At 44.5% G+C, this 72,089-nt stretch overlaps 1 protein-coding gene across 4 annotated transcripts; it reads left to right on the top strand.

Moving 5' to 3' along the window:
• Window positions 1-14,543: 14,543 nt before the first annotated feature.
• RIPK1 (receptor interacting serine/threonine kinase 1) lies at window positions 14,544-66,679 on the top strand. 4 transcript variants are annotated; one of them, XM_054019022.1, is made up of 13 exons: window positions 14,544-14,610; window positions 15,172-15,285; window positions 36,085-36,287; window positions 39,927-40,080; window positions 41,229-41,366; window positions 44,587-44,827; window positions 47,613-47,762; window positions 50,884-50,960; window positions 53,276-53,372; window positions 57,898-58,506; window positions 61,495-61,575; window positions 64,576-64,728; window positions 65,637-66,679. In XM_054019022.1, exons 2-13 carry the CDS (start codon window positions 15,193-15,195, stop codon window positions 65,921-65,923), a joined length of 2,283 nt encoding a protein of 760 aa, XP_053874997.1. In that variant the 5' UTR covers window positions 14,544-14,610; window positions 15,172-15,192; the 3' UTR covers window positions 65,924-66,679. The 4 variants fall into 4 exon arrangements, with proteins under 4 accessions (XP_053874997.1, XP_053874994.1, XP_053874995.1 ...); XM_054019019.1 differs by lacking the exons at window positions 14,544-14,610; window positions 15,172-15,285 and adding an exon at window positions 27,429-27,512 and having other exon boundaries at window positions 65,637-66,678; XM_054019020.1 differs by lacking the exons at window positions 14,544-14,610; window positions 15,172-15,285 and adding an exon at window positions 27,487-27,516 and having other exon boundaries at window positions 65,637-66,678.
• Window positions 66,680-72,089: the final 5,410 nt, after the last annotated feature.

The following is a 72,089-nucleotide window of genomic DNA, read 5'->3' as shown; positions in this document are numbered from 1 at the left end:
ACATAACTTCAAACAAAAAGAATCTTCTGCATAATAATCCTATGCCGAATGGGACAGAGATGGTGTTTACTACTTACTGGTGACCATAGGTCTGATCCAAAGCCTGTTGAAGCCAACAGGAATTACTCCCAAAAGACTCCAGCATGTGTAATAGGAGAATCAGGTCCACTGTATTGATGATGGTTAGGTTGTGTCTACACTAGCCTTTTTCCCCCCTGAAATCTTCCACCAATAGAAGATTTGGAGGGAGTAATAGAGCCAAGCTGCCAGGAGTCTTCAGTTTTTTTAACCATTGTGTTGTCTAAACCTTGGGCTAGACAACATGGTTGTTCAAATCCCAACTTGTCTTACTTCTGGGGTACAAACCTAGATCCAAGAAGGAGGTATTCTATTTTCATAGTTACACTTTTCATTCAGAGATCTCAAAGCACTGCACAGAGAAAACCAGATGGGGAAGCTGAGTCAGAGAGGGGAAGTAACATATTCAGGGTCACACAGCAGGCCTGTGATATTGGACTTCAGGAAGATTTCGTTACTAGCTACTTATATTCCAAATTGGTCATTAGTTTGTATCACACATGGGGTTGGAACAATGATTAGACCACCTGGATCCCAGACAGTTTTCTGAGTCAACTTCACATACCAGCTTGGCCTTATTTTGTATTATTCCCAGGAACAGGCATAGTGCCCTTGGGAGCAGGCATCAGCCCAAAGGTAATAGGAGCCAAACTGCCTCAGACTCACCCTATCCAGCAAACAGGCTAGATGCACTAAATGGGGCATACCTGTGGAGTCTCTAGGCCCAGTGAAGGAGGGATAAATACAATCTGGTCCCTGGTATCAAACTTGCACCAATATTATATCTTTAAAATGGATTCCTCTCTGTCTCACAGCTCCTAATGCAGCCACACAGTTCTAGCTGTTCCACTGGTGATCAAGGGCAAGTTTTATAAACTCTGGCAGTTCAATCCCCTAAGAGTACATCCAGTGGAGAATTTTCTCAGGTCTCCCCAAGCAGCTCACCCCAGCTCCTGCCTGGATTAGACAGACCTTTTGGGACTGGGCTTTTATCATTAATCTCAACCCTGTCTCACTCAAGAAAAAAAAGCCAGAGCTAAAGTTCAAATTTATTAATAAAGTCAGTGGAAGAGATTCTTGGTAGGAAGAGAGAGGATCTTCAAAAGGACCTTGAACAAAACAGAGCTTTGTTTAGATAGTGTGGGGAATGCTCTTGAGTGGCTTAAAATCAATAAATGCTCATGAGACCAGACTGGAAGCAGTACAGGAGGTTGTTAACACACACATTAAGGAGCACCGCCCCTTGTGAAGATGCATGGAATTTTTGGGACTAATCCAACTATGCCCTCTTGGGATACCACTTGACACCTCCAGTCAATCAGGGACTCATTTGCCAGTCTCGTCTGCGAGCTATTGGAGGAAGAGCAGGGAGAGATTCCACAGAGTCCTCTCAAACCAAGGGACCCTATGCCCAACCAGAGGATCAGAGTAATTTCCATTGAAGTCAGTGGAAGTTATTTCTAACCTGGGGAAAAGAATCAGGCCCAAGGCTTATATGAAAGACTGTCTCCCTCACGCATTACATGGGCCTTGGCATTTTGCATACAGCTGATTTTTGACAGTGGGTAGCCAAACTTTCTTCCCCACTTTACACTGCTTGTTCTAACTACTTTCCTTGTCCAGTTCAGGTTTGTTCTAGCTTTCTTCTTTCCCTATCAGACTCTGCAAGCTTCTGTCTCATGGTCACACTATATCCCAAGTCATCTTTTCAAAAGACAGAGTTGTCTAGGGACTAAAATCAGTTTGCCTTTATTTCTCTAGATCAGAGGCAACATTCTAGGCAAGACAGACAATTCTTTGCCCTCTTTTTAGAAGTGTGGGGCCAGCATAACAGCTGTAACATTTCCAGTGTTCTCCATTTGCCCATGCAGCCAACTAGAGGAATTCGGTGAGCTACAGTTGTGATAGGATCCCCTGTGTGCAGCCTGGGACTGTGGGACCACTGTGCCCCCTGAACTCTCTCCAGCCTGGACTGTCTCTCACAATGCCTTGCTAGTGACCAGCAGCAAACCCCTCCAGGCACTGTGATCACTCAGCACAACCACATGTGGAGCCCCACACCCAGCTATATTGAATGAAAGCTCCCAGAGCCACTCATGGATCACACAGAGAAAGGCACCAGAGCCAAATCCCCCCGGCTCCCAGCACTGTACCTCAGGAATATACCGTCTTGCACTGCTCAAGATGAGCAGTGCAGATTTATTAATTGGTTCACCACTTCATCAATGGAAAGTGGATATACACCAGCTTTGTAAACCTGAGCAGATTTACCACACACTTCAGACAAACTCACTGGTAAAGATAAAGCGTTAAACAAATTTATTGACTACAAAAGATACATTGTAAGTGATTATAGTGATAGGCAAAAAGTCAGTTAGTTACCAAAAGAAAAGAAAATATAAGCACACAGTCTAAACTCTCAACCCTATTAGACTGGGCAGTATGTAGATTAAGCAGTTTTTCTCACCCCACTGGATATTGCAGTTCATAGTATGCAGATTTCACCCTTGAAACCTGTGCCAGTCTCCTCTCTTGGAGTCTTAAGTCTCCTCAAAAAGAAGAACAGGAGTACTTGTGGCACCTTAGAGACTAACAAATTTATTAGAGCATAAGCTTTCGTGGACTACAGCCCACTTCTGGACTGTAGTCCACGAAAGCTTATGCTCTAATAAATTTGTTAGTCTCTAAGGTGCCACAAGTACTCCTGTTCTTCTTTTTGCGGATACAGACTAACACGGCTGTTACTCTGAAACTTGTCATTAAGTCTCCTCGGTGTCCTTGGTGCTTGCAGCATAGTGGGGGCAGGAGAAAGGCCAAGCATGGGGCCCCTGTGTTCTGTTTTATACCCTCAGTCCTATGTGCTTGGAGAGCACCAGTCCAGGCATGTCTGGGGGCATTGCTGAGTCCCCAAGCAAGGTTGAGCAATTCCCTTGGTGTGGCCTCATGCAGGTGAGTCACTGCATTTTAGCTCCCTTGCTGGACAATGGCTAGTGATCTCTGTTCAACTGCACCCACGTCTCTGTATAGCTAGTATCTGGGTGCCTCCCAAATCCACAGCATATTTTAGTGAAAACCATACAACACAATTCTTATAATTTCATAGGCATTGGTGATACACATATTTAGATAGAACAGTGTCTTTCAGCAGATCATAACCTTTCCCCTGATACCTCACAAGGCATGCTTTATATGCAAGATCATGATTATATAAAAATGAGGAATATGGGGGTTAGAGGATGCTCCCCCAAGGTAAGGAATGTCACAACTGTCCTTCAGGATGTCTTGCCTGAAATGTTTCAGTACTAACAGTGATCCCTCTCTTTTGTCCATCCATAAATGCCCCATTTTACCTATTCCTTAATCTTAATTTGAAGGTCTCCCACATGCGTGCTCTAACCACCAGGCAGCAGAGTCATTCTCATTCTCTCTCTCTCTCTCTGCCCAGTGACTCTCTAATTATTTATCCACAGTGGGACAGCTCCAACAGGAGGCATGAGAGAGCCCGTGTAGTAGGTTTGGGCTGAGGTTCGGCCCTCAGCGGGGCTGTGGGGTGTCCCACCGCCTCGCTGTAGTCCGGCGGTAGTCCGGGATAACAGGCACACAGTTAGCCCCTGCTTATGGGCCTGAGCCCCTAAGTCCAGAGGTCCGAAACCCAGGCCCTTAAGCAAGGGCTGAGGCAAAGTCTATAGTGGCCCAGGCCCTAAGTCAGGGCGGGGCAGTAATCAAATAGTCAATCAGCGGCCCAGGCCCTTAAGCAGGGGCTAGGTCGGGGTTTGTAGCAGCCCAGGCCGTAGGTGAGGGCGGGGCAGCAAGCAAATAGTCAGTCAGAGGCCCAGGCCCTTAAGCAGGGGCTGGGTCAGGGTTTGTAGCAGCCCCCAGCCTCTCTAGGCCAGGGGAAACAGGGGGAGTCTGCCACCCAAGGAGTGGGTGGCAGGGGGGACGCAGGCCCTCCCACTCCACTGCGTCCCAGCCCGGGGCCCTAGCAGCGACGGAAACTCACTGCTGTCAGTGGGGATCCTGGCCGCAACACACTGACATCAGCTCTGGCAGTGCAGCAGCCAGACTGGGGTCGGCTGCCCCCGGGCTACTTCCACACTCCCCCTCGCACGGTACCTGGGCCGTCTTAGTGTCGTCGGTGCTATCCACCAGCATTGGCTCCTCTGGGTAGGTGGCGAAGGGCAGGCTCGGCTCGTCCTCGGGGTAACTGGCACGGGGCAGGCTCGACCGGCCCGGTGAGTCAGCAGGCCGGTCACGGCCTGCGGCTGTTTCCCAAGCGGGAGCTCGGCCACGGACCTCTGCTTTCTCCGCCGGCCTGGGCTCCACTGAGCTCTGCAGGCGGGCTTTTATACTTCCGGGTCGGGGCCGTGACCTCGGAGGGGCGGGCGCCGGACCCGGCGGCTCCGCCCACGTTGGGATTAGGGGAGGTTCAGCCCTCAGCGGGGCTGTGGGGTGTCCCACCGCCTCGCTACAGCCCTACCTCAAAATATCCCACCAGGATTACACATACCGCTTCCACTCATGCTGATTTGCTGTGAGTCCTTACAGCAGCACAGTTGGGTTATCAGGGGTAATTGTGAGGAAATAGCTAACAGAGCCAGCCTGTGTCCCAAGTGGAAGAGAACAGCTGCTACTATCACCCCAAAGCAGGGGAAACCCTAGACAGATAATCCTCCCTTTACACAAGTATGTCTCCACTGAGTTCAGTCCTCCTGATTTAGGGTGGGATGAGAGGAGACTCCTCCCAGCTCTAGCTAAGCTGAATCACTCAGCAATTAACTCATTAGGGAGAGCAATAAATAATTGGAAGTTAATGCCTTTTCTACTCTGAGGGAAGGTTGGAGAGATGAATGCTGTAGAGAGAAAAGAAGATGAAGAAGGCAGCCAGCTAATTACCTTATTGGCCCTGGATACGCAAATTCTCAGTGCAGCGAAGGGGAAATACCCGGGGAGAGGTTGGGAGGGGAAGTCCCATTCAAGAGATGCACATTCAGGGATCCTTTAACATAAAAAACAGGGAGGTGAGCAAGCAACTGTATTCTCTGCCATACAATTACATAAAAGGGGAGGGATAAATCAGTTCCTAAAACCAATTAGGCCACTCTGTCACAGAATTCTGTTGAGAGCCTTGAAGATACATTGATAGCTCTACCCAAAATACATGGATGTTTCTGCTTTAAAAAAAATATGAAATGGTTAACAATGCTGACATTTAACTCGCCACAGTTAATAGCCCAGAGAGCTGAATGGGGGCAGTTAATAATCTGTGAAGTCCCAGTCCTGCAAATATTTATGTGTGTGCTTAATTTTACGCGTGTGACTAGTTCCATGGAGTTCAATGGGAATACGCACATGTGTAAAGTTAAACACACATTTATTGACTTATATATTTGCAAGATTGGGGCCTTTCAGCTCTTGTTTTGGGCTGTCTGTTTGCAGACTTGAGAAGTAAGCACTGCAAGGGATGGAAGAAGTTAGCAAATATGTATTTAGCTGTCTTACCTTGCCTCCCGCATGAGGGTTAATGATGTAATGCTTGTAATGGTTTTGTAAAGACCGTGTAGTAGAAATTCTTATTCTTAGTATTATTTACATAGTTCCAACTGTGCTGCGTGTACTAGGGGCAAATATAAAGACAAGGCCCAGATTTTCAAAGGCACTTGGGGAGTGCTCTGCCCAGCGTACCGACATCTGATCTCTAAGGGTACATTTATACTGCAAATATATAAATAAAATAAAACCTGCAGCAGCAAGTCTCAGACTGTGGGTGTGTAGGTTCGGGCTCGTGCTACAGAGCTAAAAATAGCAGTGTAGAGGTTCCCGCTCGGGCTGGAGCTTGAGCTCTGACTGAAACCCAGCAATGGAGGCAGGAGTGTCTCTGAGAGTGAGCTCCAACCTGAGTAGGAACATCTGCACTGCTATTTTTACCACCGTAGTGCAAGCCAGAGTCTAGACCAATGCCCTTAGACTCGCTGCTGCAGGTTGGGTTTTTTTTGAGGGGGGGGAAGGAGGGAATGTTGAATTGTAGACATACCTTAGCTGGCTTGACACCTAGTGGAATCATTTGCAGTAGCTTTGTTGGTTCCAGTATATTAGGCCTGGTCTACACTCTGAGTTTAATTCGAATTTAGCAGCATTAAATCGAATTAACCCTGCACCCATCCACACAACGAAGCCCTTTCTTTTGACATAAAGGGCTCTTAATATCGATATCTGTACTCCTCCCCGACGAGGGGAGTAGCGCTGAAATCGGTATTGCCATTTCAAATTAGGGTTAGTGTGGCCACAATTCGAAGGTATTGGCATCCGGGAGCTATCCCACAGTGCACCATTGTGACCGCTCTGGACAGCAATCTGAACTCGGATGCACTGGCCAGGTAGACAGGAAAAGCCCCACGAACTTTTGAATTTCATTTCCTGTTTGCCCAGCGTGGAGAGCACAGGTAACCACGCAGAGCTCATCAGCACAGGTAACCATGCAGTCCGAGAATCGAAAAAGAGCACCAGCATGGATGGTACGGGAGGTACTGGATCTGATCGCTATATGGGGAGAGGATTCAGAACTAGCTAGAAGAACTACGTTCCAAAAGACGACATGCCAAAACTTTTGAAAAAATCTCCAAGGGCATGATGGAGAGAGGCCACAACAGGGACTCATATCAGTGCCGCATGAAAGTTAAGGAGCTCAGACAAGCCTATCAAAAAACCAAGGAGGCAAACAGTCTCTCCGGGTCAGAGCCACAGACATGCCGCTTCTACGCTGAGCTGCATGCAGTTCTAGCGAGGGCCACCGCTACTACCCCACCTCTGACCGTGGATTCTGAGGCGGTGGGTAATCTCAGCCATGCCTGAGGATTCTGCGGACGGGGGAAGAGGAGGAGGATGACGAGCTTGCGGAGAGCACACAGCACTCCGTTCTCCCCAACAGCCAGGATCTTTTTCTCAGCCTGACTGAAGTACCCTCCCAAGGCAGTATCCAAGACCATGACCCCATGGAAGGGACCTCAGGTGAGTTTACCTTTTAAAACATAAAACACGGTTTAAAAGCAAGCATTTTTTAATGATTAATTTGCCCTGAGGACTTGGGATGCATTCGCGGCCAGTACAGCTACTGAAAAAGTCTGTTAACGTGTCTGGGGATGGAGCGGAAATCCTCCAGGGACATCTCCATGAAGCTCTCCTGGAGGTACTCCAAAAGCCTTTGCAGAAGGTTTCTGGGCAGTGCAGCCTTATTCCGTTGTCCATGGTAGGACACTTTACCACGCCATGCTTGCAGCAAGTAATCTGGTATCATTGCATGACAAAGCCTGGCATCATATGGTCCCGGTGTTTGCTGGCATTCAAGCAACATCCATTCTTTATCTCGCTGTGTAATCCTCAGGAGAGTGATATCGCTCATGGTAACCTGAATACCGGAATTTAATTAAGGGGACAGAGGTGGCCATTCCTACTGGGCTGTTTGCCTGTGGCTGAAAATAAATCCTTCCCTGTAGTTAGCCAAGCCGGGGGGAGGGGGTGGAGTGGTTATTGGCGCTGAGCTTTTCGCATTTGGCTAGCAGGGATCTTCCGTGATACCAGCCATGCAGTGGGGGGAGGGGTAAAGTGATCATCCCAGAGAATTGGATGGGGGCGGTTAGTTTGTTTTCTGCTGCTGCAGGTTAACAGGAAAACCACAGCACTCAATGGGCTTTGCTTGGTATGTGGGAAAGGAGGGCGCAGAAGCCGAAAGACAATGGCTTACCATGGCCACATGCAAGCCGAATTCTGTTGCCCGGACCTGCGTCTGTGATCTCTAACACCAAAGCCACAGGCACTCAATATTAAGATGCAAAATGTGACCTTGCACTGAAATAACATGTGCTATGTAATGTGAATAGTGTTGTTCACTGTGAAAGAGTATAAGCATTGTTCTGTAAAATGTATCTTTTTAAATACTTCTCTCTTTTTTTCCCTCCCTCCAGCAGCTGCAAATTTTTCAAGCCTCCCTCCTCCGTCCCAAAGGCTATCTCAGATAAGGCGGAGGGAAAAAAAAGGATGCAAGACGTCATGTTCTCGGAAATCATGGAATCGACCCGCAATGAAAGAGCTCATCTGAATGAGTGGAAGGACACGGTATCAAAGTACAGAAAAGATGCCAGTGAATGTGAGGACATGAGGGACCAACGTGAGGAGAGGAGAGACGCTCGAGATGAGAGGTGGCAGCAGGAAGATCAGAGGAGGCAGGATGCAACGCTGGGGCTGCTGTGTGAGCAAACAGACATGCTCCGGCATCTGGTGGAGCTTCAGGAACACCAGCAGGATCACAAAGTGCCGCTACAGCCCCTATATAACCACCCTCCCCCCTCACCATGTTCCATAGCCTCCTCACCCAGACATGTAAGAACGCGGGGGGGAGACTCCATGCACCCTCCCATTCCACCCCAGTGGACAGCCCAAGCAAAAGGCTGTCATTTACTGTAACCTTTTTTTAGTGGCCTTTTCCTTCCCTCCGATCCTCCTCCCAAACCCCACCCGGGCTACTTGTCAGTTCTTTCCCTCTTTTTATAATCAATTAATAAAGAATAAATGATTTTTAAACAATAGTGACTTTATTTCCTTTGAAAGCAAGCTGTGATTGAAGGAGGAGGGTGGGTTGCTTACAGAGAATGAGTCAATAAAGGGGGCGGGTTTTCATCAAGGAGAAACAAACAGAACTTTCACATGGTAGCCTGGCCAGTCATGAAACTGGTTTTCAAAGCTTCTCTGATGCACAGCGCTTCCTGGTGTGCTCTTCTAATCGCCCTGGTGTCTGATTTGCCTCAGCCTCCCACCCTGCCATAAAGGTCTCCCCTTTACTTTCACAGAGATTGTGGAGCACACAGCAAGCAGCAATAACAATGGGAATATTGGTTTGGCTGAGGTCTGAGTGAGTCAATAACATGCGCCAGTGACCTTTTAAATGGCCAAATGCACATTCTACCACCATTCTGCACTTGCTCAGCCTGTAGCTGAACAGCTCCTGACTCCTGTCCAGGCTGCTTGTGTATGGCTTCATGAGCCATGGCATTAAGGGGTAGGCTGGGTCCCCAAGGATAACTATAGGCATCTCAACATCCCCAACAATTATTTTCTGGTCCAGGAAGTAAGTCCCTTGCTGCAGCCATTTAAACAGAGTAGTGTTCCTGAAGACGCAAGCGTCATGAACCCTTCCCGGCCAGCCCACGTTGATGTTGGTGAACCGTCCCTTGTGATCCACCAGTGCTTGCAGCACCATTGAAAAGTACCCCTTGCAGTTTATGCACTGGGTACCCTGGTGCTCTGGTGCCAAGATAGGGATATGGGTTCCATCTATCGCCCCACCACAGTTAAGGAATCCCATTGCAGCAAAGCCATCCACTATAACCTGCACATTTCCCAGAGTCACTACCTTTGGTAGCAGCAGCTCAGTGATTGCTTTGGCTACTTGCATCACAGCAGCCCCCACAGTAGATTTGCCCACTCCAAATTGATTCCCGACTGACCAGTAGCTGTCTGGCGTTGCAAGCTTCCACAGGGCTATCGCCACTCGCTTCTCAACTGTGAGGGCTGTTCTCATCTTGGTATTCTGGCGCGTCAGGGTAAAGGAAAGCAAGTCACAAAGTTCAATGGAAGTGCCTTAATGCATGCGAAAGTTTCGCAGCCACTGGGAATCATCACAGACCTGCAACGCTATGCGGTCCCACCAGTCTGTGCTTGTTTCCCAGGCTCAGAATCGGCGTTCCATGGCTAGAACCCGCCCCATTAAAAACATGATCTCCAAAGCGATGGGGCCTGCGGTTTGAGAGAATTCTGTATCCATGTCCATGTCCTCATCACTCTCGTTGCCGCGCTGCCGTCGCCGCCTCCTCCTCGCCTTGTTTTTCTGGTCCTGGTTCAGCATAAACTGCACGAGAATGCGTGAGGTGTTTACAATGTTCATGACTGCTGTCTGGAGCTGAGCGGGCTTCATGCCTGCTGTGGTATGGAGTCTGCAGTGTTCACCCAGGAAAAAAGGCGCAAAACGGTTGTCTGCCGGTGCTTTCATGGAGGGAGAGGTGAGGCTATATCCAGAATCACCTGCAACAAGGTTTTTTGCCCCATCAGGCACTGGGATCGCAACTCAGAATTCCAATGGGCGGGGGAGACTGCGGGAACTATGGGATAGCTATGGGATAACTACCCACAGTTCAACGCTCCGGAAATCGACGCTAGACCCGGTACATGGACACACACCGCCGAATTAATGTGCTTAGTGTGGCCGCATACATTCGACTTCATACAATCTGTTTCCAAAATTCAAATTCTGTAAATTCAGATTAATCCCGTAGTGTAGACATAGCCTTTGAGAGACAAGGTGGGTTAGGTTACACTGTAGCTTTTACTGGAGCAACTTCGGTTGGTGCAGAAGAGTTCTGTGTGGCTCAAAAAGCTTGTCTCTCTCTCACCAACAGAAGCTGGTCCAATAAAAGACATCACCTCCCCCACTTTGTCTCTCTAATCCTAGTGGAATCCTCAGCCCCAAGTTAGCTGCCCAGACCTCCCAAAGATCATAGATTCCAAGAGAGACCATTGTGACCATCCAGTCTGACCTCCTGTGTAACACAGGCCAGAGAACGTCCCCAAAATAATTCCTAGAGCAGATCTTAGTTTAAAAATTGTCAGTGATGGAGAATTTGTAATGAGCTTGGTAAATTGGTCCAACCATTATTTACTTACACTGGTAAATATTTATGCCTTATTTCCAGTCGGAATTTGTCCAGCTTCAGCTTCCAGTCATTGGCTCATGTTATAGTCTTCGCTGCTAGATTGAAGAGCCCATTATGATGATGATGATGCTAGAATGCATGGGGAGAGTTAGATGCCTAAGAAAGGGATCATCAGAAACCAGCAAGCTGCATGGGGAGCTGCCAAAGCTAGCCAGGAGTGAAATGCCAAGCAGAAGGGAAGGGAGAGAAGAGGGTCTTAGGCACCTAACCAGGTGACCTAATGCACCTGGCTGGTGGAAGAGAGATAGGTACCTCTCACCACTCAGGATCTTCAGCCATGAACTCTCTACAGGAGTTGGGCACTTAAGCCAAGTCAGCCGCTGAAGTAGTCCTGCCAGTGTCTGCAGGAAGCAGTTCACTATGGAGCCTGAGTAGTAAATAGCACACATGCAGTTCAGCCTCTCCCTAAGGCCCCCTTTGTCTGTGGAATTGGGAGCATGGTGTGACCTAGCCCTAATGAAAAGTTGTGTGTTAGGGACCTCCCTGTATCCTAGAGATCCTTTGAGGGATGTGAGATCAGAGAGCAATGTGGAAATTCACAGCCTTGCCTTAAAAGTTGTGTCACGGCTGTTGAAGATTGTGCATCAGTGCAGAAGGCTGTCTGCAGAGTGAATCAACCGCACTCCCAAGGTCTTGAGTGTGGGAACTGTAACACAAGAGGGTGGGGAGGGCCTCTTCTGGCTAGCTACCAGGGGGCAGAGAGAAACAAGCTAGCAATCAGCAGAATCATTAGGGAACCAATCATGTGGGTCCCTGGCACTTTTGAAGGTGGGGAGGGTGCTTCCAACGCTCTCCTATTGGTCTGATTCTGCAGCTGTAACAATGAAAGCAGGGAGGAGGTGGAGGGTGTCCAGTAGGTGCAAGTTTCATTTGCAGGCAGGGCTAGCTGCACTCACCTCTCTCTCTCCTCACACTGTCCTTTCCAACCCTGTAAAGAGCAGCAGCTTCACTTTCAGCCAGGAGCAAACAACAGGTAAAAAGAGCCCAGTCTGCAAAACACTGGGGGCATATCTACACTGCAGTGCTAAGTTGCCCTAAGTTAGGCCGACTTACAACCACTGCAGTAGTTACTGTGGTGTGTCTGATGTCCATACTACCCTCCTACTGTCAGTGGTGTTCGTCCTCACCGGGAACGCTTCCACCAACTGAAGCCAGGGCTCTCAGCTCTGCGCAGCTCCCTGCTGGGAGCCCAGCTGACCCCCAGGGCTTTTTGCCACCCTGAGAGGGCAGTTGGCTGTGGGGAGCCAGGGCAGCAGCCCAGCTGAGAGTGGGGAGCTGCAATGGGGGGCAGCTAGGCTCTGGCTGGAGCCTACCACTGGCCCAGGCATGGAGCCACGGGCAGCACATGACACTGCATTTGGGGAAGCTGGTCCTGAGTGCCGGAACCTCCTCAGAAGGGTTGGCCACCCGTGCCCGGACCATGACCCTGCCCTCTGCCCCACCCCAAGACCCACCCCCGCTCAGCCTCCTCCTCCCCAGTCCCACCCACATTCCATCCCCACTCTGCCCCAACCCCTGAGGCCCCCGCCCCGCCTGCTGCTCTCTACCCCTTCCAAGAGGCCGCCCCACCTGTGCCCACTCTTCTCTGCCTCTCAGGGGGTGAAGAGGTGTGAGCACTGGGGCCGTGGGGGAAGAGGCAGAGCGAGGGTGGGGCTGGGGGGGAAGGCAGACCAGGGACGGGAAGAGGAGCAGTGTGAGTTAAGCCATGGGGGAAGAGCAGGGAGTGGGGCCTCGGGGCAGAGTGTGGGCCTAACTAGACTGACATAAGCCCCACGCCTCTTGTGGAGGTGGCACTATTATGTCAGGGTAGTAGGGCACTTACATCAGCAGGCGCAAGGCTGTAGTATAGACACTGACATAACATCAACATAAACTGCCTTATCTCTGCCTAATTCTGTAGTGTAGACCAAGCCTGGGATGCATGCAGCTTTCCTTGTGATGTGGGCATTTACTAGAGCAGTAGTTTTCAACCTATTTTTCATTTGCGGACCCTTAAAAAAATTCCAAATGGAGGTGCAGACCCCTTTGGAAATTCATCCTGTGGTCCGTGGACCCCTACCATAAAAGTCTTAGACTGAAAACTCACTGAACAGCATTCAACTATAAATGTTGCACATGCTCAGCCTGACATTTGATGCTGCGGGAGAAAGGGTGCTAAAGTGGGCTTCTATGATAACACCACCATTTCCAGGTTTTGACCTGTAGATGGGGGTATTCACATGCTTTTGATTGATCAGAAAAACAAAATGCCTTGTCTCAGCTCTGAAACTTTATTTTACCTTTTCCGGATCCCTTAGACATAGGGCAAGTCTACGCTACAGCGCTACATCAGAGCGGATGCACTGATGCAGCTATGCCGCTGTAGCATATCTGGTGAAAACGCACTATGCCAATGGGAGACAGCTCTTCAGTCAGCATAATTACTCCACCTTGACAAGAAGCAGAAACTATGTTGGTGAGAAAGCGTCTCCCACTGACATAGTGCTGGTGTGGACAGCGTGAAACTTGCGTCACTTGCGAGGGGTAGGGCTTTTTCATACCCCTGAGCAAGATAAGTTAGATCAACTTAATCCGTAGTATAGACCTGCCCATAGTCTGCAGACCGTCCAATGAAAACCACTGTACTAGAAGATATCACTTTGGAATCCATCCTACACACTTGAGTTTGACAGTTTTGCCATTGACTACAACAGTAGCAGGATTGGGCCCTTACGAATATGACGGTAGGTTTTTAAATAGCCCTATGCCTTTGGGCCCAAATATTTGTGTATTATAACTTAAAAGTGTTTGTGTGTCTTCTTAAAGAGGCATCATTACAAAACACCTCCTCTCAAGGACCAGTCTGGTTACAGATGTTTTCTGCAAATAATTCCCAAGTGTTCATTTGTGTATGTTTGGGGTTTGTCTCATCTATTAAGTATGATTCACACTGACGGAATATGGTGATGCCATTGTCCATTTATTAGTTTAGTAAAAACTTGAGAAACCCAGTGGAGATCATATTAAATTTAAAACTAGTTTCCAAGGGTTTATCATAGTTAAGAAAGCCATTCACCAAGAGGTAGGTTTTTAATCCTGGTGCTGTTCTAATTTAGGAAGTGAAAACACAAAGCCGTAACACCATTTGGCAGAGCTGGCAGTGTCTGTTAGAACCGAACCAGAAAGAGTGATGTTGCAAAAGCACTGGCAGAAGTGGGCAAGGAAGGTTGCAAACTGTCTGATTCAAATCTGTGCTCCGCGTCAGGTCTTGAAAAGTCCTAACCCACTCTGGTCACATGGACTTCAGGAAGAGGTGAAGCTCCTCAGCAGATGCTCAGGATCAGACCCTAAACTCTGATGGCCTGATTTTCATTTACATTAAGGCCCTTTTACACCACTCTGGTAGCATAAAGGGGGACAGAGGGGCCTTAATGTAAATGAGTACTTTTACAGGTACTAGATTCACCTACACTTTAAAAAAAAATAATAAAAAAAAAATCAACAGTTCATCTATCACTCCTTACAATATGGTGTGGCTCATGATAAATCAATGGGATGAAATATTCCAATCGAGGACAGTAGATTGTGACTTGTATTTAATTATTTTATGTGGATTTAGTGCTAGAAGTGGGATAAACAATGTTTATATGTTTCTTCCACAGGTTGCCTGCACAACTCAGAACATGTTGATTATGGAGTGGCATCATTGGAAGCTTACAAAAGAAGATGCTTGACCAGTGATTTGATTGAGGAACAGAGAAAGGTTCAAGAAGCTGAGTTAGTGATTTTTCAGGTCATGATTTTTCTTATTAATAATCTTATAGTCTTAATATGGTGTTAAAACAAATACAGTAATAAGGAGATTATAAAAAGCCAGAAAGTTTAGACACCTAACTCCCACTGTCATTTTCTTTCAACGCACTGCCCATTCTGATAATGCAGATAAGGCTTGGACTGTGATCTCACAGGGTAAGTGGTAAGGTCTAGTCAATAGCAGAAATGAAAAAAGCCAGGTGCTACAAAAAATTATTGACCACTCCTCTTCCCCATGAATCAGGAAACCAGTGTCTGCCAGAAGGCTCATCTTTTGGTTGAGGTGTAAGAGATTCTGAAAACTCGCCATCATTTGGAGATCTCATGGCATTTTTCAAAAGAATATTACAAAAAAACCCCACAACCTTAAACAAATATAGTTCTGCATCCTCTGAATGATAGGCTTTATTTACTGTGCTTGATCTATGAATGGCTTCACTGATTAAGGTGATAAGATGTCTTAGCACAGAAAAAAGGCCAAAGGAAATGGTGTACCTCTACCAATTATGTCGCACTATTAACAGGATCCTTTGCTTTTCAGTTTCCCTTTTATTGGTTCAGCATGCCTGCCATCATGAAGGGCTGGATGGACAGAGTCTTGGTCCAAGGATTTGCTCACAACTTCCCACAGGGTTATGATGATGGCTTGTTCAAGGTATGTTCCCCGGATTGTTACATTAGGCCAGGGATCAGCAACCTTTGGCACACAGCTCACCAGGATAAGAACCTTGGCGGGCCGGGCCAGTTTGTTTACCTGCCGCGTCCGCAGGTTCAGCCGATTGCGGCTCCTACTGGCCATGGTTCACTATCCCAGGCCAATGAGGGCGGCGCGGGCCGAGGGATGTGCTGACCGCCACTTCCCATCACCCCCATTGGCCTGGGGCGGCGAACCGCGGCCAGTGGGAGCTGCAATCGGCCGAACCTGTGGACGCGGCAGGTAAAAAAAACGGCTCAGCCCCCCAAGGTGCTTACCCTAGCGGGCTGTGTGCCAAAGGTTGCCGATCTCTGCATTAGGCTAAACCAGTGGTCCCCAACCTTTTTGTGGCCAGTAGCAGATTCATGTTTTCAGAAGAGTATGGCAGGTGCCAACAATTTTTCAAGGCTTATTTTGCATTTGTACATTAAATAATACGAAAATCATATTTAATATTACATAGTATATGAATCCAGAGAGAAGAGAGAAGCCAGAGAGAAGCCGCAAGGACAGAGAACACTGGCGCCCGCAGCCCCAGAGTACTCTGTCCCCAGCAGGCGCAGGGCCCCGGCTTCTCTCCCCTGCTGGGCACTAGGCGGGCCCTGCGCCTGCTGGGGACAGAGAACACCGGCACCCGCAGCCCTGGAGTTCTCTGTCCCCAGTAGGTGCGGGGCCACGGCTTCTCTCCGGCTTAAGCTATGGCCCCACGCCTGCCAGAGACCGAGAACACCGGCACCCGCAGCCTGCAGCCCCGGAGTTCTCTGTCCCCGGCAGGCGCGGGGCCGCGGCTTCTCTCCCCTGCTGGGCACTAGGCGGGCGCACATAAATGCCCTGGTGGGTGCCATGGCACCGGCAGGTACCGCATTGGGGATCACTGAGCTAAACAATATTTTTTGTATAATTCTTGTCTGTTCCTATGCTGTAATTTTATTTTTAATCTAAATGGATAAATGAGATTTAACAAATTTAGGCTTTTTAGTGGCACTCAGTGATCATTCAAAATCCCTCCTAAAAACGTATTTCTTCTCTGTATCTTAGAGTTTTATACTCTCCTATAGTATCTGCCTTCCATGTTAAAGCCAACAGCAAAGTCCCTGGAGGACATCATGGAATCTTGGGCACTTCTGCCTTTTCAGAATCAAAACTGCGTAGGGTAGGGGGTTTTGTTTAATTTTGGGTAGGGATTGGGGGCTGGTAGTGGTCTGGGAATAGAAAGGCGTGTCTGTATAGCGAAAGGCTTTGTCAAAGGGGAAAGTTTTGCACCATTTCATATAGATGGTCAGACTCTCTATTCACTGAATATCCTCCGGCAGATCCTTCCATCTTGCCTAGGAGAAGTGTGCAAGGGGGAAAGATAATACAAATAGGACTATCAAGATGTGTGCAAGCCTCAACCATATGCTATTATCACCCTTGTCCTCCTCCTGCCTTGGTTGGGACCCTCACGTTAGGTTTTTCTGAAAGTGGATTGCAGAATCTGCAGGGGAGGGATAATGTATTTGTTTTCTGGGGTGTGTAGTATATTCTTGGGGACTCGATTTATTTAAAATAACTAAAAATCCTCCTGTACTAGGTTTTAGGTGCCCTAACACACACATTAAGAAGCAAATCAAAATTTCAGCAGTATTACATAATCACTCCAGCAAGAGCTTAGCCAGCCTGCCACCCAGAAAAACTCCATTCCACCACTCCATCGTCTAGGAAGCACGCCCTTGCCTTCTCCAAAAACACACAAACTTATCTTTTGCAGCATGCTTGAATGATCATCAAATGCTGTCAATATCAGAGCAAGTAGGAGGGGGAAGCAAGTTCCAGAGACTTGAAGATCTCATGGAGAATGCCTTGCGAGCTGTCCCTCTCTTTTATAACGATAGGATCCAACTTGAGCCCTCCTACTAAGCACAGTTGTGGCAGTATGGCTAGAGAGAGAGGCAGTGCCTTAGGTAGGCTTCCCCAACCCATTCTATAAAGCCCTGGTGCTTTATAGGTCATAACTAACATCTTAATCTCCACCTAGAAACCAATAGGCAGCCAGCACAGATCCTGCAGGACCCCTTAATGCTTAGTAAGCTATTTGGAAGATACAATGAGCAGCTATAGCGGTTTCTGCCTTTTAAAATAGATGTATTTTAGAGCATTAGAAAGTTCTGGTGCAACAGGAAGAAATGTTTGACAGTTACTGGTGACAGATTATTCATCTTAATCAGCTCTTGCATATTAAGCACAGAGGTGAAGCACTAACATTTGTATCAGCCCTAATGCATGTGTCTTTTCATTTACCTTTCCCCGCTATTCTATGAAAATAAATTGTTTAATGGGCAAGAGAGTCAGAAATACAAAAGAATAAAGAGTACAATAATTAGTTACAAGTAAGAAAAAACCTGGTACCCATTGCAAACCTAGAAGAAACAGTTTTTCATAGTAGAAAATACTATTTAGGGTTGTTTTTTTTAATCCAGTAATGCGTGCACATAGCTGAAGGAAGGTGGGATGAGGAAATGAACAAGGATCTGGCATTTCAAGAAGACTAGTGCAGTGTGGTATGGGGCCAGATTGTATGGTCAGTCTGTTGTAAGTGGATCATTTCTGGGTCCCAGACCCAGCTGGCTTGGACCGGGTGGGTCATGATTAGTCATTGTTTCTAGCTCTGGATCCCTAGGACACTCCCAGGCTCAGACTTCTTGTCTGAGGCCCTTCCTTGGAATATGGGATGCTTCTATCCAGCTGCCCTAGATCCCAAAACCTGTGTCAGGAACCTCCCAAGCTCTCCAGTCAGTTTACAAATGCTTCCCCGGAGCCTCACCTGGACTGTGGGCACTCTGGGCTTCTAGTTTAACCTCTGTAGGAACCATGTGGGCAAGCAAGAAACCCAGGCTGAGCAAAGGAATTTCTTAACCACAATCACTTTTCTCTTAAAACATTGGCAGAGGCCCTGGAGGTTTTTCGCCTTCCTCTGCAGCGTGGGGCACGGGTCACTTGCTGGAGGATTCTCTGCACCTTGAGGTCTTTAAACCACGATTTGAGGACTTCAGTAACTCAGACATAGGTTAGGGGTTTGTTACAGGAGTGGGTGGGTGAGATTCTGTGGCCTGCGTTGTGCAGGAGGTCAAACTAGATGATCAGAATGGTCCCTTCTGACCTTAAAGTCTATGAGTCTATTAGAGAGTTACTGATCTTTGAAAAGAACACAGGTCCTGAGACACAGCCTCCCCATGTCTGATCTCAGCCCTTCTGTGAGTCTAAAGTATGTCACTGTTCAGGCTGGACAGTCATACTTGCCCCACCTGCATAGAGAGTGCATTGTTCTATAGGAGTAGGCAACTAGTTGAGTGACAAAGCTGATGGCCGTAGATTGTAGTCTTGATGGTCCTTTGAGGATTCAGTTAGCTTCCCTACCTGGGAAAGGTGTCTGGAATGCAGTACAATAGGCTCCCGTCTGGCAAGCTTAGACAGGTGTTCAACACCCAATATATCTTTGTATCTTTTCTCTTTCCCTCATGCTGTACCTTACCATGTATGGGGGAAAGAGTCACAATGCATAATATCCGTGTCATAATTTGCTGAATTGTATTAGACTAAAGACAGCCCATTGGTAATAGCTCAGTTAGCAATATGGTATCTATCTTCCTGTCTCCTTAGGAGTACAGTCTAATGATGGGTGGTGCAGCCACTTGCTCTGTGTGGGACATGGCCCCCTAACTAGTAAATATTAGTTCCTAGTCTACAACCGGGTTTTGTTTTTTAGAGTAGTGCCTGTTCATACAAGGATACTATTGAATTACAGATAATGGCTATTGCCTTAAGATGCAGGTGACCTACAAAACACTGAAAGATATTGCCAGATTTACTTCAACACTTTTGTGTACCAGCTGCCATTTTTGTTAAATTGACTTGGAAATATCCTGTGATAAATATTTGTCACAGCCAGTTATCAGTCAACTCTGTTCTCTTAAGCAAGTTTTGTCTGTATTTGAATTATTGTACAGTTTGAATATATAGGATATGCAGTAATTTAGGTTACATGAGAATTTGTTCGGTGTTTGCAAAAGGCAGCCTATAGCCAGCCTTAACCTTCAATACCAAAACAGATCTATGAGTCAGTTCCTAAATTCCTAAGATTATTTACAACTGAACTATAGTAAAGCAGCTTTAAGCCAGTTTCAGATGCCAATAAAGGAAGCAAATTCAAAGTAAGTATGAATATACAACATTGGTGCCTTCCCCATTGCATTGTTCTGTGTGTACACAAGGAAGAGTACATGAAGCCCCCTGCCATTTTTGCCTCCTCTACAATTTTAATATATGCTTTTTTCTGAGTTCAAGGACAGGTCCCCACTTACGCTGCCACTAGCCACCCCTTTAGGAATAGGGAGGAATCAAGGGCAATTGATTTGGCTCCTCACACTAATTAACAGAGTTATTCAGCCCTGGAGTTGAATTCCTGATGCACCTCCCCCTAAATACTGTAGCAGCAAATGTGCTTCCCCTGGGGACTCTGGCACTGTGACTGGCTTGGTGAGGCACACTGCCTCCTACGTCTGCCGTGGCCACTGTCCAAGTGTGGGTCAATGCCTCATAGGGATACAACAATAGGCAGGGCCGGCTCCAGGCACCAGCGGAGGAAGCAGGTGCCTGGGGCGGCACACGCTAAGGGGCAGCATTCCGTCCACTGCTTCGGCAGTTCGGGCGGCTTTTTTTTTTTGCTAGGGGCGGCAAAAGTGGTAGAGCCGGCCCTGCCAATAGGTGTGGGTTGGCTCTTAATGTTTGGGAATTTTGCCATGGACTTCAGTGGGATAATTTGGCTCTGGAAAGTAACTGATGATTTTTTTGTTGTAGGATATATGGTATGTTTCATGCTTATTTGTGTAGTTCCTGGCTTTAATCAGTCGCTGCCACAATCTTAACATACTGTTAAACATACTATTATACTTCCTTGTGAATGTTTACCTGTTTTTTTGTGTGCAAGATGTAGATACCAGATTTAAATGTTTCCAGTCACCTAAATTAGTGTTCAGACTGAAGAAGGTGGACATAGTAAGATACAAATGCAGTTGCTGTCCACACATTATTTACTTTTCAAAATTAAAGTCATCATTGTTTGTTTCCAGACTGATCAAAGATGTTATTCAGAAGACAAATGAGTATTCTGCAAAAAAATTAAAAGGATGTATACAGAGAAGTCTTGCTCCTATAATCACTGACGTCAACAGGAATTTATAGACTGCAGTCAGGGTAAAATTAGGCACATCTCAAATTCTATAGCAGCACAATACAGATGCTTGGAAGTTCTAGCTAAGAGTATTTGTGAGGAAGTCACGTGGTATTAATTCCCCAAAACTGCTAATCGGTCTCCTATGATGCTTATTGTGAGGATACACATACTTTTTTAAAAAAGTGTGTCAGGATGCCAGGCATAAGGGGGTCTTGAAGGTTCTAGAAGGAACTGTGCAGGGAAGAGAGAGCAATGTAGAGCCATATCAGCAAGTGTTGGGGACAGATTATCAGGAGAGCTCAGCTCCACACGAGGTACCAAAATGAAGTGGCCAGATATTTTTTTTAAAAACTCAACATGTTAGGTACTGAGCTCTTTTGAAAGGCTCTCCCCAGTTATGGCTGTTGAGCTCTTCTGAAAATTCTGGCTATAAGGGATACTGTTTTTACTTATTTGACTAAAATTTCTGGTTCAGTTACATAAAAAAAGATTACTGAGTCTTTGCCACAGTTGTATGACACTTATGACTTCACATGCAGGGAATACATTTGCCACTTTTTTTTTTAAAACAACAACTTGTTACCTGCAACCAAAGGGGTTACATCCTATCCAAGAGGGAAACCCCATTGACTCCAAACAGACTAGTGTGGAACATTAAAGAGCATAAAACTTTGTTGCTCTGCTTTTCCCCCCCACAAAAGTGAGTCATGCAAGTGGATTCCTCCCCATCAGCTGAGTTTGCAGCTGAATGCATATGGCAGGAGGGGGAATAAAACCCCTAAACAGAAGGAAGTGAGGATCTCTCTGCTACTTGGACTCTGAGAGGGTAAGGTTTTCTTGGTATAAACAAGAAGTCCCCAGCTGTTTAGCCTGGGTTAGCACAAAGAGACAAAGAGCTTACTTATTATAGAAGCTTCTATTACCTTTTGTAACAAAATTGTAATTCATTTGTGTATCTATGTTTACATGCTTATATCTTATAAATAACTGTTTCCTTTTTCCTATTAATAAATCTGTATATAGTTTATTGTAGGACTGGCTACAAGCATTGTCTCTGGTGTGAGATCTAAGGTGTGATTGACCTGGGGTAAGTGACTGATCCTTTGTGATTAGGAGTAACCTGAATATTGCTGTGATACTTGGTATAAGGGACAACCTATTAAAAAGGCAAGCTTACCTGGGTGGTGAGTCAGATCGGAGTATCCAAGGGGGCTGTCTGTGACTCCATGTTAAGGCTGTTATAATGCCTCAGGAGTTTACACCTGATAATTAGTTGGTGAAATCTAAATTTAGAGCTCACAGCCAATTGGGGGTTTGTCTTAGTTCTTAACAGTCACACTCTTGAGTCACTGCAGTCAGCTTGACAATCCTCTTTACTGATATGTTGTTAGTAATTTCTCTTGGTTGTCTAACATATCCTGTATCCGTTAATCCAATTACCTCTCTAAAGGTGTGGGCCTATAAATATTACAAATCGACTGTGAAATGTGTTCAAGACATGGAGGAAAATAGAAATGTAAGTTGTCTGATCATAAATCCAAGGACCACTGATGTGTGTGTGAGGGGTAAGCATACAATATCCTCTACAATACTTTCCTTTCTTGGTTTTTATATTACTGATCTCTCAGGACAGCCCCTAAGGACATTGAAGTGATAGTTACTATTTTTAGCAGAAATTGCCCTATTTATTTTATCTTTATTGGTTCAACTCCGTAGGTTTAAATTTCTGTATTAGATGAAGAAATCATCCATCATGTTTCTGGTCCTTCTCATTCCTATTTTAAAGATTAAACACATTAGCCTTCCTACACCCAGCTTCGCTCTAGTGTTTATATTTGGTAGCCTATGTGTGTGTTGTGCATAATATGTATTATATGCACGACATTAATATTGTACACCTTATCAGGTATAAATCCATGGTAGGCCCACATCTTGAATACTGTGTGCAGTTGTGGTCGCCCCATCTCAAAACAAGATTTATTGGAATTGGAAAAGGTTCAGAAAAGGGCAACAAAAATGGTAAGGGGGTATGGAACAGCTTCCATATGAGGAGAGATTAATAAGACTGAGACTTTCCAGCTTGGAAAAGAGATGACTAAGGGGGGGATATGATAGAGGTGTATAAAATCATGACTGGTGTGGAGAAAATAAACAAGAAAGTGCTATTTAATCCTTCTCATTACACAAGAACTAGGGGTCACCAAATGAAATTAATAGGCAGCAGGTTTGAAACAAACAAAAGTAAGTATTTCTTCACAAAATGCACAGTCAACCAGTTATGGAACTCTTTGTCAGAGGATGTTGTGAAGGCCAAGATGAACAGGGTTCAAAAAAGGAACTAGATAAGTTCATGAAGGATAGGTCCATCAACGGCTATTAGCCAGGATGGGCAGGGATGGTGTCCCTAGCCTCTGTTTGCCAGAAGCTGGGAATGGGCGATAGGGGATGGATCACTTGATGATTACTTGTTCTGTTCATTCCCTCTGGGGCACTTGGCATTGGCCACTGTCAGAAGACAGGATACTAGGCTGGATGGACCTTGGGTCTGACACAGTATGGCCCTTCTTATGTATGATTGCTGGGTAGTTATGCTAAGTCGCACACTGTACTCTGTATTTTGTTTTCCCCAGAATGCTCTTCACACTTGTTCACTCACGCTAAGGTATATCCCATAACACTTTGCAAGCTGAACTCTGCTCTTGGCTCATACAAATACATAACCTGACAGAAACAAGATGTATGACTAATAAGTCCTGGTACAATTAAGAAGTGCCTTCATGGACACCTGGAATGAGGTATCCAAAACAAAAATAAGAAAAAAGTACAGGACAGTGTAGAAAAATCAGTATAAGAAACTGGTAGAGACTATTGGGGTTATGTATAGAGTGCCTTTAGCTTGTAAACAGCCACAATTACAGATAATCTTGAGTGCATACTTTGGAATCAGACCTATGCAAGGTGAATGCTATGAGTGGTATGTATGTCTCCTTTTTATTTTGTACTGCTTTCCCTTTGACTAATAAACTGACTATGCGCAGCTATTTGCACTCAAATATTTTTGAACCGCGAGTGTAGTCAGGTAATTGGCTATATCTAGTCAAATTGCAAAATGGTGTAGAATTAGATCAATTAGGTACTTTTTGGACATAGATAATCTAGCTATAATAATAAAGGTACAGACACCTTTTTTTGTATAAACAGATTACAGTACATGCACTGATATATTTTATTACCCTGCATTATTTTGAAAGTTGTTTGATTGGAGAGAACTCCAGACTAAACCTTTTCCTGGTGATATACAGGATAGATCAATAGAAAAGAAATTATTACAGTTAGGAGATTAGGAGTACTTGTGGCACCTTAGAGACTAACAAATTTATTAGAGCATAAGCTTTCGTGGACTACAGCCCACTTCTTCGGATGAAATTCTCTCTCCCCCCACATGATGTCAGCCTTTTCCTTCACATTGCTGTGTAAAGTAGCAAATATGGATGAACTCCTGGCCTTCTGAAGTCTAGGATTTTTGCACTGAAATCAGTGGAGTCAGGATTTCATCCAACCTTTTTAAAAGCAATCTAAACCAAGCTACTGTACTCTGAATCAGAATTTGGTAACTATATCCATGATGTCTCACAATTTGCTAAAATGGATACCAATAATTAGCTTGTATTAATAATGGTCTATTCCATCTGAGGATGCTTAGACCCACCAATCAGTTGAACTGCGAGTCTGCTCTAGAAATTATTTTGGAGATGTTTGATGGTCTGTGTTATACAGGCGATCAGGCTAGATGATCACAATGTTCCCTTCTGGCCTTAGAATCTATGAAAGCAAGACTTCTATTAACTCTAAAGATTAGAGAAATAATCAAATTTCAGTTTGACAGTGCAATTCTCTCAAAAATATTGTTAAAATACAGTACTAGTTCTCTCCTTAAGAAAAGGAGTTCAGAACTGTCAGCTTTTGGGGGGGAGCGGGTGTCTACTTGCAAACAGAGCTGTCCTTAGGATTTATGGGGCCCTACACAGTATTATTAAACTGGTGTCCCTATGCCCCTTGCTCTTATCAACACAAACATAAGCTTACAGTATTCTACAGAGGTGTGTAACTATTATCTCCCTAACACACACACACACCCCTGTATACAGCTGGACACACCCCTTTATACAGTTGATTCATGGCGTTCAAGCTCCGGGAGGGAGAGGGAGGAGCGGGGACCAAGCGTGCTCGGGGAGGAGGCGGGAAAGAGGTGGATGGAGGCTTGGGAGAAGGGGTCAGGGGGGGTGGGATGTCGAGCACCCCCCTGGCAAGATGAAAAGTTGACGCCTATGGTCCCGGTGCTGCCCCAAATTTTCAGGTGCCCTACATAGTCGCATATGCCTAAGGACGGCCCTGCTTGCAAAGTAAGTTAAGTCAGCCACAATAAACAGAGGCAGAGAGAGCCATTCCATTCCCCCATGCCAAATCCTGGCCAGGCAAACAAAGTAGAAAAGTTTTGCCTACAGATATTTCAAGGGCATTGGGGGAAACCAGAACCCTTGTATTCATCCTCGAGAAAGCCCAGGGCATCTGTGCAGCCTTGTCATTCCCATGTCTGGGAATTTCCTCTTTAAGATGGTGATGATGTTTCTTATGTCATGAGAATGGGTATCTATACTGTAGTTTAGTGCAACACCATCTGAAGATGGAAATTCAGATGCTTCAGTGAATATTCTTTGGTACTTAATATTTTTGTTCTTCAGAGAAACAATTAACAGCTCACTACAGAATTTCTGTGTCACAGTATTCTTTAGAGATGCTGATGCATACATAGCTATTTTACAAGTACTGGGTAAACTGTACATTTCCTTGAACAGGAACTAAATAGCTCCTGAAATTTAGTAGTTCTGCTTTCATTATGAAAACTGTGTGTCAACTTTTATTAGGTACCAACTATTTCTCCTACAAGGAACTGATAAACTCTACCAGATTCGCCAGCAGAACCTTGAAGCTTCTTGAAGTACAGCTATGCTAGGGGGTTGTTCACAGACCTTCCTCTCTCCTTGTGCCCCACACTACTTACCTGGTCCCAATTACCATAGCATTGGAATGCCTGACAATCTTGAGTGACTTTATCCTCGCAGACATCCCTGTGATGCAGTGTTCCCTCTAATTTTTCCCACATATGTGCAGAATGAATTTTGTTATGTGACACATCACCTACATACTGGTGCACATAAAATTCATGTGGTGGAGGTGGGGCCGAGGGGTTTGGAGTGTGGCTCAGGACTGGAGCAGAGGGTTGGGTTGCGGGAGAGGGGAGGGTTCTGGCTGGAGGTGCAGACCCTGGGGTGGGGCCAGGGATGAGGGGTTTGGGGTGCAGGCTGCCCAGGAGCTACAGCAGGGAGAGAGGACTCCCCCAGCTCTCTCTCCCTGCAGCAGCCCCAGGGGGGGGGGGAGGAGGGGAGGGAAGGAAGAGGTGCCTCTACCCCGGCTGCCGAACTGAGCCCCTGTGTGGGGCTTAATAGGCAGCTGCATAGCCGCACAGTTTAGAGGGAAACTTAGTCTGTGAGGTAGGAAAGAATTCTGTGCACATTGCACATGGAGACTGAGTCACAGAGATTAACTGACTTGCCAAGGACAACACAATAGGTTGCAACAGGTACACCTCTACCCCGATAGAACACGACCCGATAGAATATGAATTCAGATATAATGTGGTAAAGCAGCGGGGAGCCCTGGGTCCTTTAAAGCACTACCTGAGCCCTGCTGCTTTACCGCATTATATCTGAAGTCGTGTGGAGACCCGGGCCCTTTAAATCACCGCCTGAGCCTGGCTGCCGGAGCCCCGGCAGTGATTTAAAGGGCCCGGGGCTCTCTCCACAGCAGCTGGAGCACCAGGTCCTTTAAATCCCCGCCAGGGCTCTGGCAGCCAGGCTTGGGCGGTGATTTAAAGGGCCAGAGGCTTGAGCCGCTGTGTGGAGCCCCGGGCCCTTTAAATCCCTGTCCGAGCCCTGCTGCCAGAGCTCCAGTGGTGATTTAAAGGGCCCGGGGCTCCCCGCAGCGGCCGGAGCCCTGGGCCCTTTAAATCACTGCCGAGAAAGCCAGTCCAGTCCGGCACGGCATACCGTCTCTTGCCAGTACGCCGTACCGGACCGAACCCGATATGCGGTCTCACCTATAAGGTGGTGAGATTTTTTGGCTCCCGAGGACCGCATTATATCGGGGTAGAGATGTACCTCACTACAGGATGAAGCTCTCTACAGCAAAACATGCAAAACTAAGGTTTTATCTTCACTGGAGATTTAATCCAGGTTCAATCATGAATTTTCCCCTTAACATGTTCTATGTTCACACATCAATGCGCCTCTATTGCTTCTAGACAGTGAGGTGGCCACCTCGCTATGAGGTGGACCCCCAGTTAATTTATCTTGTTTGCATTGTAGCTAACCTTATGTTAGCAATACACAAGGGCCATAGCAAATCAACAAACATCTATGAACCCTTTTTAAAAAAAAAAATTCACGTGGAGGCGAGGGAGACAAGGTGGGTGAGGTAATATCTTTTATTAGACCAACTTCTGCTGAGGAGAGAGACAAGCTTTTGAGTTACCCACAGCTCTTCACATCTGGGCAAGGCAGTCTTATGATTTTTGATCTTTTGAGGCTGTCAGTATGGCATTTACCCACTGAGTTCAATGTGGCTACGCAATATGTAAATCAGGGAAGAATTTAATCTTTGAAACTAGAGCAACCTTTAAGAAGGGTACAGTTCTCCATTAGCTTGTACAGATCTTACCTCCTCTTCCCCGGCCTGCTGGCACTTATGTAACTAGTGATCCGGTTTTGTTGGTGTGGTTTCTCATGACTCCTCCCACAGCGGGGAGGGGGGGGGGGGAAGCAGGCGTCAGAGGAAAGGGATCAGCCCTGGCTTGGTAAAAGAGCTGAAGCCAGACAGCAGTGGCTCGATCTTCCTGGAGCTAGCGTTCTGTGAGTAGGTAGGTAAGAGCACTTTCACTGTGTGTGTCTTTAACCGGAGACCAGATTTGTGTTTGTAAAGGTTCATTGAGTTACACCTAGGTCTGCCTGGAATCCGATTCTCTTTATTTTTCCTGGACTTTGGGGTATACATACTGGATGTGTTAGTGTGTAATAATATTAATATCAAGGACTTTGGGGGTGATGAAATGGGAGAGGAGGGGGAATATGTGACTCTTCGATTGTCTTCTTTCAGCAGACTTCCTTTGCTATTGCCGAAAAGGAAAAGTTAGTTTCATTTTCTCACCCTCTTGTTGTAGAGGCCGATATTTTTTGCAATCTCTTACCAAATGCTAATGGTGGAACAAGCCTTCTATATCCCCTCCCCCTGCTCCAGCTCCCAGCGCATTTCAGCCTCCTAGACAATGGTAATATCTTGTATAATATTTAGACAAAGTTTCGCTCTTGGAAACGCATCCGCTCCTGTCACAGGAGGTTTTCAGACACGATTGTTGTGTCCTGATCCCTCGATTCAGTTGCTTTTTCTGGTGTGCTGCCAGGGCTTGAAAAACTGGCCCACCGACTCCCAGCCGAAGGAGTAAGGCTGATTCCCCCCCGTCAGACACGCCTTAACCCCGGACAGCTGCCTGTCATTCCCTGGGACTCCTTTAAAGCGGGTAGGTTAAGTGCGGAAGCGGGTGTGCACTGTCTCTAACAGCCACCTCGCCCAGGAGTGGCTCCGAACTGTGTCTCTCTGCTGGGCGGAACTGAAGGGGAGCGTGCGCACGGGGTGAGTCCCCCAGTTTGTACCCTTGTCCCGGACCAGAGCTGGGGCTTTCTATGCAAACGACGGTGTGATGCGATTAAAGAGTTCTCGACGCCTTGCCCGGGGGTTGTTTGCCCGAACAGTGACGAGTATATTTCATAAATAAGTTCATCCACTGGGCTACCTCCTTCACTGCTTCCTTTCGGTGACGGTCTCTGTCTACACAAGGCAGTAGTAGAGGAAGAGGATTTTTAATCTCCTTTTCTCCTCCCACCACCGGCCAGAGGTGGGGAGCACCCCGGCCCACTGCCAGCACAGGGTTCTGCTCATTCTTCCTGACTGGGAGAGTAGTGGGGATTTCCATATCCCATTCCCATGCCGAGGATGGGAGGGGGAAGTGGGGAGAATTTTCACCTCTGCCCCCACACTCCTGGCACTTGCTATGTGTACACCCTACCTGGGTTTTGGTATTAAAAAAAAAAAAAAAAAAAAAAAGTGGGGCCCTCATTTATAGGGTTGCCAGGTGTTGGGTTTTCAACAGAATGCCTGGTTGAAAAGGGACCCTGGTGTCTCCTTTCAGCACCACTGACCAGGCCGTTAAAAGTTCAGTCAGCAGTGCAGGCAGGCTCCCTACCCGGCTCCACACAACTCCCAGGAAGTTGCCAATCTCCCTCTGGCTTCTAGGCAGAGGGATGGCCCAGTGCCAGCTCAGCTGCTCCCATTGGCTGGGAACCACGGCCAATGGGAGGTGAAGGGGCAGTGCCTACAGGCACAGGCAGCACTGAGAGCCATGTGCTCGCACCTCCGCTTAGGACCCAGGGAGATGCCAGCAGCTTCCCGGGAGCCACCTGAGGTAAGCACCACCTGGAGTCCACACCCCATCCTGCACTCCAAACCCCTCATCCCTGGCCCCACCCCAGAGCCTGCACCCAAAGCCGGAGCCCTCACCCCCCTGCACCCCAGCCTGGATCCATCTCCTGAACCCTGAACCCCTCATTTCTGGCCCCACCCCGGAGCCCGCATCCTCCAGCCCAGAGCCTGTACCGCGTCCCAACCCCCTGCCCAGTGAAAATGAATGAGTGAGCAAGGGTGGGGGAGAGTGAGCAGGGGCATGGCCTTGAAAAAGGGGCAGGGGAGGGGGCAAGGGTGTTTGGTTTTCTGTAAATAGAAAGTTGGCAACCCCACGTATTCAACATTTCAAGAAATGGGTGCAGGACACTAATGAAGCATAAAACATGATTACTCCCCTGAAGGATTGGGGCAAAACACAGTGACGGGGTGTGGCCTCAGGATAAGATACACCTCCCTTTGAGTAAGAGGCACTGATTTGTGGGTGAAGTTAAGGCCACATGAAGGCACCCCGACCATTCCACCCACATGATCCAAGCAAGACTGGAGGACCTTCAATTTATGAAATAGGGAAGTCACTAGTGCTCCCCAAGAAACAGAGAATTACTGTTTTTCTACATGGTTATTCACTTCTGGTCACTTCAGTAGAAAGTAGAATAATTGACATACCCCAAGAAACCACAAGTCCTTCAACATAATGAGCTCTAATCTATGTCTAGTACAGGGGTCGGCAACGTTTGGCACGCGGCTCACCAGGGTAAGCACCCTGGCAGGCCGGGCCAGTTTATTTACCTGCTGACGTGGCAGGTTCGGCCGATCGCAGCCCCCACTGGCCGCGGTTCGCTGTCCCGGGCCAATGGGGGCGGCGGGAAGCCGCGGCCAGCATATCCCTCAGCCCGCGCCACTTCCCGTCGCCCCCATTGGTCCAGGAAGGCAAACCGCGGCCAGTGGGGGCCGCAATCGGCCGAACCTGCCGCGTCAGCAGGTAAATAAACTGGCCCGGCCCGCTAGGGTGCTTACCCAGGCGAGCCGCGTGCCGAACGTCGCCAACCCCTGGAGTAGATCCTTTATGAGGTTTCAGATTAGTTATATGAAAACTGGCATTTAAAAAAAAAAATCTCAGAACTGAAGCTTAAGTAATGTCTTGAACACTCAAATAATTGCTTTGGTGACAAGAAATTTTAGCTTTGGATCTTATGTTTTAACAGACTCAATATACTGTTGTCCTAGTAAAAAGAGATCACTTACCACTGACCATAGCACCAGTGAGAATCTCTCTGAGGAGGACATTGTGCATGTCATCTGAGGTGGGGAGGAGATAAGAAGTAAAGTTCAGACTGCGAGAGGAGGACAACTATACTGAGTTGTCAAACAAGGAACTGGGTTTACAGAAAAATAATCTTACAGTTATGCAACATCACTCCTTGTGCAGCCACACCTAAATGTATAACTTGCATGTCCACCTTATGAAGTGTTGTAGCATTGGGGGTTTTAATGTAACTCATTTGTTCCTCATGGAATTTTGCTTCCTTGGGCTGAAATTCATTCACATCTAGATGCTGGCAAAAGAGGCAAAAGTCTAATTTAAATCCACATCCTCAAAAAGGCATTTAGGTGTCTAACTCCTATTGAAATCAATGGGAATTAGGTGTCCATATACCTTTTAGGATCGGAGCATGTGCGTATAATCCCAAAAGGTACTAAGTATCTTCCACGAGACACTGAGTACCCTGGACTCCCATTGCAAGAAGTCCTCAGCACTTTACAGAATTTGGTCCCTAGTTGGTGTTGGCCCTCAACCAACGTGTATTTCATTCTTACAATTTCATACAAGTCCTGTTTCAACATTTAGGATTGTTAATATTGAAACAGTTACATATTAGAAAATATATGCCCAGTGTTCTATTTTATCAAAGTGACTATTTGCTGACCTGCAATTACTTACATTCATAAGTGATTTGGGACAGGATCAGGGCCTTAGATTGTAAGCAATTTGGGGTAAAAACTGTCTTCACTCAAAAAGAACGAGGAGTACTTGTCTCTAAGGTGTACTCACAAGTACTCCTCATTCTTTTTGCTGATACAGACCAACGCGGCTACCACTCTGAAACCTGTCTTCACTCAGGAAGTTATACATTACTTAATAGAACAGTAATTCCAAATTTCAACAGAATTGGTGTAGTTTTAAAGGCCTGATTTTCAAAAATGTACATACAGTTCTTGCATGTGCATACTGGTTATGTAGATGAGAAATTACTAGTTAGATATATTCTTGACCAATTGCATGTGCAAATGCCTGATTTAGAGAGGTAAGTTACAGTAGGTGTGCAGTTGTGTACATACATTTTGAAAGTCAGGCTATGAAATAGCACAGGGCACTGCATTCCCTGCATCATATTAAGTATGAATTGTTCTGCTGTAGAAGGAAAAAAAAAGGACCCTAAGGGCATGAATTCATTTCTTGGTAATACAAGACCGTGAATAGTGTTTGTGTTTAAAACTATATTTTTAGGTCTACCCATATATCGTCACTTGAGTTAGGATCTTAATGTTATGGGTTCATAGATTTTAAACTGCATTTAGTCACATGTTTACATTACATGGCATTTCTTTCATTTCAGTGAAAGGATTCCAGTTTTCTCGGGGTGGGGATACTGTTTTTCTAAGCTACACACTTTGCTATTTTCCTCCCACTGCATTCTTTGAAGTAAAACTTTAAAATGATATTACATCTGACTTCCAAAAGTTTGCCTTCCAACACCTGAATGTGGTAGGGCAGCAATGTTCACTCCATTTCATACATGGGGAACTGAGGCAGAGACGCAATATTGCCAACATTAAATGTTCAAAAGGCATGAGTCAGGGCTAGCCTCCCGCTCCCTGCCCCCCCAAAAGAAATGATTTTAGAAAGTTAACATTGGATTTTTTTTATTTGCCTTAGGTTGCCTACCCCTGAGCTAGAGTATGAGAAGATGGATCATTTGATAGTTTTGGGTGTCAGAAATATACAATACAAATACTTTGTCTTCATATAGCAGGACCTTTTATTTAAGGATCTTAAAGTGTTTTTACAAGTTTAGTTAAGCCTCACAGCTCCCTTATGAGATCAATGACATGCATACCATATAGCAGGGGTTCTCAAACTGGGGGTCAGGACTCCTTGGGGGTGACAAGGTTATTACATAGGGGATCATGAGCTGTCAGCCTCCACCCCAAACCCCATTTTGCCTTGAGCATTTATTGTGGTGTTATAAATTAAAAACACTTTTTTATATATTTAAGGGGGGGGGGCATGCAGAGGATTGCTATGTGAAAGGGGTCACCGGTACAGAAGTTTGAGAACCACTGCCATATAGCCTGGCCCATATACCAAAACTGATGGCCACGTATGGCAGGAGCTTACCTTCCATCCATGTGAATGCAGCCATTGCCCAAGTTTCCTTGCTTGTAAGATAGCTCTCCAACTAACTGGAACTATATTCTTTCAAAGTAGTGACAATTGATAAGAGAAGAATCTGATGTAGATACATTCTATCTTCTCTTCTTGGGCCATAGGCTCTCCCTCAGGATTCCATGTCAATCCAGCAGCACCCCGCTGATGGGCCCTCAGGGAATGATAAATTCAAGCATAGGTCCTTTGACAGAAGAGCAGGCATTAGGTGTAGCAACACACTCTCCCTTCTTCTCTTTCCCCAAGTTTAAAGGCCAGATAACCACAGGCCAGCATTGTCAGCATTTCACAGTTTGTTTAGCCACGTTCTAGACACCCACTCACTTCTCCCACTCCTTAATGCAGTTAGTTTCCTGCTGCCTTAAAGGGCTAATCTGCTGCAGCTGCTAGCAGCCAACCCTTGACAACAATACCCTGTTCCCAGGTCTGTGTACTTGGGCTATTATAATCATCCAAACCTATTAATTAAGCCCCTGGCCAGGGTTTGAGGGAGAAGAAAGCAACCTAGCACAAACCCAGGTAGTCTCTTAAGTCTTGTCTTCATTACAAAAAAGAAAAATAGGTGTGTTCCTAACTCAAGTTAGTTAAATGCAAGGTAAAATCCTAGTGAAGACAAGACAGTTTGTAGTTTCCACACAAGTTAGCAGGTGGAGTTAAAGTTTAATGTGAAAATTGTAAACTGCCTTGTCTTCACTAGGATTTTACCTCTTCTTAGTTAACTCAAGTTAGCTAGCGCAAATAAGAGCACGCACCTTTTTTTTCCCCATAGTGAAAATGAGGTCATAAGGTACACTTTTACTCAGCTGCCTTTTCAGGCCTTTTCATCAGCTCTTAACTGGCTTTTTCAGGCTTTTCTCAGACTGTTAGACTGAAGAGACTAACAACTCTGTGACTTTCTTTATGGTGTATGCAGGGATCCTCACAAGAAGTCTTGCTCCTGTCATACTCTCCCTTTGTTCTCAGGGAAAGGGGCTACTTCTATTCCCTAGCACCCTCTGACAGCCTCTAACTCCTATCAACCTGAGACTATATTTCTCAGAATTCCAGCCATTCTAGATTGAAACTGGGGTAGGACTGACTCTTAGCATGTCTTAGGGTACGTCTACACTTACCGGAGGGTCCGGCGGCAGGCAATCGATGTTCTGGGATCGATTTATCGTGTCTGGTTTAGATGCAATAAATCGATCCCGGATCAATCCCGGAAGTGCTCGCCGTTGACGCCGGTACTCCAGCTCGGCGAGAGGAGTACGCGGCATCAACGGGGGAGCCTCTCTGCCGCGTCTGGACCCGCGGTAAGTTCGGACTAAGGTATTTCGAATTCAGCTACGTTATTAACGTAGCTGAATTTGCGTACCTTAGTCCGAAGTGGGGCGTTAGTGGGGACCAGGCCTTAGAGAGCCAGCACACCTTGTTGTACTGTGAAAAGAGAAACTTTCTTCTGCGCTTAATAAACCACAATCTCTGTTGAGGGTTTGCACTGTTTACAGAATGTTAGTTCATAATTCATGAGTGTGTTAGGGCAGGATCCTGAGGCTCTGGGACTGGTGATCTGAGGGGTGTGACAGAGCAATAAGAAACAGTGCAATTCTGCCACCTTTACTCACATTGAGTAGTACCTTATTCCACAAGTAGTCCCATTGATTAGGCGCTAGGCATTTTTGAAAATCACACTGTGTCTATCAGTATCTTTAGGTGCCTAAATACCTTTGAAAAGCTGGTCCTTAACTTCTCTGCTCTTCAATATTCTCATCTATAAATAGGGGTAATAATACTAAACTGCTGTACATTACAAGCTGAGAACTAATTAATCAATGTTTGTACAGTGCATTGAGATCCTCCAGTAGAAGAACAAAATACTATTATGATCTAAATGTTAGAGTGATAGTAACTCACCATAAACTACCAATTGTGATTTTTTGGACCTGATTCTATGAGATGCTGCTTGGTTGCCAACCTTCTAATCAGACAAAACCGAACACCCTTGCCCCACTCCTTCAAGAGCCCACCCTGCTCTCTCCACCCTCCATCGCTCGCTCTCCTCCCCCCCCCCCCCCCCCCAGTCACTCGCTCATTTTCACTGGGCTGGGAGGGTCCCTTTTTGACCAGGTGTTCCGGTTGAAAACCGGACACCAGCAACCTGAATCAGTTCTGAGTTGGGCCCACTTACCTATCATTTTGTGATGCTGATAAATAAACAAGATACCATGTTCCTGTGACAGGGTTCCTAGGGTGCAGCCTGAACTATAGGACCGCTGAGCCCTCTTGTCCCACCAACTTGGGGTATCCCTCTCACAATGTGATGCTTTGACAAGTACCTGTTCTTATACAGGTTCTGACAGGTACTGTTCTTATACAGACTTCCACAGGCAGGGACATACCCAACTGAGTTACATGAATGCTTCTCCCAGCCAGTCATGAATATAACAATAGAGAGGCTCCAGCCAATTCCCCCCAGCTTGGCACCCAAAAACTGTACCGTCTTGCCCTAGTCAGAAGCCTGACTAGTGTAAATTCGTTACCCATTCCCCCCTCCCCCCAATATGGAGAGGACACAAACTAGTCTTTGTAAACTGAGGTGAGATTTCCCAAGCACTTCAACCAAAACACACTGTTTTAGGTAAAATATAAAACAGATTTATTAACTACAGAAAGAGAGATTTTAAATGATTATAAGTAGTAAGTGTAGTGATCAAAGTTGCTTACCTAAGAAATAAAAGGAAATTCGCAATCAGTTCTATAAAGTGAGCAGGATTTGAATCGAGCAGTATCTCACCCTGATAGATGGTACAAACAGGTCATAGATCTTCAATACACAGGCTGGAGCTCTCCTCCAGCCTGAGGCCCCTGTCCCCTTTTTCAAAGTTTTTGTCCTCCTGACACGTTTCCAGGTGTTGAGTTGTGGAAGGGTGAGATCGAGTCATGATGTCACTTCCCCTCTTTATAGTTTCTTCCAGCTTGCTTGTGACATGGGTGTCCGCCTCCATTAGTCAAGGATTCTACATTGTCTTAAATGCTACCTCTGAGAAGTCTCCATTGTGTACAGTTCCTGGAATAGTGGATTCTCTTTAATGGACCATCAGCATGTCTGGCTACTCCACTGTTGTATCTGAAAGGCCGGTTGTGGCTGTTCCCAGCCTCACAATGTATTTGGGTATGACACACATAGAAAAAATTCATAACTTTCCATACAATGATAGCACATACGATCCAACAGGATATTAATGTCCAACAGATCAAGGCTTTTAAAATGATACCTCACAGGCATACTTTGTACAAAACATATCATAATTATATGACAATGGTAAATACGGGGGTTCCAGGGTGTTTCTTTGAGGTACACAGTGCCCCAGGGCCGAGATCCTCAAAGGTATTTAGGCACTTAACTCCCATTTATTTCAGGGGAAGATAGGCATCGAAATGCTGTACCTTTGAGGATCTGGGCCAACCCGCATAACTAGATCTTCATTTACTGTGACATGAATGTTGGATGATGACACTTTCTTTGTCTTCTCTCTTCATGTTACAGATCCAGGAGTATTGTATTTTTGTAAACCCTAAGCTCTTGGAGGCTACAAAGATGTCGCTGGAAGATATTCACATGAACACGCAGGACTTGCTGCAGAAGGAAGAACTAGATGCTGGAGGATTTGGAATGGTTTCTTTATGTTATCACAAGAAATATGGGCTTGTGGTATTAAAAACAGTATATACGGGACCCCAGCGCACAGAGTAAGTTGGAGAGAGGGGGTTGATTCTCATTTACGCTAAGGCCCCTTCACTGTGACAGTGTAAAGGGGCCTTATACGTACACCCATTTTGTGGCCCTTTTACACTCCCAAAGTAGTGTAAAGAGATCTTAGGATAAATGGCAATTCGGTGCAGAGAATATTTTCAGGATGGATATAACGTGTGCAGCACATTGCATAGTGTATACTTAAGCTTCAGTTCTGATTTTTTTTTTTTTTATTTTTTTTTTTTATTAAATGCAGATGATGGAGAATGTGTTCTACATTAGGACTAAGTGTGATTTATGGTGATTATGTGAGTGGAATCTGTTATTAGCAAATTGCATTTCATTACATATTACATGGACTGTGCAGCGAATTCATCTTCACTAGCTGTCCTGAACTATTATGTACTATCTCTATGTGCAGCATTGCTGTGTTCCACCCAGTTGCTGTGATCCCTGCATTGCACTTCTTGCCTCGTTGAGTGTTGTAAAGCATTTTTACTTTATTTTAAAGGGAGGCAGTGTTGCCTAATAGATAGAGCACTGAACTTGGACTTGGATTCAAATCCCTGCTTTGCCATAGCTATCCTGTGTGACGGTGGGTGAATCATTTCCCTGCTCAGTGCCTCGGTTTCCCCATTTGTAAAATGGGGATGATGATACTGATCTCCTTTGTGAAGCAATTTGCTACAGATGAAGAGAGAGATTATATAGCATTTAAAATCTTTGGAAGAAAGATGTTGTATGTGGATATTGCAGGCACCAGTAGAACTTTCCACTAAGGTTTTTATTTTTTCTCCAAAGCTAACCTTTCTAAAGCATTGCCTCATCTTTATAATGAAGTTCTCCATTACCTGGGAATTTAACAATTTCCACATGGAGTCCTTAAAAGCAAATAAATTCTTGTGTGCTTAAATGAAAGCAAAAACTCAACTGGGTGGCACTTTTTTTAAATATGTAAGTGAAAAACAGAATCAGGCACTTAACTGGAAATGTCCAGTTAGGAGTAGCAGGAAAACAATTTCTGTTATTTTAACTAATGCTGCCCAGGCCAACAGCCAGGTTTGAACCCCAGCACTACACCATGACGAGCGGGAGCCTCTGTCCTTTGAACTGAAGGACTAACAGCTTGGGGTCAAGTCCACTGCATTTAATGCAAAGACTCCATTAACTTTGGGTCAGGCCCTAAGTCCATTAGCTGGGAGCAGTAGTAGAGTTGTAAACCTCTTATGTGGACCAACCACTAGAAAGACACAAATACCCACATTCTTCTAATTCGGTATAAAAACTGAACTGAGACTATGGAACAGTTCCCAGTTTAGTTTTAAGAGTGCAAAGTGAATGAAGAGACTCTGATAGTCCACAGACTGCTGCCCGCAACGCTTTTCTCCCCAACCTTCTGACTGCCTTTACTGTTTTTCTCTCCTCCATCTCAAATCCTTAAGTTTATTTTTACTTAAAATGTTGTTCAGAAGCCTTAAAAAAGCTCCTAATTGAGCCTAGAGCAGCTGAAAGCAGCCCAGCCTCTTCTGTATTGCTGTAGAGTGACACTCAAGACTGGGAAGGGGCAGTTTCCCTTTGAATCACAGCCTGGGAGAGTGCTAGCACACAACATACTACAGGGAAGCTGCTACTTCCTCTTGCACTATGGCCACAATTCTTTTTCTTCTCACTAACTTTACTCTTCCCCATTTAACACAATGCTTACAGGGTTGTTGTTGTTTTTTTTAACAGTCCTCGATGAGCTCCTAGCTGTGCGCTCTTGAGTGATGATGCAGATCACCAGCTGACCAAGCAGAATGTGGCTTTCGACAATCAGTGTTGCAAGCCATTAATCCATAATAACAAGGTTTATGAACATCCAGTATCCACAGTCAGTGCTTAATTTGTGCCTGGGCTTGCCGGGCTAAGTCCTGGCACCTCTAGGCATGGCAGTTCATAGCCCTGGCACCTCTGGGTTCCCAGGCAGAAGCCACTGCTCTCTGGCCACCCAGCTTTGAAGGCTGTGCTGGCACCAGCAGCAGCGCATAAGTAAGGGTGGCAATATCCATACCGTGCCACCCTTACGTCTGTGCTGCTGCTGCGGCAGTGCTGCCTTCAGAGCTGGGAGGCCAGCCAGCAGCCACCGCCGCTCTCCGGCCACCCAACTACTGCTTAATTTGTGCAGCTCTTTCATGACAAATTAAACACTGTCCCCAGCCATAGTTGGATGATCCCTCTGTAATAAATCCTGTCTGAAATTAGCTTTTAAGTCAGTCCCGGAATACTAGCACTTTACTAAAGAATCCTAGGCCTTGTCTACACTTACAGCACTAGCGCTTACTCCCATCAGCATAGGTACTCCACCTCCCTGAGGCACGGTAGCTAGGTCGACAGGAGAAGCCCTCCTGTTGTCATAGCACTGTCTACATTGGGGTTTAGGTCAGTGTACAGTAATTGTGTCACTCGGGTGTGGCGCGACATAGTTATACTGACACCAGTTGGTGACTAAACCCTACGTCTCTCCATTCAAGTTCCTGCACTAACTATCCAAAGCCCTTCTCTTTCTTTTTCTCTCTGTCTCCCTCTTTCCCTGTGTGTTTTAGGCATCTCACTTATGGATCCTTCAACCAACAGGACAGTGTTTCATAAACTTTTGAAAACTGAGCCCCCTGTGGGAATATGAAACTAATTGTGCCTCCGTCAGCTCCACCATCTATTGCTAAAAGCCTACCCCGCTTTTATAATGTTATGAAGTTAGATTGTATTTCTAACTGCCTTCTTAATTTTTTATATTAAGCAATGACTTACAAAGTATATTCATTGGCATCTGAGTTAGTGCCCACTGAGATGTTCATACCTTTCACATTTATTGTTTCAGACTGTCTGCAAACTCCAGCAGATATAACTGCATCAGTTACACTTGGGTCATGGTTTGAAAGTTTTGTTCAAACCCACAACAGCTAGAGGCTAATGTTTTTTTAAATGAAAGTAGAGATTCTATAGAACAATGGTTAGGTCTGTCTGTGTCTCCCCTTCCCCTGGCTAGTTCTTCATCCCCACAGGCGAGTGCATAGAGCACTCTGGAAAAAGCAATTTTAAAAGATTAACTTGCTTTGAAATTCTAACTACATTATTATATTTTTAGCTATAGAGAAGTAGTCTGTGTTTGGTATCTTACTGTGTCTGTAATAAATTAAGCCAATTAATAGCCATGTCCTCAAATATAATGTAAACCATTTTCCAAAATTCAAAAAAAAAAACAACCCGTTATTGAAGGCCTAATTTTCATCAAGTTTGTAAGCAGGCTAGAGACATGCAAGTCAGGGACCTGCATACACCCATCCAGCACTGCATATACAAAGCATGTATACCTGCACACTTACTAAAAATCAGGCCCTAAATTAAGAGTATGTGAACAGACTAGTTAAGTTGGGAATAGATATAAAAGTTACTAGGCTAGAGGCTCAGATAGTATAAACAGAATTCAGTGGATTTAAACCAGCTGAAGACCTGGCCCACCTTAAAGAGGTCATGAAGATGGACTTACTTTTCTGGCCATCACTTTCACTATGAGTCAACAGGATATTTATGCCTTACTATGCTCTTACCAGTCTGATACCTGTACACAATGTAATCCTGTAGTTTCCATTTCACAGATATAATGCTTCCCTTCTTGAAGAAGGCAAGATTATGCGCAAACTAAGTCACGATCGGGTGGTGAAATTACTAGGCATCATTCTGGAAGATGGGAACTACTCTCTGGTGATGGAGTATGTGCACAAGGGAAACTTGATGAAAGTACTAAAAACAGTGAGTAGTGAAGTAAATAATCTCTCATACGTGCATTCATCAGTTATTATTGCAGGAAGCTGATACTGCTGTATATCTTAAAAATCACTTAGTGGTTTTTCTGGTCTTTTAAGAGATTTTACTTTATGCTTTTATTTGGCAGAAAAAAATAATCAGTGATTTGCTTCATGTAAGCTTTGGTTTAGGAAGGTTACAGGTGAAATGTTGTTTATACCTTATTCATAAGGGGAAGTGAAAGCAAACTTTCCAATCAGGGTTGATAAGAAGTGTGAAAAGGACAGGATGTGGTTTTTATTGCCAAAGGAAATAACTATGCATAGAATCTTCAATTTCTGATCCCCTTTTTCCTGCTGTAGGGCCAAATGCAGCCTCTGCCTCTACAGGTACAGCAGATTCTAAAAGCAGCAGAAGGGACAGGAGATTGAAAGGTTATTTATACCCTGTGCACTCTAGGATGTCTTTCTCCATGGCAGGTGGAGGGGGTTGGAAAGATGCCTGGGAATGGCTAATGAATCTGCCATTCTGTGCATCCAAAGGCCTACTATTCCTTTGGCTTATCCATATAGTGGTGCACAAAGTCCTAGTTGTTACTAGTAGTGGGCTTGAGTACTGGCAGCAGAGTACCCAAAATGTTGCTCTGGTACCATGCTGCTGGGTAAAATAGTCTTTCCCACAACCACTCTGACCCCCTGCTGTATATCCCCTTTAATTTACACTGTGTGTAAGTAGGGCAGCCTTTAACCCCAGTGAGTTAGATCTTGGATCTAACGTAGCAGTAGCCTTTGACAGACTCATTCGAGGCTTTTAATCATTGGGCCAAATTCTGCCCTCAGGTACATGCGTTCATTTCCCACTGAAATCTATGAGAGTTGTGCGGATGCATCTGTTGAGACCCGTTGAAGAGTAATCATAGAGGGCCTGTGTCTGATCTCAGTTCCACCAGTGTAAATATGGAGTTACTCCAGATTTACTCTGGTGCAATTGAGTGGAATCTAGGTCCAAGAAGGACTTCAGTGATTTTTAATTCCCACTTTGAGCAAAGATACTGTGGGAGGCTGAGGGGGGAGCCTTTTAAAGGCCATTTGTTTCATTTTATGATGTTCTATGCAATAGTTTTGATAATTTGTATTTCCTGTTCTTTATTTTAGTCCACTATTCCCTTGTCTGTGAAAGGGCGGTTCATCTTGGAGATCATTGAAGGAATGCTTTATTTAAATGAGCAGAGTTTGGTACACAAAGACTTGAAACCTGAAAACATCCTTGTAGACGATGACTTTCACATTAAGGTACTATTAGAATTTAAACACAGAACACTTGTGATTTGGGCCATAGAGTGCGGCTCCTGCTATATAGGCTGGAGTTTATCAAGGATTAATAACCTAGTAGTCCAGTGGGCTGTCAAAAATCAAATTTTAGTAGCCCAGTTTTTAAAATGTGGTGGCCCACCTACAAGCTGATCCTGAAATGTTCATTATCTGTCTCTGCCAAAAGTATATGGGATGGAAAGTAGAGAGAAAATACTGGTTTTGCTCACTTGGTTATTTTAGTCATTAATTTATTTACAAGTTATTAATTTTAGACAAACCTCAACAAACACAACTTGAGAAAAAAACAGAAATACCAGAACAGCACATCAAACTGCTTTATGGCAAATATCACACCTTTGTTCCTGTCTCATTTGTGTTTTCTCTTCCTGCGCTTTCCCTCTTCCTGCATTTTCCTTTTTTAACCTTTTATTTTTGTGTGTGCTTCTTTCCCTCTCTTCCTTACTTTTAGATGTCAGCCAGCAGCTACAGAAGAAAAGCAGTGACACAGACCTTCACAGAAGTGTTTTGTGGGCCTGATCCAAAGCCCATTTGAAGTCAACTGAAGTTTTTGTACTGACTTCAGGTGCTTTGAATCAAATCCCCTATTCACGGTGCCTACTGCTGAGTAAATCTGAGTAGGATCTACAGCAGCCCATGTCTTTTGTCCTGTGGACATATGTCCTGTGAAGATGAACTACTGAAACAGTCTCCCCTGTCATTACTTGCAGTTATTTAATGAGCCCCTTGTAAGGAAAGCTCTGTTGCTTGATATATGTCACTTGTCATTAGCTCATGTGACATGACAAGTCTGAGCTAACAGCAAATGAAAAAAAAACAACTTTGGAGCATCCTGCAGAGAGGATAAGAGAAGCTAACTGCAGAGACACCAAATGATTAAGTCCCCATCAATACTGCATATGTAATTGGATAACTAATCTTAATATTTGGTCTTGTTTACATGGATGGAACCAAACCAAGTGCTCATAACCATGTTACAGAACCCCATTAAAGCTCTGAGGCCAAATTTAGAGATGAGTCAGATTTGCTCTGAGCAAGTTAGGTTAACATGGTGGTTAAAGCAACAGCTGGTGACCAGTCTGCACAAGGTCCCCCAACACTGCTAACATCTGTAAGGACAAACCAGTGTTCTAGAGAAGATTGGGCCTAAGGGAGTTAGATAGTCTGGTTTGGTATAAGTCTCCCACAACATGCATGCACCTCCTTACCAACATGTAACTTATACTCACCCATACATGTTATACATCACTTCTGAATTTGGCCTACTAGGGAGCTACAGGAAGTCTAGGGGACACAACGTTTATTAATAGCTACTTATCCGTGATGAATTTATTCACTTAGGGCTAACAAAAATCCCCAAAGTATTACAATGAAACTGAAAATCTAAAATTATAAAACGTTAAAATACTTATAAATAAAAATTAAATAGGACATACACCATTAAACCATATATGATCACCGTATAACTTGCCTTTTCCTTATTTTAGTAGCTGCTCATGCAAATAGAGCAACTGCTCGGATCATAGTATATTGTCAGTTCTTAACAGTTCCTAATCTGAGAGGGCATAAAAAAAGGCATCTGGGACAAAAACACGGAGAGCCATTTTGACCTCAAGTGGCAATACAGGTTATAATGTAATAAATAATGCCCGAAGCCTCATGGACAGAGGTGGTTACATTTCTCGGTGCCAGTATATCGGCTTTCTAAGTAAGTGGTCTTCATTGATTGAAAATGGAGAACTCTCATGGCCCTCCTTAGCAAGTTATTACACAAACTCTCTCAATATCTGGCATACCCAAGAGTCTTTTTAACATGGAGGAACCAAGGTGACCTATTTGAAATAGAAATCACTACCATATATATTTGCTTATTAATATCTTCTGTTCTCGACCAGATTATGGATTTCACATTTTAAAACTTAAATCTAATTATTTCCAATTCCGAGAAACCTAGAGAACGCAAATTTATGTGAAAAAGTCCTACTGAGCCGTTCTGCTAAGTCTAACCTTGACAAATGCTATGGGTGCATGCTATGAATGCAAAGCCAAAAATTAATATTCCTATATTGCACTTTGGACAGAATAGAGTTCATACCTGTCACAGCTCTAAGAGCAGCTGGGGTATTATTTGGGAGACCAAGAATCTTCCTGAGAAATTTGTTCTGAATCACTTCCAGTCCCGGGGGCAGTGGGGATCATTCCATCCCCATATTTCTGTGCCATATAAAATCCAAGCGCCATACAAAATCCAAGTCTCAAAATACTCTTAAAGACTGGTGCAATTAAGTGGCCCCCAGGAGTCCAGGAAATATGTAACACAGCTTGCATTGAATTTGAGGCCTTCTTTTGTTACCGGAATATGTTTATCCCACAAACAATTTTGTGTGAATCAGATACCCAGATAGGAGAAAGAGCTAACTTGTTCACTACACTGCCCATTGATCTTCCATTTATGAAACCTCTGTCTCTGACTAAAGACTGTTACTTTAGTTTTCAAATAATCTATCAAGAGGCCCTCCCGTTGACAGTATAAACCAAATTAATTTAATAAACGCTTCAGTCCCAATGGTGTTTGAGATAGAACCATGTTGTCGTCATAGAATAAGACAAAGTGATTCATAATTGCGGGGGCTTGAATACTGATGCCCTTTTAATGCTAAAGCATCATTGATTTAAAAAGAAAAGGGGCTAAGAGACAGCGTTGTCGAAACCCCTTTATAATTGGGATGGAATTAGTTAATTCCCCATCCGGGCCTATCCTAATCTTAGCCACTGTGTATCTGTTTTGACCGCCTCCACTGGGATGAATTTCACCCTGAACTTCCATTCTCTAACATGATTTTAACCCAGTTTGGTCTCATCCATATAAGCAAAGCCACATTGTGTTATAACATGGTTGGGCTATAACAGTGTCTCAATATGTTAAAATTCAATGTGTCTCAGTTGGCAACAATATTTGATTCAGGCAACAAATTCACAGAGATCTTTAAAATATGATTTAATTGGCCCTCTTTGGTTATACTTATTGAAGAGTTTGAGTTTTCAGATAAGTCGTCATTTCAATAAATATTCCGTCATATTTAACAAACCTTGAGTAATATGTGAAACACTTTGCTCCACCTCTCCCCTTTATTAGCCACATCCTCCATTTTCAGTAGCTCTGATTTGACCTGTTTTACAGATTGCAGATCTTGGCGTCGCCTGCTTTAAAAACTGGAGTAGACTGACCAAAGAAGAGACCAGCCGGCAGAGGAAAATCAAGAGCAATTCCAAGAGCGCATCCAGGAGCGCCGCTGGCACTCTTTTCTATATGGCCCCGGAGCACTTACTCTCAGTTAACACAAAACCTGTGGAGAAGTCAGATGTTTACAGTTTTGGCATAGTGCTCTGGGCAATTTTTGCCAACAAAGAGCCATATGAAAGTAGGTCACTTGAAGAGACTTGTATTGCTAAATGAGTTTGCTTTAAGGAAGCTATAAAACTAAGACTTATAATACTTAGTACATAACATTTTCAAAATGTCCTATAAGCATTAAACAAGTTATTGTCTCTACTCAAGAATAGCTCTTATTCCTCAACTGGTGACCAATAATTGGTACAGCTGCACCAATACTGCCCTTTAAGGGTGGACAAAGACATGTAGAGGTTTGTATTGGCGGGGCTAATTGAAGTTTATCCCTACTTGAAGAAGCAGTAAACCCCAATTAGCTCAGTTGGTACAAACCCTGGCTTGCCTTTGTCTACACTTAAGGATCAGCATTGATGCAGCTACAGCAATTGTTGGCTACTGATTGCTAAATTAGGGCTATTTCCAAGTATAGACAAGGCCTAATTAATCCTCACAGTGCACCTATGTTGTTGTCATTATCCTGGGGGGAATCTAAAGCAGATGGATTAAGTGACTTGTCCAAGGCCATGGAAGGAGTCACTGTCCAAGGCTGGGATTAGAATTTAGAAATTCCTAACTTCCAGTCCTATGCTTTGACCACTAGACCATTTCTCTTATCGGTCTTAAGATATATCAAAGATTTGGTGGAATCCCAGTTTGTAACATCCATAACACACTTAAAATCAGTTCAGTTACAATATAGCAGATATAGGCACATTTTACTTCTCCATACTGTATTTGTTTCCTTTGATGAATTTCCTGTGAATGTTAGTGAGTGTTGGAAACTCAGAGCATTGCTTGGAGCAGGTTAGGACTGGCCACCAAAATACAAGCTTCCCCACATAACTCACCCAGTGGCACTCACATCTGACCTGCATCATCCCTGCTATTGCAATTCTGGATCTCATCTGAGCAGAAACTGACATTTCTGACAAACTGTGTGGTGGTTCTACATGATGTAGACAAATAACCGCTAAACTCATATTACTTGGAGGTTTAGTCACACTTTAATTCTGGCTTCCAGAACTGAAAGCAGTACCTCTCGTTAGGAGTGCTTCTCTTAACTGACCACGTATGATAAAGCTGGTGTTAGTTTCTGAAATACCTCACTCCCAGGCATTGGTGGTGATGCTCTGTCATCCTCCTGAAATCCAAACAGACTGATTCCAAGTTTGGAGAACCATTTCCATTTTAAACCCTTGTTGTTTTCCATTTTACTTAGGCCTTACTAGATTAGTAAAACTCTAGAATCTGAATGAATGCCCTAGTTGGGGATGTTTACTAGTAAAATGACTGGTTTCTGTTGGATCCCCATGTGTCATAGATGCTACTAAACTTATCAACTATTAATTCCTGTTCTCTATAACTCCCTTCCCCACTCCACACCCACCAACACCACCTTTGTTTTTCTCTCTCTCCTCCCCTTCTATATACTTCTGTTGCACTAATCACATTTCACCTGGGGGATTATAACCTTCTCCTCTTGCCATGTTGATACTACACTCCACTTGACTGTACTACACTACACACTGCATTAACTGCCTGTTACAAACCCGTTTGTGCTGAAACTTATACCAGATACTAAAATACTAAATACTGGCTAGGCCAGATTTTCAAAAGGCAGACACAAGTTTTACCTGCAGCATTTGCACTTAGGCCTGGATTGCACTTACAAGCTAGGTCAATACAGCTACTTCATTTAGGGGTGTGAAAACTCTATGTCCCTGACTGATGTAGTTACGCCAATCTAATCCTGGATGTAGACTCAGCTATGTTGACGGAAGAATTCTTCCATTGATGTAACGATTGTTGTTCAGGGAGTTGGACAGAAAAAACTTCCATCAAGATAGGCTACATCCACACTATAGGGTTATGTTGCTACAGCTATGCAGACATAGTTATGCCGGTATAGTCTCTGAAATGTAAACATACTCAGAGTGTTATGTGCACTAATCTTGCGTTTGCTCACTGGTCACCTACTTCTTAGTTATGCTAAGTTCTGCCACTGAGTCTGGAAGGGGCCAGAGAAACCCCCAGGAGAATCCTTCCAGTGCAGTGGGCCTGCTTCGCTGGTGGAGAGCCAGGACGGCTCCAGGGTTTTTGCCACCCCAAGCATCTGGGAAAAAAAAAAAAAAGAAGAAGCCACGATCGCAATTGCGATCGGTGGCACTCCGGCGGCAGCTCCACCACGCCACTTTCTTCTTCGGCAGGAATTCGGCGGCAGGTGCTTCCCTCCGAGAGGGATCTGCCGCCGAATAGCCCAACGTGCCGCCCCTTCCCCTTGGCTGCCCCAAGCACCTGCTTGCTGGGCTGGTGCCTGGAGACGGCCCTATGGAGAGCTGGCTTAAGGGATACTTGCCAGACTTGCTCCCAGCCCCTGGCACAGACGGCCATGGGAAGCAGAGCAGAAGTTGGAGCAGGCTAAGGGCTGCTCTCACTTATATTGGTCACCAACTAGGCCCCTGAACAGCCCTGGAATACAGGAACAGTAAGATGGCTTAAAACTGCCTTTGAGGCCACATCCCTGTTTTTACTCCAATCACTAGAACAGAGCAACTGAAATTCAGGCCCTAGGGGGTTCAGTTCCGTAACTCTAACTCCTATTGAGTAAGAGATACTCATGCAAGTAACTGAACTCACAGTAAATACTACTCATCACGAGTGAGGGTTTCAGAGTCAGGTCCATAAGGTAGGCATTTTCATGTGCCAGCAGATCTGTGGGTCTAAATGAGACACTTTCTTTGCTGTTTCTAGGAGATGACCTTTCATGGTAGCAAAACCCTGTGATTAGGAGTCTGATCTGAGATTTTGTTTTTCAGATGCTATAAATGAAACACACATTTGCTTTGGCATCATGAATGGGAACAGGCCAAATACAGATGATATTAAAGACAGTTGTCCAAAGGAAATTATCGACTTAATGAAGTACTGTTGGCAACAAGAGCCAGAAAATCGGCCGACCTTTTCAGGTAAAATACTGCTTCAGGATTATTTTTGTTTTGACATATCCAGTGTTTTAAAAAATAAGGAAGAATTAAGCTCATTTTGCCATTCAGAAAGGTTATGATTTTTGTTTGTAACAGGCTTGTGTGTCTTAGGTTTCTTTTCAAAATAAAAATTAATCTTCTCATACACACAAGAATGTCACTGTAATGCCCTGTCACTCAATCCCAGTTTCTGGCAAACAGAGGCTAGCCATTCCTGCCCATCCTGGCTAATAGCCATTGATGGACCTATCTTCCATGAATCTATCTAGCTCCTTTTTGAACCCCGTTATAGTATTGGCCTTCCCAACACCCTCTGGCAAGGCGTTGCAGAGGTTGATAGTCCATTGCGTTAAAAAATACTTTCTTGTGTTTGTTTTAAATCTACTACCTATTAATTTCATTTAGTGGCCCCTTGTTCTTGTATTATGAGAAGGAGTAAATAACACTTCCTTATTTACTTTCTCTATACCACTCATGATTTTATAGACCTCTATCATATCTCCCCTTAGTCATCTCTTTTCCAAGCTGAAAAGTCCCAGTCTTATTAATCTCTCCTCATACGGAAGCCATTCTATACCCCTAATCATTTTTGTTGCCCTTTTCTGAACCTTTTCCAATTCCAATATATCTTTTCTGAGATGGGGTGACCATATCTGCATGCAGTACTCAAGGTGTGGGCATACCATAGATTTATATAGAGGCAATATGATATTTTCTGTCTTATTATCTATCCCTTTCTTGAGGATTGCCAACATTCTGTTTGCTTTTTTGACTGCCGCTGCACATTGAGTGGATGATTTCAGAGAACTATCCACAGTGATTCCAAGATCTCTTTCTTGAGTGGTAACAGCTAATTTAGACCCCATCATATATGTATAGTTAGGATTATGTTTTCCAATGTGCATTACTTTGCATTTATCAACATTGAATTTCATCAGCCATTTTGTTACCCAGTCACCCCGTCTTGTGAGATCCTTTTGTAGCTCTTCACCTGGGACTTAACTATCTTGAGTAGTTTTGTATCATCTGCAAATTTTGCCACCTCACTGTTTACCCCTTTTTCCAAATCATTTATGAATATGTTAAATAGGACTGGGACCAGTACAGATCCTTGGGGGACACCACTATTTACCTCTCTCCATTCTGAAAACTGACCATTTATTCCTACCTATCTTTTAACCAGTTACCAATCCATGAGAGAACCTTCCCTCTTATCCCATGACTGCTTATTTTGCTTAAGAGCCTTTGGTGAGGGACCTTGTCAAAGGCTTTCTGAAAATCTAAATACACTATATCCACTGGATCTCCTTTGTCCGCACGCTTGCTGACCCCCTCAAAGAATTCTAGTAGATTGGTGAGGCGTGATTTCCCTTTACTAAAACCATGTTGACTCTTCCTCAACAAATTATGTTCATCTGTATGTCTGACAATATTGTTCTTTATGATAGTTTGCCCGGTACTGAAGTCAGGCTTACAGGCCTATAATTGCCGGGATCACTTCTGGAGCCCTTTTTAAAAATTGGCATCACATTAGCTATCCTCCAATCATCTGACCTGAATTCTGAATAAACTCTGGACCACATTCTCTGTAGATATACATTGGCATAGCTTCATTGACTTCAGTGGAGCTTTGCCAACTTACCCCAGCTGAAAATCCATCACCCTGTTTTCATCATAGGGTAACCCTCCTCTTTAATGTCACAAAAAGCCTGATATTGGAAGACACTTCATAGGACTGGCCCTAAGTAATTCAGCCTTCCAAGATTTGGCTTAAAAAACTGTCTCAGACATAACTTTCGCTAAGCTACTATCTTGAGCTATGTAATAGCCATTGGCTATAACTAGCTAATTCTCTTCCAATAAGACCAGTCAATGGGAGTCTTTCCATTGGCTTGAGTGGATTTGGGATGATGCTTCTAGCTTTTCAGCAGGTAAAAACTGCTGCTTTTGCTCTGTCTTCCTGGCTCTTTCTTCCTTGCTCTCAGTACACTGGTGACTAAAACAAAAAAGAAAAGCTACTGCATAAAAAGCGTTAGTTCTAGGCAGTAACACTAATACTGCAGGCAGCTGTTTGGTATGCAGTGTGCATAAGTTTAAAAGTTCACCACACAAATATGCACACCTGCATTTTTTTTTTAAGCTCTTTAATACCCTGTTAGGGGCCTACTTGCTATCCCATTCTCAAACCTGCATATTCCGCTGCTAGTACATCAGGTCTATACGAGTACTGTGCCTCAGTTTCTCCTCATCAGTAAAATGGGATTAATGATAATAAAACAGTTCTCAGAGAAGGTAAGTAGTATTATAAAGCTGTTATGAGCAGACCCAGTCAATGGGACCACTCATGGAGCAAAGCAATCCATTTGGGATATAGTTTGTATATGAGGTGCTTTGCAGATTTTGACTGCCCATGGCACATGAAGGTGAGATGAAGGGGCTGGATGAGGATGAGGGAGAAAGCCTCTCCCTCTTTTTGCATGTCCTGCAAAAGGGCCAGTCCCAGATTGCAGTCCTTGTGCTTGGGGGAGCACAGAAACCTGCTCCCTCCATGCACCCTAGAGGGGGTATCTCAAAGAATAGGGGTCCATTACACAGCTGATTGCATGGAAAGGGCATATGCTGTGGGTGCCACCTGGTATCCAGAGCTCCCTGGCTCAGGCCAGTGATTATATACCAGAGTTTGGCCCTAAAGCTGGATAGAATTGTATATTTGTCTTGCTAAGACACTACAGGAGCTTAGAACATAGGAAGCAAAGTATAATACTGTTGGAAGACCCTGGCTGTCGCTCACTGTCTTTGTAGTCAGCTGTCGTAAAGTTACAGCCTGTGCGGGCTTTGCAGTTATGGAGGTAGGTGTTTATTAAATAGCCCAATGCAACTGAATGTATGCAATAAGAGTGAACAAGAATTCAAGAATGTTCCCATTACATTCCTTTTTAAGACTAAATCACCCCCGCTAACATTGCTCTAATTTTTATGAGCCAACTCCTGTTATAAACTTATGTGAGTAACTGTTTAATGTTTTGGTGGAAGTGAGCTAAGCAGCACAGTCATTTATATTTGCCATTTAAAACTACTTTCTCCTAATCTTCCTTTCCTGCAGAAATTAGTCAGAAATATAAGCCATTTTACTGTGAGCAACTAGAAAAAGATGTTGAAGATGACTTGAGAAAGATAAAGGTAAGTAGCATCCCAGATGCTTCCTAGCGTAACTTGTAAGTAAAAAACACACACCTACATACAGGGCCAGATTCTAACACCCTTACTCACACTAAGTAATACTGTATTCAGTAAGCACTCCCAGTGATTCCAATATGTCTGCTTGTGGAGTAAAGGGCTACTTAGTGCTAGTATGGGTGGCAGGTAAAAAAGCCCTATGAGCTAGATTCTGATTGCCAGTGAGTAGAACTTTCCTCCATTAGAAATTCTGCTGAAATCACATTTACGTTAGTTTTATACTGGTGTTACTGCATTGACATTAATAGAAATCAAAAGAGACTATTTGTTGAGCAAGCTACTATTCAGCATGAGTTAAGGTGACAGAATCTGGTTCATAGTTTATGAAATGTTATTGCTGAGGTTTTTAAATACATACAGTTTACATAATACCTAGCACAGAGAGGCTTGAACCTGGTTGAGACCTCTAAGCATTACTGTAATCTAAATTAAAAAAGGAGTCAGGAAATTCAAAGTTTTGAGTCCTCTCTCAGCTGTAACTTGGTTCCCTGTTCCTCCTATAGGATGTAGCTTGCAAACTATTGTGCAGAAGGATGCTTTCCTGATTTGAAACAATAATGAAAAGGCAAGTTACTTCCTGGCAAATGCTTTGGGCCAGATTTTGGAGCCCTGAGTCACACTGGAAAACATTTACTCATTGGAGTAGTCCTACTGACATTAAGGCCTGATGCTGTGGCTGAACCCTGAAATGAAAGTACCACTTATATGGAGGTGACAAGGACTGCATCCCCAATATTTTAAACTAATAATTGACAGTGTCCCCATGGTGCCACTGTTCTGCCACACAGCCATGTTTTGTCAGGTGCTTTCCCCTCTCCCTGAAATTGCAGGATGGGGAATTAAAACATTTCTGATTTGGGAAATCCAGGCAGTGACTTTGAAGATGTGTCCAGTATTCTTTGGCAAGATAGCAAGGCTTTGCAAAATAAAGTTGACAAAACAGACAAATATTCTTCTGGAACTGATTCTACCACTCATAGTAATTCTGAGTAGTAAATATTTTATATTATGTGGCTTTTGGGTGCCACCAATCAGGATTGTGCTGGGCTCTGCACAAGCACAAAAGAGACAATCCCTGCCCTCAATGGCTGAGAATCTAAAGGCAGAAACAAATCAGGGGTAGGAGATATGGATACAACATACAAGCAAATGAATATGGTTAAGTAACAAAGCTGTACCAATATGTTTTGTAGCTTTTTACGGTTTGATTTTTGAGTAGCACTTCTCTGCAAATAGTCTCTTTGAAATAAGACAAGGGTGGAGTATGCTGCACTCTTTACCAATGGGACTTTTCCTGGAGCAGGGTAATACACAGTTGCATAAGCAGGGTGTCAGAATCAGGCCCTAACAGAAGGCCAAAATGAAGTTTTCAACTTTGAACAAGATGTTTCCTGGAAGAGATTGTTGTTGGTTTTTAATTTGTGAAAAGACTTCCTGGTAAGACAATGACTAATGACTTTCTGAGAAGTGCAAGTAAGAGCAACAGGTCAAATCCAGAAGTCCTTAATCTGGTAAAACTGCACTTGACTTCAAGTTTTATTTGAGTAAGGACATCAAAAAGGCATGAATGGCTGGAACATCAAAATGCCAGGGTAAAGATGATTATTCCTTGGGCCTTGCAAAATGAAGACAAGGGTTTGCAAAGGTGAAAGTGTAGTGAAACACTAAAACATTCCTTCCAAGGATCTTCACCAAGCTCCCTGTCCCCATATCCCACATATAAACTGTTGTCAGAACAAGGCCAGAGCTGTAGATTATTTTTTTCCAGTTAAGCTCTACATGTAAAAACATAAAATAGGGCATGATTCTGGTACCTTTACCTTAAGCAGCATCTTACTCTGCAAGCAATCCTATAGATTGCAAGGTGATAAGACTAACTTGTAGGTACAGACCTGAGTTGGGAGCAGTGCAGTGAGTCACTGTCTAGTCCAATGGAATTAGCTCATGGACTAAGGCAGTAGTCAATGTGAGTAAGGGCACAGTTTGGCCAGATCAGAGAATCATGCCCTATATTTACATAGTAATCATTCCTGCCTTCCTTGAAAGCAGACACTGCTTGTCTGTAAACTTAGCCTCACTAGTAAGCAAGCCTTGCAAAGCAATGTTCGTGGTCCACCAGCATTCTACCAACAAAGAACATGAGATGTATGCAAGCTGTTCACTTGGGCCACTCGCTATGGGGATGCATTTGGTTTCTACAGTAAAGATGCTTCCTTTGCTTAAACTTTCATGTGCTGTATATTTTTTCCTGTGTACAGAAAGTGTACCCTGGGCCAACTGAACTTGTGAAAAGGATGCAGTCCCTTCAGATAGACTCTGTCGCAGAATCTCCAAATAACGGACATGCACAAACAGGTGATTATTATATCACTTCATAACACTATTTCATATTGCCTGCTTAGGGAAAATTGGGGACAAATAAAATTGATTCCATTATTAATTATTATTATTATTATTAAAAGCTGCAACTAACAGACCCAGTTGTTCAGAACTCAGGAGAAAATCTAGAGCACTGAATAAAAAGATCAGATTTATCTGCTGTTCTAAAATGCAAGTCACAAAGACACTATCTCTTGATCACTATTTCCAGGCTCTACAGTTTGGGAAAAAAAACAGGTTATTTTTAAACTCTTGTGCTTTTGTCTCTGTGCAGAAAATATTTTCTCTTTCCATCTGTACTTCGTTTGTTCAATACTTGATTTGTCCATCGCCACATTACATAATATATTCACTTTAATAACATCCTTTAACTTTCCCTCTGTTGATTCACACCAAAAAAACTTTTGCTTGGTCTTTAGGCTTCAGTTCCGCGCTATATCAGTCTTTGGAGTTATCTTGTCTTCCCAGTCCAACCTTAGTGTCCTGAGAACAACTAGAGTGAAAAACTAGAACGTCACTTGTTTTAAGCTCTTGCGCCCTATTGATTCTGCCTTGGACACCATGGGATTGGTCGTGGGTTACTCCATTCATCTGTTCCTTCCTTTGTCACGTATCAGCTCAAATCCTGGTTTGTTTCACAGCTTTGAGGAAGTATATAGTTGTAGATAATTATATGTGGCCATAACACTATGTCTGTAGTGGAAAGTGTGTGTCTGTACTTCTTTCTCCCAAGTGCCCTGTTAGCAAGAGTTCAGATCTGTAGCACTGTGTAATAGATCCACCATCCTAGAGTTCCCCCTTATGGCCTTGAGGTGGTCTCTTGTGTTGGGACCTTGCCAGGTTCCCCTAGTGTCCCCCTCCTTCCCTGGTCACCACTGTCCTTAAAATCCCAAATAATGTCCACTACAACTGGTAAATAACATATAATCAACTCAAATGTCTTCTGTTCCTCCTGGGGTCTTTCTATAGTCCTGGACTCTCTGCCAAGCAGTGACAAACCAAAATAATACCATTAAACCACTCCCAGCAGTGTGATGCATGTGATTGATTATAGGCTCTCTGTCTAGTTCTCAGAATCCTTCATCCTGTTCTCAGGACACTGGCTGGTAGAGCTAATCCTTCCTCTGCATTTTCCAGGTTTACCTCTCTTCCTAGTTCTTGCCAGCCAGCCCTCTCTCACTCAGAGAGCACATTAGATATCATCTCTCCTGGGCCTCCTCCCAGCTGCCCTGACCTCCTTCCTTCAAGGCCTCCTTGAGCTTGACTCACTCTTTCCAGGTGTTCCCAGGCAGTACTAATAGAGCTTTCAGGCTCCAGTTAATCCCTTTTCAGCTGTGGCAGTGTGACAGGGTGCTCTACTCACCACAGGTCTGGCACCTCCTCCTGGCCATTCTGGGGAACAGTTCAACACCTCTCCCCAAAGCTGCAAACCGTCCCTCCACCTCTGTGTGCAGCCGCTCTCTCACTCTAGGAGTTGCTGTGGCCACATCATGATTCACTCCCCCAGCTAGGTCACTATTGTGGTTTCCCCTTTTGAGGGGGGAGGGGAAAGGAAGACATCTCTTCTGCCAAACAGACTCAGGCAGTCTTCCTATGCACTTCCCCAGTGGCTGGTTGGGAAACCTGGGCCCATTCTCTACTCCATGTTCTGGCTCAGGCACCTTCTAATCAGCAGTCAAGGTCTGTTCCATCCCATACCTTGCTGCATTTCCCTTAGCCCTGTCCTAACCTTTGGCTCTCCTTTCCTTCTCTGTCGGCTTCACCACTCCCTTCTCCCAGTGAGCAACTACAGGCTACACATCTCTGCTACCTCCAAACCCTCTTCCCAGGCAGTGACTGCAAATTTTCCCAGGAGTCCCCCTGTTTCCATTTTCCTTTATTTTATATAGCCCCTCCCTCCACATTCCTGCACAGGTGAGACATTCTTCAATTAGCTGCCTCCAGCCCAAATGCTCCAGTTTGCAGCCTAATTAATAGATTGGGCCCATCTGGCCTAATTCAGCTCTTGCAGGGCCAGTGTGGGGTGCACGCCCCATCACAGGCAGGTTTACATATCCCATCACACACTCACATATAAGCAACGTTAGAAAATCCAGTAAAAACTCCTGCAAAGTTTTCTTTTGCTCAGACCATTTTAAAGAGGGATAGCTCAGTGGTTTGAGCATTGACCTGCTAAGCCCACAGTTGTGAGCTCAATCCTTGAGGGGGCCATTTAGGGGTCTGGGGCAAAAATCTATCTGAGGATTGGTCCTGCTTTGAGCAGGGGGTTGGACTAGATGACCTCTTGAGGTCCCTTCCAACCCTGATATTCTATGATTCTATGAACTAGATTATGTGATCCATTTTATCATCTGCCTGATAAATCTCATCCCAAAGACAGGTTAGCAACAACTCATACCATTCTTCAGCAGAGGTAATGGATTTCAGTAGGGCTACATTTTTAATGTGCAAGTTACGTTTTCTTAGGAAAAACATTAAAACGTAGCAGCACCATGTTACAAACTCTCTCATCCTTTAAAAAACTTGGTGTGAATGTGGTGTTTGTAAAAGGTGATACCCTGACAACCTTACAGATTAAAGTCCTCTCTTTATCCAGTAAATAGACACAGTGCAGCCAGTGGTAGTGTAAGGGCATGTATATGCTTGTGTTTTAAAAACCCAGGCTCCAAGACTCCTTGCCACGGGTGTACAGACCTGGGTTCATGCTGTAGCATTAAGAACAGTGTAGACATTGCAGCCTCACCAGGCTTCAGAGCCCAGACTCCATCCTGAGCCTCAGATTCATTGCTATGGGTTTTAAAACTCAGTGTAGACATACTCTGAGGCTATGTTTACACTAGAGAGCTTACAGTGGCACAGCTGTACTGATGCAGCTGTGCCACTGTCAGATCTCTCTTGTAGCCGCACTGGGCCAATGGGAGAGAGCTCTCCTATCAACATAATTAAACCACCCCCAATGAGTGGCAGTAGCTGTGCACACTACCACTTATGCTGGCATAATTTATGTCACTCAGAGGTGTGTTTTTTCACATCCCTGACCGATGTAAGTTTTGCCAACGTAAGTGGTAGTGTAGACATGCCTAAGAGTCCTCATCAATAGTGCCCCACCAATAGTCCTCAAGCCTGCCCTGGAGGATCATTTGTAGAGACAGTAGGGTAGTTCACAGTCCATGACATTCAATCTAGTACCTGTCTGTTGAGTGCTGACAGTTGCCAACTATGGTTTTTTTCCTCTTGCAATGGTGATATTTATCCACTTGAAACCAGAGTAAGTCAACCAAATCACGTTTACCATGTAGCAGCCATCAGATAGTAAGTTTTCATTCACCACCAACCTGGATTGGATTCAAATGTATTCTAGAGATAGAAAGGTCAACGTTCCATATATCATTACCAATCCCCTGACTATCCAGTCCCACATAAGCTTTGTTCTAAGGCTACAGTGGCTTTTTTGAGCCCCATTATTTTCAGTGATGCCCAACATCTACAAGACCATTTCAAAGCTCCATGTTGATGCTGTAATCCTTTTAAATCTCAATAGGAGATCCTCTTCAGCCCCATGCTACAAATAAACAAATAACATGATAAAAAAGCAGGTTTTGACATATTTGTTCAGTCTTGCGATGCTATAGAATGCTTAGAATTAGAATTCAAACAATCCATTTCAGACCACAAGCAAACCTTTCGTTGTCTCTAAGGGAAGCTGTGTGCACCCATCCAAGGACAGAATTTATCTGTAAGGTTTAGGTGAAAATCATGGGTTACGTCCTTCTTTGCCCATAGACATGAAATGGATCTTTATTAAAATGTATTCTCTGAACTCTAGAAGAACAAGCTAGACAGAGATTGAAAATCAAAGTTCATTAAAAATACAGAATGATGCATTCATAAAGGCTAATTTGAGATTTGCTGGGATAGGACCATTGAAAGAAATGTGACTTTTAGTGCTGTATAAAGTAGCACCTACAGTGAAATTCTGTGAGTCTGATTTTCCACTATCTCTCTCCAATTTTGTGCAGTATAACTCCATTGAAGGTAAATTAGTGAACCAGGCCCTCTAAAGTCCAAGACCTTTCATTCTTCCCTTCTTGGCCTGATGTGTTGTGTTGTATTTCTGTGCCATGTTCTGCTTAGAGGTGGCTGCAGTTCAGTGGTGCTTGAAACATTTACTATCCCTATACATACCGTACTGTCTATAAGATCCGGTCTTGTAGCAATGAAGTCACTGAGCTTTTGCCATTGATTTCAGTATGGTCAGACCCACAGTTTATAAAGTGGTCTGTGATCATTTCAGATGAAAAGGTCTTAAGTAAAATGTAAAATACAGTATTATCTTTTCTAGAAAAAATTACCTTTGGTTACATGTTATGAATTATTTAACGGTTTTTAATATAAAAATGCTAGTCTCTTCCATGGTGTTGTTGAGATGTAATTGAAAACTACAGTTGTACCTTTGGATTATGGGATAATTCAAATATTTAATTTCCCTTCCCTACTGCAGATCAGCCCAATTCCCTACATAGCTCTCAGGGTCTCATGACTGGCAATGTGGATGAAGCCATGTTTGCTCCCTTTCCGGCAAACCAGCCTGTCGAGAGCTGTGAGACCTCCTTTGAGGCCTCTATGGGCCTAGAAAGAAAACTGCAGGATGAATTAAATTATCATAAGTATGGCAGTCGGATGGATAATTCAGAAAGCCAACCTGTGATATACAGTGCTGAAAAGAGAGAGGAGGAAAGAAGACGAAGGGTGTCCTTTGATCCATTTGCAACTCCACCTGCTGCTCCACAGATGTGTGAATCGTATCTGCAAGCTGAAAGCACAAGGTCAAAAGCCAGTCCCTATAGTAACATGACCAATTACAGTCATTTACAACAACCACCACCACCAGCTGCAGCAACTCCAATATGGGAAAATGTACCATACAATCCAAATATTATGCATGGGACAAGGCCTCTAGATCCGATAATAGGCTGTCCAGAGGATCTCTATGGATCAAATTCAGCCAATACATTTAGTCTGAATAAACCCCCTGTGCCTGAATCTGGCCTAGACCAGCATCCACAAGCATCCACACCTTTGTTTCCAAAGAGCCCGAATACAGAGACAGGTAGGTGAGATATTTGTCTTATTACTTTTTTATCTAAAACACAAACAGTACTCCTTTTGTCGTCTTCCAGAAGTAAGATGGCCACTGATCATTTTGTAGCTCATATACCAGCAAGCAGCTGATTTTTTACTCTCAGGCAGTGGTGCTGGTAGCAAAGGCTTTCCGTTAGACATATTATGGTCCACTGCTCTTTGTTTTCCTGATACTTTGATATCACTTCAGTTCACTAAAATGCTGTGGGCTTGATTCTCCTCACACGTTTGTTTAACTCCATTGACTTCAATTGAGTTACTCCTGATTTACATCAGTGTAAGGGTACGTCTTCACTTACCGGAGGGTCCGGCGGCAGGCAATCGATGTTCTGGGATCGATTTATCGCGTCTGGTTAAGACGCAATAAATCGATCCCGGATCGATCCCGGAAGTGCTCGCCGTCGACGCCGGTACTCCAGCTCGCCGAGAGGAGTACGCGGCATCGACGGGGGAGCCTTCCTGCCGCGTCTGGACCCGCAGTAAGTTCGGACTAAGGTACTTTGAATTCAGCTACATTATTAACGTAGCTGAATTTGCGTACCTTAGTCCAAAGTGGGGGCTTAGTGGGGACCAGGCCTTTGAGAGAGAAGAATCAAGCCACTGACTGCATGCTATTATCCAGTTGGTACTCCTGGGGGAGTTATGTGCCACTCCACAATGCAGAATTTTGCAGAAATTAACTTTGTGCATGCAGAATTTCCTTTCTCCCACAGAAATGGGCTGCAGTTCTGCTAGCCACCACTAGGGGACACTGGACTCAGCAGAGCCCAGCTTGCACATAGAAGACACTGCTGGGGGGAGGAGGAGGGAGCTAAAGGATTCCTGGCAGCTGCAGTTCTCCTTCCTGAGGGAAGGAGAGGGCGACGCGCAGGAAACTCTGTGCAAGCCTGGGACTTGCTGTTTCTCCCTCTGGATCCCTGGGCTCTGGGGGAGGAGGGGAACAGGTGTCTGGGCAAGGGGGCACCCTGTAGCTGGGCTCTGGGGAGGGACAGAGTGTGGGGATCTGGACTGGGGGGGCCCACCAGGAGGCTCTGGGGAGGAGGGGGTTGAGGTGTATTAGCTGGAGGGCCCCACAGCTGGGCTTTGTGGGGGGGGAGGGGTTGTGAGTGTCTTGCCCCCTGGCTGGGCTCTGGGGTGGGGTGGGCAGAGAAACAGGAACTGGGTTGTTATAGAGGTTTCTTTAACTCTCTACTCCTGGGGGAATTTTTGTGTGTGTCTGTATTGTTACAGACATACTTGCTGCCCAGTATTTTGAAATAAATTACCAAAATAATTGAAACTGGCATGATTATGTAGTGTTATTTTGACAAATACAATTTGCAGAATTTTAAAATATTGTGTGCAGAATTTTTAATTTTTTGGCGCAGAATGCCCCCAGGAGTAAGTTGGCAGTTGAATAACTGATAAACTCTCCCAACCCATCTAGGGTGAAAGAACCGTAAACAAGAACAATCACCAAATTGTGCTAGAAGCAAATGGTAGTTGTTTTTGGACTCACAAAGGTGTGTAAAATGAGTCAGAATCTTACTGCAGGTCAGTTGCAGCACAGAAACAGTGTTAGAGTGAGGATTTTTGGTACCTTTCAGAAAATGAATCTTTGCCGGCTCTGGTGGCTTGATTGGGTAAATGCTGTACCAGATGAAGATCCATGTTCATAAGTGACCCTAAATTCAAGCCAACAGGAAGCTGACACTCTTAGCTGTACAGACAGCAGGTTATATCTAATGCTGCTATGGCAACGCCTCTCAGCAATTGCAGGTGAGGTATGTATCCTCAGGAACAGAAGGCTATGGAGGCAGAGAAAGGAGAGAATATTGAGAGTTTAGCAAAAATAAACATAAACAAACAGGTCAATAACCATGTGTTCAGTGGAGTTTGTCCCATACCATTTAGGAAAAGGACAAGGTATTATACAGATTAATCATCTTACCCTAGATGCTGGATTTTCCGGGTATGGTATTCCTTTTCAGCACTTTACACTAAGAAACCACAAGGTGCCACAGAGTTGACAGAGAGAATGCAAAAAAATGCTGTATGGAGAGTCTGCGATTGCTGTCTATATCAATATATTGATTGAGAGGAGTTTGTGAGAGCTGTGACTGTCACATCAGCAGGTGGAAATTGTAACTCTCAAAATCACTAATAAAGTTAAATATTTGGATAGAAAGAAAAGAAATGCAGAAGGGATTATTGGGAAGCAGCATGATATAGTGGAGAAGATACCAGACTACGAGCATGGCCACCCAGAGATTTGGTGGATGGTAAGCCAGGATGTGAATGTACAGCACACTAGCCTGCTGTGGGATAAGTTGCCCTATGGACGCTGCTGCCACGTGTTAAAAATGCCATGCTTAGTGTTTCAAACAGCAGTAAGTCAAAGTGCACTACAGAAGTTGTGCATTGCAGCAGGGTTCACAGGGTGACTTAAGGCATGGCATGCTAGTGTGCTGTACTTTCATACCCTGGCTTGCTGCCAACTAAGGTTCCATATAGGCAAGCCCTGAGAATCAGATGACCTGCCAGCTCTTCTGTTTACTTGTTGTGTTACCTTAGGCTGGAATTTTCAAATTTGTGTACCTAAAATTAGGTACCTAAATCCATATCTAGACTCTAATCCTGCACTGGAATCTGCTAGCAAAGGAACTCTTACATCTGTGTGGAATCCCATTGGTCACACTGGCACTTTGCCAGTGTCTATGCTAGAGGAACTTAACACAGAATAAGGTTGTTACGCACTTCACTAAGCTATAATGTGTTTAATTAAATATACTTTTATTGGATTTGTTAAAAAGCTTCTTAACTTTTTGGGTAACAGCACCTTTTCCCCCCTCTGTATAAGGAGCATTAACTGTGTTCTTATACTATTATAAATATTACAACAGTTTTGAAGTACTTGTGCCTTTAGGTTTTTGATTACCAAATACGTTTGGCATTTGTGTGTTTTGTAATTATTCAGGCAAAATGGAATCCAATCCTTTTAAGAAGGGGAATTTTGCATATACGCCTACTACATCTGTACAACACAAAATGAGCACAGGTAAATGCTGTAGCATTGATATTTCCTAACAACTAACACCATATGCATGCTAACCTGATTTCAAAACTTTTGACCAGCTTTACTAAAAAGTGAAACTGAAATCTCTACCTCTAAAAACTGTTAATGAGATGCGTCTCTTTGTTTTACAGGGTATCTTTAAGCACCATGTAGATGTGTTATAAAGTACAGAGATATGAAGTGTCATGGCTCTGAGAGACAAACTGCATGATTTTCCAGGGCTTTACAGAATTGTGAAATCATGACTTCATGCTTGTATTCACTTCTTTGAGAAGTGAAACTATAAGCCAAATCTGAGTCTTCAAAAGCTTCATTTTTCACTTGTATTTAGGCCTTGTTCAAAAAAGCATAAAAATGAAGCTGTTGAAGTAGTTAACCAACCACAAATGTGTTTATTGCTACTAGGGATGTAAAAGATTAATCGGTTAACCGGTAAGAATTAGCCTTACTGGTTAACCCGCCTTAACCATTAACCCCGGGCTGGCCTACCATAGGGTTACCATCCGTACGGGTTTCCCCGCACATGTCCGACTTTTTCAGTGTTAAAGGGCCGTCCACGGGGAGATTTCTAATCAAGTAGAAATGTCCGGGATTTCCCCCTTCCCCTCCTGCGGAGTGCGGCGCGGCTGATTGGACGCCTGGCCTGATTGAAAGCCGCTCGCAGCCACTAGGGCCTCTAGCAGTCAGAGTCCCTCCCCCTCCCCCGCTCCCTCCTCCACCACAGAGCAGCAGCAGCAGTGTTTGATTCCACGTGGAGCCTGCATTTCTCCCTCTGCCGGGTGAGCGGGGGGAGCAGGGCAGGCGGCGGGGGGTGGGGGGGTGTAGAGGCTGCAGGGGCAGGGCAGGCAGGGGGCACAGAGGCTGCAGAGCGAGTGGGGAGCAGAGGGCACAGAGACTGCAGGGGCGGGGGAGGCGCAGAGGCTGCAGGGCGAGTGGGGAACAGGGGGCGCAGAGGCTGCACGGGTGGGGGGGTGCAGAGGCTGCAGGGGCAGGGCAGGCAGGGGGTGCAGAGGCTGCAGGGCGAGGAGGAGCAGGGCAGGCAGGGGGTGCAGAGGCTGCAGGGCGAGTGGGGAGCAGGGGGCGCAGAGGCTGTATGGGTGGGGGGGGCGCAGAGGCTGCAGGGGCAGGGCAGGCAAGGGGTGCAGAGGCTGCAGGGCGAGGAGGAGCAGGGCAGGCAGGGGGTGCAGAGGCTGCAGGGCGAGTGGGGAGCAGGGGGCGCACGAGGCTGTATGGTGGGGGGCGCAGAGGCTGCAGGGCAGGCAGGGGGTGCAGAGGCTGCAGGGCGAGGAGGAGCAGGGCAGGCAGGGGGTGCAGAGGCTGCAGGGCGAGTGGGGAGCAGGGGGCACAGAGGCTGCAGGGGTGGGGGGGTGCAGAAGCTGCAGGCTGAGGAGGAGCAGGGCAGGCAAGGGCATAGAGGCTGCAGGGGCTGCGGGGCGAGTGGGGAACAGGGAAGCACTTAGCAACCCCCAACCAAGATCAGAGCGGGAGGGAGGAGGGGAATGCAGGGTGCTCAGAGGAGGGGGCAGAGTTGGGGCAGGGACTTTGGGGAAGGGGTTGGAATGGGGGCGGAGAAGGGGTGGGGTTGGGGTGGGGCCGAGGGCGGGACCGGGACCCCGTGGAGTGTCCTCTTTTTTAAATGTTTGAATATGGTAACCCTAGCCTACCAGTCACAGCGGCCCCATGCCAGCTAGCCGACCCAGCCATTTAATCGATTAACCATTTAAACGACATATTTTTAATCATTTAAATGGTTAACTTTTTAAACAGTGTTTACATTCCTAATTGCTACATATTCACCAATGGCAGGGACATTATTCTTTAATTTTTTATTTATCACTGTTAGTTGTTACTGATATTGATTAAAAATCATGTATATGGAAATGGAAATGTATGTGGCACTTTACAAACTGAATATGACTGTGTTGTTTTCAATAAAGTATGCAGATGTTACTCTGGACACACACAGGAAGCAGATCTGAAGAGGCCATTTATACATAGCCATTTTAATACATTTAGCTAAGTATCTTCCAGGAACTATTGTCATGATATAAAATGAACTAATATGGTCTCCTCCTCATCTCTTATCTTGATTACCCGTAAGCATCTCTATTACAGTAGTAAGGGACTGTGCCATTTTGAACTTCCTGATTTTTATGCACTTAGAATCTCAGCCATGCCTATTCAGAAATTTAGTAATCTACTGTGCCTCCAAGATACAGCCCCTCAGAGAGGACAGTACAGAGACACACTAACCATGGGGGAGCACCCAGAAGCTTTCTGCCCAGGACTTTTGTAGCGCGCAAGGGTTGTACATCTGCAGATTCACAGAGCACAACATGTTTCTCCCCAAGAGCCAGTCCTGCTGTAATGGCCAGTGCATAGGTGGAAGTGAAGCCATATAAAGATAAGGGTCTGTATATATTAAATCTGATACATGTAATATTAAATCCAGTAAATATTTCACAAAAGATTTGCGGCCTGATCCTCAACTGACGTAAATCAGTGTAGCACCATTGAAGTCACGAACTCAGAACTCCCCATTTCTCTTAACCTTTCTTCCCCCACCCCCCCGCCCCCCCATCCCCTGCATGCACTTTTTTTTTTTAAAGGAACATCGCCACCACTTTGAAATTTTGAGATTGACTTTCATCTTTCACCCAGTGAATTATGTCTCTGAACTGTATTGCCTATTCAATTCAGAATGCAAGTTCCTAGGGGCAGGGATTGTGACTTCTTCTGTTTGTACAACCCAAAGCACACCGAGAGCACCCGCTACAGAAGTATCATAAATTAATAATGAAAAAGTTCTTGCAGTGGCCAAAGTAAGGCCGTTTCTAGTTTAAATACAAAATAATCATCATGGCTGTATTTGGTTTAAATATAAAATAAATCATTCTTCCTTGCCCTTGCCATCATCGTATCTCTTGAATTCTAAACTGCATGTACTTGATTATATATCAGTCTTAAACTGCCTTTACATAGATGAACCTGCAAAATACACCATATATAACAGTACCGGAATTCAAATTGGAGCCTACAATCACATGGAGATTGAAGAACAGAATCTATATGTAAGCAGTGTTCCGGTCAACACGCAAAACACTTATGCACATTATGAAAACATCGGTATATTTGGTAAGAGCAATCTCTCTCCGTTCTTTTATAATGTTCCTCTTTACAATCAGCTCTCTGTTCCTTGTGCACCCCACCCCTTAGTCTCTGCTTGTCTCACTCTTTGGGCACAATCTGAAGGCTGAGAGTCTCTTTCTGAGAACCATCTTTAGTGAATGTACAGTGCATCTTGCTCCCTGTTGTATTCAGAAGTTAGCCATTTTGGGTCCTCCTTTATTACATAGCATTATAGTTATGCAATACCTATGGTTGTCATGATGAGTGGTTGTTTGTACTAACATTGCTTTGTATTACTAAACCATTCCCTCCCCCCCTGCCCTCTTTCATCACCTCTTATATGATATTCTCCCCCACCTGCCTCTACCAAACCTGAAGCTGACATTAAGCATGTCAACACAATGTACTGTTTCATTCATGTACCAAGCCCCAGCACGTGTGGATGTGTACATAAAGACAAAGCAGTGGAAGCAAAACTAGGATCAGTGGTCCTGACTAAGAGTTGAAACATTTCAGTACAGGAGGGGCAGGACTATTTTAAAAGGCCATAGTATTTGTATTTGTCAATACTGGCTTAAACCACTACTGCATATTTTTAATTTATTTAATCGAGAAGTCATAACAGTATCTTTCATCCAAGGATATCAAAGCATTTTATAAATATTAATTAAACATTAATTAAGCCTCATATCACCACTGTGAGGTAGACATGTCCCAGGTCAAAAAAGCAAAACAGTAGCAGATACAGGAGTGTTGTGACATCCAGTCCTCTTCTTTAATCACTAGACCAACTGCTTACATGAAAGCCACCTACAATCCTGTCATTACTAGTGACCATATTTTGGGGAGAGACATTCAAAGAGAAGGGGAGTTTAAACAATGCTGTCTTCTTATACTCATCTTTCTTTTTGCAGGTAGCACCTCTATCCTCTCTGAAAAACAGCTGAATCTAGTGAGAGAGAACTTGGCTAAACAGTGGAAACACTGTGCTCGTAAACTGGGCTTTAGTGAGCCACAGATTGATGAAATTGACCATGACTACGAACGAGATGGACTCAAAGAAAAAGTTTACCAAATGCTGCAGAAATGGGTTATGAGTGAAGGCTACAAAGGGCCTACAATAGGAAAGCTGGCCAGAGCCCTCTATGACTGCAAAAGAATAGATCTCCTTAATGATTTGATAAAAATGAACCAGGAGTAGGCGAACTGGAAACTTGGTGGAAATGGCTGTGATATTTTCTCTGAAGATCCTCCTACTGACAACATGAAACAATCTTGTAAAAGTGCTGCATGAGACGCCTGTCTAGAATATGCACATATTTCTGTCAAGCAGTATACAGTATCCTGTAGCTCAAAGCATTTAATTTTTGAAAAGACAGGACAACTATTAAAAGCCTGTCCTCGGGGGGGGAAAAAAGAAGCTCTTCCTTTTACAGTGAAGATAATAGGTTATCTAATAAACTTTGTCCAAGGACAAAAAAATCTAAAACAAAATCTGAATTATGTATGATATGAGACATAACATGGAAGGGAAGGGATTGGCGGGGGGAGGGGGGGGCGGATTTGGATCTAATTTTTCCACAGAACTTTTGGACGGCTATCTCGAAGCATGCACGAAGCTGTTTTTAAAGTGCCTTCATTTCTCCCTAAAAGAAGCATGGCATTTACGCAAAACTCACATCAATGAGAGTGTATCATGGATTTTGTCACACCACTTTTAAGCCCTGGATTGAAAACAAAACCAAACCCCTCAACTCTTCTAAGCACAGCCAATATCCACAGGAGATTGTCATAACTCAGACTGCCTTATATAGATTCATCACCTTATTTTTTTAAATGCCCTTTTTATAACTTTAATAAAATATAAATTGTATAATAAAAATACAGAAGTATAAAAAGATACAAAGTATTGGTGTAAGAGCAATAATGATTATCAAGTATAGAAACCACTGTGTAAATTGACATTAGAAGAACTGTCTTCTCACAGGATTATGATAATGTGTTTATTATTATTTATGTAGTTTTCATTCTGTGATGGGAGTAAATTCAAGAATGTATGCTTTTGAAAAGGGAAAGGAAAACTAATATATACCTAAGCCAAAGCAAAGACTTTGAAACTTGGAAAGTTTGGAAAATCAGTCAGGCATTTCATTTCAGACTAATTAACCAGAAATGGAGGCATGAACTTCCTAGTCACACTGGAGATAGAGCATACAAATTACAGACTTTCTTGGAGTATGGAACCCACAAGGAAAAATTATTGGCCCACAAATTTGCATGCACTAACTAAATAATTAGACCAAACTACTCCTTCTTTGAAGGGCAGTGGCTGTGACCTCAACCAAAACCACAAATATATGAACTTCCATCAAACTTTTTGGATCGGATAATTCTCCTTTTGGCTGTTGAAATGTGACAAAAATAATTATCCTATCATGATAAAAAAGCTAATACGAATTCTAATAAGTCATAACAGGCTTTGTACCCCACTACCTTTGAAATAAGAAATGGACATACTCTGCAATTGGAGGTGTGATTGCAGCGTGGCTAGGCCTACCCATGCTAGTTTTAATCTAGCCTAACTAAAAATAGCAGTGCAAATGTGGTGGCAGACTAGCAATGTGAGCTTGTACCCAAGTTCCCTGGGGTGCTCGTACAGCCCATGCTGAAGCCAGTGCATCTTCACTACTGTTTTTAGTCATGTTGGTGAAATTAACTTGTGGTGCAATCACACCTGATTGCAAGATAGACATATCCTTCGCTACACAACCTTTGAGTAGTAGCCCTGGAAATGTATTGTGTTAATTTATGGTTTTCAGTTGGCAATGTGCTGACTGTTCTATCGTTTCTGAATAGAGCTCCATTCTTGGGTAAATGAGAATAACTCGTAGGAAACTCTCAAGAATTTCAACTTGTGGTATTTCCTACCATCGTATTTGCTGGGTGTCGTTGTCTAACTCCTATCCGTGCTAAAAAGGAGCAGTCTTCTACCCACTTAACCTTTAGCTTCCCTAGGGTCCACATGGATCTCCCTGGACTCTGTTCTGCTGTCCAACCCCACCCATGCCAGCCGCCCTCCAACTCCCAGGAGCAGGATCCCTCCTAAGAACACAGGCAAGCCAAGCCAACACAAGAGCGAATTTATGCACTGTATCAAAACCAGGACAAAACTTTGGTTTCAGAGAAATTATGTAGAGCCCAAAGGCTGACACACAAAACAGGGACAACCCAGTAAAACCAGCATCTCCACTCAAGGAATCATATTGGGGAAAATAAATAAAAATGATGGTACACTTCTACGTTCTGCCCACAAGCCAGACTCCTGTCACCCAAAGGAAAACCACAGCAGTAGTTGTGCATAACAAGGTAATTCCTTCTTTCTTGCACACAGTGACCAATGCCAAAATAATTCTCCGTGTTTACATGTAAATGTCATTGTGAGGCTTCAGCGGTAACACCTTGCACTGAATGGGGCAGTTCACTCCTCTGAGAGCTACTGTTGCAGTATCTCTGCAGGCTTGAGCAGATATCACTGCATTGTTTACACTTGGTGTCAAGTATCAGGGGGTAGCCGTGTTAGTCTGTATCTACAAAAACAACAAGGAGTCTGATGGCACCTTAAAGACTAACAGATTTATTTGGACATGAGCTTTCATGAGTAAAAACCTCACTTCTTCAGATGCATAGAGTGAAAGTTACAGATGCAGGCGTTATATACTGACACATGGAGAGCAGGGAGTTACTTCGCAAGTGGAGAACCAGTGTTGACAGGGCCAATTCAATCAGGATGGATGTAGTCCACTCCCATTAATAGATGAGGAGGTGTCAATTCCAGGAGAGGAAAAGCTGCTTCTGTAATGAGCCAGCCACTCCCACTCCCTATTCAAGCCCAGATTAATGGTGTTAAATTTGCAAATGAATTTTAGTTCTGCTGTTCCTCTTTGAAGTCTGTTTCTGAAGTTTTTTTGTTCAATGATAGTGACTTTTAAATCTGTAATAGAATGACCAGGGAGATTGTTCACTTACTGGCTTATGTATGCATACCAGAAACCTACTGACCACTATACGTACCTACATGCCTCCAGATTCCATCCAAGACACATCACACGATCCATTGTCTACAGCCAAGCCCTAAGATACAACGAATTTGCTCCAACCCCTCAGACAGAGACAAACACCTACAAGATCTTTATCAAGCATTCGTAAAACTACAATACCCACCTGGGGAAGTGAGGAAACAGATTGACAGAGCAAGACGGGTACCCAGAAATCACCTACTGCAGGACAGGCCCAACAAGGACAATAACAGAACACCACTGGCCATCACATACAGCCCCCAGCTAAAACCTCTCCAGCGCATTATCCACGATCTACAACCTATCCTGGAAAATGATCCTTCACTCTCACAGACCTTGGGAGGCAGGCCAGTCCTCGCTTACAGACAACCCCCCCAACCTGAAGCAAATACTCACCAGCAACTACACACCACACCACAGAAACACCAACCCAGGAACCAATCCCTGTAGCAAACCTCGTTGCCTACTCTGTCCCCATATCTACTCTGGTGACACCATCAGAGGACCCAAACACATCAGCCACACCATCAAGGGCTCATTCACTAATGTTATATATACCATCATGTGCCGGCAATGCCCCTCTGCCATGTACATTGGCCAAACCGAACAGTCCCTCCGCAAAAGAATAAATGGACACAAATCGGACATCAGGAATGGTAACATACATAAGCAAGTAAGTGAACAATCTTATGCCCAAATAAATCTGTTAATCTTTAAGGTGCCACCAGACTCCTTGTTGTTTTGGTTACACTTGTTTTCAATCTTTGACTTTGCAAACATAAAGGCTAGTCGCCAAATTTTCAAGGGTGCTGAACATGAGATCTGGTTAAAAAAAACCTGACTTTTTTCATGAAAATTGTTCAAAGTTTTTTGTGGAAAAAATTTAAGAGAAATTTAAAAAAAAATTAAATTAGCTCTTTGAGGCCTTGCTGCTTCTATTGAAGCCAGTAGGAGTCAGAGGGTGTGCAGAACCTCTGAAAATGTGGTCCTCAAGGCCTCATTCTGCATTGGAAGATAATGTGAGACTTAGGGCTTGTCTAAACACAGAAGTTGCAGATATAACTTAAATCAGTTTTAAAAAACGGGTTCATTAACCCCAGGCGAGCACCTGTGCGGACACTCATAAGACTAGCTTGTGCCTGCAAATTTAGGGCTTTTCTACATAGAGCTCTGCACCATTTAATTAAAAGCATAGGTTTTTAAATTATTTAGTTACACTGATGCAAAAGGCTGTGTGGAGATGTTTATTTCAGTTGACCTCAACTTATTTTGGTTTATCTACAGCCTGGTCTGCACAGAGGTTTTGTACCCGTATAACTATATCAACTAGGGGTGTGAGTTTTTACCAAAATAGTTATACCACTAGTGTGGATGCAGCTATACTGATATAACCTATTCCCCTTGCCATATATGGAATAATCTATATGTGGAAGCACATTTATACCAGTGTAGCTGTGTCCTCACAACGGGGTACAACCCTCACAAACTCTACTGATATAGTTAAAGAGGTACAAACTTTTGGGGATAGACAAGGCCTAAGGGCTTGTCTTTATGGGTGTGATACGGTCTTCTGTGGCTGGGCAGTCCAGTGGCTATATTGCTGGTCTTTTAGTCTGTAAGACCAGAGAGAGTGGTGGTGGGACCCAGACCCTACCTCTCTACCAGGTTTCACAGGGCCCTGTGTAAATCAACCTCTGAACAGCGGAGACAGGCAGGGAATCAAGATCTGCTTCCCTGAGCTACTTCCTACATGTCTCTTCAGTTTAGGGCATGACCTCACTAGTTCAGTTGCCCCAAGTGCTGGGGCTTACTTGCAGCCTCTCCTTACTTGCCTCAAGTGGCTGTGCTGGCTGGCAAGTTATTGCTCTGTCCCTGCAGGCAGGCAGAGAACTACCTCATCACCAGTCAGCTCCCAGTGAGTCAGGCTCCCTTCTTTTCGCTCCCCTCCAGGTCTGGCATTGGCTGCAGGTATAGTGAGGTGGGGCTAGCTGAACCCAAAGGTTTTCTTTAACTCCCACTATGCTGGACCTGGGGAAAGGCGACTAGTGGGAGGGACACAAAGGGGGCACCAGCTAAAGGGGGCACGTGACCTCCCCCCGTGACTCATCCCCGCCCCCCCCCCCCCACATGATCCCTTCATGTGACTCGTCCCCTCCCCATTCTCCATGTGACCCCCAGGAGACTCATTCCTGCCCCACTCCTAGCCCGGGGGCCCTGCGCTCTCCCCGGCCCCTCCCCATCCCATGTTACCTGGTGGAGGGGAAGGAGGGGCTCTGCTCCAGTCCCCTTGGCATGTGTGGAGCCACTAATGCACTCTCCTAGGCAGCCTCCGGCCACGCTGCCTGCCTGGGCTGTCCCAGGCAAGCAGTGTGGCCAGAGACTGCCTGAGAGAGTGCAGCCGCTGCATGCCGCACCAGGCAGCGTGGCCAGAAGAGGAGGCTGGAATAGGAGAGGCTCTGACCCTGTCTCTTCCCTTCTGGTTCTGACCCTGCCCCTTTATCTCCCCAGCTGCGGGCCTTGCCCCACTCCTCCGGCATTTTGGGGAGGGTTATGTGACCCTTTGGGCCCCCCTCCCCAGGGTCCCCATTGCTGGACAGCAATTTCTCTATACCCTCACAATAGGAAAGGTATAGACTTGATTTTAACAAATAGGGAGGAATTCGTTGAGAATTTGAAAGTAGAAGGCAGCTTGGGTGAAAGTGATCATGAAATCATAGAGTTCACAATTCTAAGGAAGGGTAGAAGGGAGTAACAGCAAAATAGAGACAATGGATTTCAGGAAGGTGGATTTTGGCAAGCTCAGAGAGCTGATAGGTGAGGTCCCATGGGAATCAAGACTGAGGGGAAAAACAACTGAGGAGAGTTGGCAGTTTTTCAAAGGGACACTATTAAGGGCCCAAAAGCAAGCTATTACGCAGGGTAGGAAAGATAGAAAATGTGGCAAAAGACCACCTTGGCTTAACCACGAGATGTTGCATGATCTAAAAAATAAAAAGGAGTCATATAAAAAATGGAAACTAGGACAGATTACAAAGGATGAATACAGGCAAACAACACAGGAATGCAGGGGCAAGTTTAGAAAGGCAAAGGCACAAAATGAGCTCAAACTAGCTACAGGAATAAAGGGAAACAAAAAGACTTTTTATCAATACATTAGAAGCAAGAGGAAGACCAAGGACAGGGTAGGCCCACTGCTCAGTGAGGAGGGAGAAACAGTAACAGGAAACTTGGAAATGGCAGAGATGCTTAATGATTTCTTTGTTTCGGTCTTCACCAAGAAGTCTGAAGGAG

Source organism: Malaclemys terrapin, chromosome 2, assembly GCF_027887155.1.
Source record: "Malaclemys terrapin pileata isolate rMalTer1 chromosome 2, rMalTer1.hap1, whole genome shotgun sequence".
Classification (NCBI taxonomy): Eukaryota; Metazoa; Chordata; order Testudines; family Emydidae; genus Malaclemys; species Malaclemys terrapin.
Note: the sequence above shows the minus strand (reverse complement) of the source record. Positions and strands in the feature narration are given on the sequence as shown.

Coding starts and splice junctions, on each gene's coding strand:
- RIPK1 (XM_054019022.1), top strand. CDS start 15,193: ATGCCTGCCATCATGAAGGGCTGGATGGACAGAGTCTTGGTCCAAGGA. Junction 41,367..44,586: donor ACGATGACTTTCACATTAAG/GTACTATTAGAA, acceptor CCTGTTTTACAG/ATTGCAGATCTTGGCGTCGC. Junction 61,576..64,575: donor ACAACACAAAATGAGCACAG/GTAAATGCTGTA, acceptor GCCTTTACATAG/ATGAACCTGCAAAATACACC.